Genomic DNA, 61,822 nt, shown 5'->3' with positions numbered 1-61,822 from the left:
CTGACGTATTTTCTATATTTTAGCCAATTTGTTTTATAAGAAGTTAGACCCACTTTTGGATTAACGAATATGGGTTGTTCACATAATTTTATTAGTACCGGAGAGTGATCAGAAGATAAATCAGTACATGTATCTGCTGTTATGTGCGATTTATCTATATTTTTGATAACAGCAAAATCAATTAAATCTGATCACTAGGCCAATATGTCGGCTTACCAGGAGATATTATTTCAAGGTTATTGTGCCTATTTATAACAGTTTGATACAGCTGTCGTCCTTTCGGATTAATAAGACGTGAGCCCCAGTACGTGTGTTTTGCGTTGTAATCTCCACCTGCTAGAAATCTTTGGCCTAGAGATCCAAAAAACTCTTTAAATTCGATTTCTGTAATTTTAAAACGAGGTGGACAGTATATAGCCGTAAGGTTTAAGTCACAACCCCGATTTTTTAGTGATATTGTTGTAGCTTGTAACTGTGGTGTAGCATAAGATTCTAGAGCATAGTGGTTTAAACGATTTCTAATCAAGTTTAAGTTTTTAGTTTTTACATGTATTTTGTTTTTCTAAAATTAACAGGCTATCGTTCTACCGAGTAACGAACTATCCATCTGGCAAGCTTGATAATTGTTTCATTACTCGGTAATATCACATCAGCTGCTCTCCTGCTCCTCTGTACATCAATTTAAAGTACATACCAGTAATAAATTTGATCTGCTCCACATAATTTTCAATTAAAAGACTGACAATTTTTGATTTTGCACTTTGCTGAGGCATTTTTACTCTTTAATAAAATTGAATACAATTTACCATATTACCAAGGTAGAGCAAAAAGTATGTTCACAGTTAAGCCTTTTAACGAAGTATTAACAAATGAATTACAAAATTAAAAGGCTTCGGTCTGAATACCCCTAATGTCAAGGTATTTCCGAATAGAGCAATGTTCTTACAAAAGGATCACTGATGAAAGTTGAGAAAAAACTTGTCAATGTTGATTTTGTTGCTGGCGATGATTCCACTGGCTATACTGTATTCTCTGGGGTGAAGTACACTCTTTGGCCAATTCCAAATTAACTGCGAGACGCACAACATTCGGAAAACGTTCATGAATTGCAAAAGTAAATATCCAACAACGCGCTTTATTGCCATGTTGCTTCCTTTGGTAACGTACTTACAAACGTATTTTATCGATTTCACTAAACTGCAATACTAAAAATTGATATGAGTTTTGAATATGAATTAGACAACAGTGGTGAATATAGTACGATCCATGTATTGTCAACTTCGATATTCACTCCTCTAAGTTAAATGCTGAATGTTTTGTTATCTGGTAAGCGACGCCGATAGAGTTGATATCCATCATTTCCAGTTTGTGTTTCCGAAAGAAAAGCACGTGGATAGTGTTTCGTACATTTATTGTCAGACATACAAACCGAAAAAGGATTGTAGTGTCCGCAAATTTCATGAACCATATTGGTTTCCACCTTTTCATATTATTCTGCATCTTTCTTTACATCAGGAATTTCCGGAGAAATGATTTCATCAATTTGAACTGGTGTAACCATCATCGAAAGAAGAATGTGTGCGTGCGGAAAACTTCTATTTTGCCACTCAACAGAGTAAATTTAGCATCCAACAGCACCACATGTACGTTGCTTCAAGATAAAGTCAATCAAACATCGTAACTGTTGTTTGAAAAGTCGTGCTGTGACATCGCGACGATCGCTTGCTGATTTACCGCGATCCATAATTCCCCACGTATGTCACCGCATCTTGGGAGTACTTCTTGGCTTGCCTTGCCTTGGGCTGCCATACTTTCATGGCAAAAAGAACATCGACCGATATTAGGGCGACCTCTTGGTGGCTTCGTAACAAATTTCAATCTACAATTGACCTCTTTGTGTGAAACACACATAAAGTTTTCACTGAATAATTTTCAATAATTTTTCTTTTGAATAGCCGGAATAAAAAAGCAAGCGACCGAAATTGAACTATTCAAATAATTTACAAATCAAAATATTGAAAAACAAACAAACAAAAATTTGAAAAAAATTGTATGGAAAAAAGTCACTTTTTGGAATTATCCAATTTTCCGTCATTTCATGAAAAGTATAAGATATTTTTATTTCTAAACCTTCCTTGATCCACAACGAACAACCTCTGAACAAACATTCATTTCTTTGTATGAGAAAAGGAAAAGGGCTATTTTTAGTGGTTTTCCGGCAATTATTTGAATGTTTCTCTCCGTAAAAACTCTATCTTACTCGCAATTTTTCCTTATTTGCTCACCGTTTAGACGTACCCTGGACTACGACAAACATTTTAAAACCAAAATCAGCTCAATCGGCCCAGCCGTTCGCGAGTTTTAATCAGACTAATGAACAACAATTCATTTTTATTTACATATATACATAGATATGTATAACTACATACATACATACATATATAAATGTCTAGATAACAATCCAACTGTAATCTGAAATTTGGTTCATAACCGACTTCATCACACTTCCATGCTAAGCAATCAAACCCAAAATTGATTGATATTTGCTCTTGCCAACCATCCTCCCTTCCCGTACCGATGACCAGCCACTTGAAACCAAAAAAACATATTTGAAATTTATATTTCTACAAATATTTGACAACTTAATGCCAATGGAGCAGCGCTAAAGGGCAAAGTGAGTGACAATGCTCTCTTGCAACCCATCAGCTTCTTATCAGACTCCTAGCTTTCCATCTCTCCAGCTACTCAGCAAGTCGTTAGAGCAAAATGATATGACAAATGAGTGGCGAAGCTTCAGAGCAAAAAGAACGCACATATACAAAAAATTAAAGCGGATAAAGAAAAAGGATAATCAATACTTCAAAAAAGCTCCACAATTTATGACTGTGTAAATGTAACTATGTGCAAGTATTTGGCTATGAAATGCTAGTAACGAGCTTGGCAGCTTGCTCTGACAGCTGCAAAAAATTGTTGAAATGTCACAGCGGTTATTTGAGTAAGTTGGTTACAATGCAAACAATCGTCGCCTGGAGGGCGAGAAAGTTTAAAAGCACAAAATAAGCTTAAGGCTGTAGTTGAAAATATAGTTCTATAAATTTAAATATTGTTTTCTAAACATGTGGTGAGTAAGCGAATTAAGGAGATATTTTGGTTGGGGCTTCCATAAATTGGTACTTGAAATCTATGTTACTGTTTGTGTCGCATTAGCTAAAACTCAAAATAGACAAATGGAGTTGGTGATGTAAACAAACAACGTATCCCTCCCAAATGTCAACCTCTCTTTCATTTGGTGCCTCTGTTCAAAACAAGCAGGACTCTGACGACCAACAACGCGGAGGAAAGTCTTTCGGCTTGCCAGCCAAGAGGCAGACCGGCTGTCTAGGATCTAGGTTCGGAAGCAGAAGGCTAATCCCCTTCTCATCTTAAATTAATAAAATTACAGATATCAATGTAAACAACAAAATTATTAATACCAATTACTTAAAAACGACCTTCAGCAAGAAAACCAGATCACGAGTAGGAACATAAAACTAAACAAATTGTCTCGACTTTGCAAAGAGTTCCAGCGCTACTAACGTGCTGACTCGTGCGACACCTGACCTTATTGAAATCCGTCGCCCAGAATAAAAATGGTTTGGGTACACTTTGCGTAAGCCCGAAGATGACATTACGAGAGCAGCATTAGACTGCAAGCCTCAAGGGAACCGCAGACGAGAGAAACCTATCAATGTGCATCAAGTTGAATTAAAGTTGCAAGAATCAGGCCATTCTTGAAGACAAATCAAAACCAAAATGATTTCTCGAAGTATAAAGAGTCTGTAATTAGATTTAAGAAACTGTTAAATATTTGTGTTTTTTTTTACTTCTGACCTCGGATTGTTATCCAATGCCAATCGACCCATATTATTGGGTTAAACTGACAGTTAAAATGTAAACCAAGAGCTTGGCTTAGAGATCTAGCGAAATTGAAAACATTGGTTCTTCATGTGGCAAAACTTTATGCACACATTGAAAAGAGGCTCCAGTTTATTGTTGTATCCATTTTGTGGACTGTAATAAAGTAAGATTTGTTTTTACCATTAAAAGACTTCAATGAATGGAGTGCCGGACAACTTTTATGTAGAACAAGCCTACCAAGATTCCTACGTATAGCTGCGACACAAATTTGTTATACCCTTCAACGTATTGTTTAGTATATTAAAAACGGTTCAACTCAACTTCAAGCCATTTGCTTTGGTAGGCCAGCTGATTGGTCAGCATCAGTGTCAACATTTGTCTAACTAAGTCAAAGGGATTTTGTTTTCTTTTTAACAAACCAAGTAAAATGTGTTGGCCGGCAAGCGGATTTCCGAAACTGATATGGATACCCGGATCAAGTGATATATTTGCATGCATACACACACATACTGACATATGTGTATACATATTTATGAAATAAAAATTATGCTTAGGAGTACATTTTTACGTTTTATCACATCAACAAAGGTTTCTCTCCGACTGCGCCACAGAGAGCTCTCGGTTTTGAGGGTAAAAGTGCGCCAAAGAGCTATTGACCGTGCCAACAAATTGTTTTATGTTTCTTTGCATTTGTCGGACATAAATCATGGTGTGCGCCTGTATGCTCTACAAAAAGAAAATCAAGCAAATAGCAAAAACAAATTGGCCAAAGTAGGGAAACAAGCGTAGAAAACACTTCAAAACAATAACACAGTGGAAATGAGAACATTTGTTTGCATATCAAGCATGAAAATTGCAAATATTTCTCTGTCACATTTACTTATAATAACTTCTTAACTTTTTTAACCACGCTTTTTTATTTCCTTTTTTTTTCTTTTTTCACTCCTCAATTTGCTGAGTTTCACTTTTCTGCGCTCTTTTATTTGCGTTTGTGTAGAAATTAGTCTGTGTTTAAGGGTTTCATTGCATGCAAGTTTTTTAGGAGAGTTTACATGTATGTGTGTGTGTGTATGTCCTGAGTTTATATATACATATATACTTTGTTTGCTGCAATGCTGATACGTATTTCTGTTATTTGGATTAAGTTTTGAAGAGGGTGCGATTTTTAGATGACTTTATATACCGTTTGAAACAACACAGGTTACGTATACGCAGGGGTACGTTATATTTATTATTATTCGCCTCAAAGAAGTAGTATATAATTAGTTGAGGAAAAAAGTTTAATTTTATGATAAGCGCCTGAATTAGTTTTACAAATTCATTTTGAGATATCTATAATTTCGGACCGAATTTAGGTTAGATGCCTTTTATAAATTAATATTGAGATCAAAAAAAAATTAAAAATTAAACAAAAATTTAACAGTGTTTCCAACTATCAGAACACAGAAAAATTATTACACTTATTTGAAAACTGTAAGCTGATTGATAATTGCAAAATCTACATCATCAACTGAGCAAATTTTAATCAACTATGAGTTTAAAAACTTTAAACTTATTTTCAATACGCAAGTTGAACAATTTGTATCATTTATTAAAAATTAAATCGGAGAATACATTAAAATTAAAGAAAAACTGACGCTGTTCAGCCAACTAAAGAAAAAAATTTAACAAGTTTAAATTTATTTTAGAAATGTTTGCTTAAAATGTTTGAATTATTTTAAAATTTATACTGAGATATTTATATGTTCGAAAAATGACTAATTTGGAATCAAATTGACTTAAATTCAAAATAAACATAAATAGGAAACGTTATTTATTGGTTAAGTTCGCATAATTTTCCAAATTTAAAAGAAAGTTGCCACTTTTTTTATAAATTCTAATTTGGCTTTTATAAATTTAAATTTTGTTTTTTATAATTTTCTTTCGGCAGGTTTAGTAAGTAATATGGTTGCCATATGTTTACATTTATAATTATTATAGTTAAAAAATATGTGTATTTTCAAGTTACTTTTATTTAAAATCGAATTATTTGTTACCTATTTTATAGAAAAGATTGCCACCTGTTTACATGTAATATTTTTTTTATGTTTCTGTTAATGTATACCTTGAATAAGCAAACATAAAAAACGCATACGCACAACAAAAACGCAGAAGCAAAAAAATGAAGCAACAAAACAAGAATCTATGGTGAATTATAAATATAGACTTACAAAATAATTACTAACCAACTTTAAGGAACATTTTATTCAACAAATTTGGCATCTGAAAAAAACTACTTTTCCATTAATTTACTTAACCGATTTTTTGTAATCGATCTTCAGTAGTCGAAGTCGATTAAGAATCGATTCTTGGCATTCGAAAAATCGATTATTTTACGAGAAAACTCGATTCTCGAGTAGAATGGGAATCGAGTTTACCATCCCCACTGGCAGCCATCGCGTGCACATATAATAACCTCCGCACAATAACCACCACAAAAAAAAATGATTTTTTTTCCATGTTATTTATATGGAAAACAGAAAATTTGAAAGAGGCACCTCTTAATATTAATATTAAGAGCTCATCTTTTGAGTGACGTTGTTTTTCACATTTTCGAAAGTTTTGAGCCTATTTTTCAGTTGAAAAAAAAGGTTGCCTCAGAATGACACACCCTAATGAATATGTATGTATATTACCGGTTTCTTTTGCAAAGCTGCAACATCCGCTTGCACTGGCGGCAAATGGCCACTCTACAGCGTCATCCATGCGAACGGCGGCGGCCGTAATATATAAACCCAAATGCATGCATATTTACGAATTTTTACAGGCATTTAGAGTTCAATTACAATGCGCCATCAATCATAACCAATTCGTTTCGTGCAAAATTATTGTCCATATCATTGACCAAATGCGGCAAATGATTTAAAATGCCAGGTTTTTTAGAGTTTTAGTAGCATCGGCATTATGAAGAGGGAATGTAGGTAAATATGTATGATTGTATACAAAATAGTTGTACATTTACATTTAAGGCTCATAACAGTAAAAATATTATATTTTGAGATAGAAATCTTTTTAGGAGATCATGAAGGGGAAAGCTTTATCACAAACGTGTTTCATGAAATGTTTGGGCAAATGCAGTACGTCACAAAAAGGAACTGTAATTAGATCTTTTAACTCTGTCCATTAGAGTTCGAAGTTGAGGTGAATTTTTCGAATTAATGTGAAGTGAGAATCTAGTGGATTTAATCTTTGATGGTTACTGTTATGTTTATTTTTTAAGATTGTTGAAAATCTTTACTGCAAATCGTTAAAGACACTCGGTTTGTGTTTGTGAAAGTTTTATTAATCGCGGAGGTAACTTGAATCTTTAGAGCAACCTACTGGTATGCAGTCAGCTTGCGAACATGTAAGATCGGCTGTTTTGGAAGGTTATAGATGAAATAGTAAACGCAGAGAAGCTCTGTCTTCTTCATTAATCACTTATGCGGATTAATTTCACTTAGGCATACATTCATAATTTGTGTTAGCCATAAAGCAATTAAAGGTGGATTACCAGATTTTTGTAAATTGACGAAGCTCTATGAGCTAATCACAAATGGTGGTAGTTTCATCAATTTCGGGGTGTCTATCGAGATATTTCAATCTCAGTCTGTCAAAAACTGGACAATAGAAAAGGAAGTGACAAGATGATTACATCTTACCTTCCTCCCTAAAACTTTGAAGAAGAGCGTCCGATAGAATATTTAGCCGCAGAAAGGTTCTCGCATGCTGCTGTTGACCAGCACCTGCTGAGCTAACTGGAGGTTCAAAGATCCAACGCCAGAACGCAAGCAGACATCGATGAATCGATATGACTCCAAACGGATTGACCAAGAGTAGAGAACCGGTTGGTTACCAAAGTAAGTAAGGGTAAGTTGAAGCGAAAATATAGTAAAAGATTTGATCACAGCTAGATTATTCTAGAACCTATTGTAATAGATTAAGAACTCATATCAACTTACTTTTTTACCATTTTCATTAAACTTATTATTGGGTTAAACTTGTTATTGATTTATTATATGATTTTAGATTTTATTATATTTTTCATCTAGATGTCATGATCCGAAAGTCACGTGTTCTACTAACACAAACACAATACAATTTTGAGTTCCACTGTAAAGATACTTTAATCCGTACTCGTGTAATCTTACATCAATTGAATTGAAGATCTGCAAAGTGACTATCAAACTCTTCTAGATTTTTGACTGTACATTTTCGTCCTTCACGGAACTGGGTATAATATTTTGTTCCTGAATACAGAAACTGTTCGACTAAATTACTGAAGGTCTTCTTTCTTACTTATAGTATGAGTGATCCTTATCAATTCAGTTGCATCCTTATCAATTCAGTTTCACGAATAAAAATGATTCTCGACAAGAACTTTATTTAGATCAGTCAATTTTTTTGCTTTAGTGATCCAATCTGAACCATTTCTTCGGAAACCACTGCCTAAGAAAATAACTCATGGTGAAGATGTAGTCAAATGAAAATGCTTTTCATACAAGCACTTGATTGCAATCATTCAGTTTGTATGGCAACTAAATGCTAAATGTCTGTTACCAACTTCTTGCGGAGAAAAGAACATGTGCAAAATTTTAGAACGATATCTCTAAAACTGAGATACAGACAGATTGCCATGGCTAAATCGACTAACTTCATTAGGCTGATGATGTATAATTATATTTTCTAGGAACTCCGGCCTTTCCTTCAGGGTGTTACAAACTTCGAGGCAAATAAAAAGCCATCAACTATTCTAACTTACTGCCTTCTGTCGACTTAACTTCACTTTTCAGATACTCAACAACATTTACTATTACTGAAAATTGTGAAACTTTTACCACAACCTACCATTTCTTAACCTCAAAGCTCTTTTTGTACACATATTGTATTTCAGTTTTGATTTCCCAAAACAAATGACAGTTCGAAAGTCACAGCGTAGCAATTACTGTCACTAACAACAAAGCATCATTAATAATAAAATATGTATAATTTCTTTTCGCAAATTATATAAAAGTGTACGAAAATATAAAAACACTAACACGCACATGCATTTCACTACCGAAGGCACACTTTGCAGCATGCCACATCAGCAACAGGCAACACACGGCCGCAACAGTGCTGCCAACCATTGGCAAATCAATCACTTAAATAATCATTTCGTCTGTCGGTTATGTCAGTCAATTGTTGATGTCATAAAGTACTCTCTCATAAAAAGCGAAATATTTGAATAACTGAATGAGCAAATGAATGTGGCAAAATGAGAGCAACGCGTGCGTTTGAAAGCATAAAACCAAAAATAAAATTTATAAATGTGTGGCGTTAAATGGGTTTGGTTGTTGCCCGAGCTCTATTAATAATCACCTGTGAAGAAAAATCAGAATTCCATTTAAAATTTCGATATTGAAACGGCATTAAACAACTCGGATCCTTTGGTTAGTAATACATATGTTCAACTGCTGGGTAGGCACTTTATCAAGACATGATCACTCAAAAGAACAACCGAACGCTTGATGAGATTCATCTTAGATTCATTATGTTCTTAAATGAAGCGAATATTCTTGAAGTTGATATACTGGAACCTCTACTTAATAACTGTTGTGCTATTTACCCTTTCAAAACGTGTGCTCAAGGGCTCGGGTTTTTAAAGAAGCAAAACAGGGCAAATATATCATAAAGTATCGAGTATTTTAGAACTTATTTTCAGAGACCACTTTCTATCTCTCTTCAAACCGAGAGTTACCACTACTTCTAATCTAGCTTTACCAAATCTCTCTAGTTATAAAAGCTTCACATCGATATTTAATCAAACCATATGAGTTAATTTTAATTCTAACTATACTAAAACAACGTGTAGTCCTCGGTTTATCTCCAAAATATAAAATATCACTAAAATCCCTTCGATTGTTGCTGAACAAGAACAATCGTGTATCTTGTTACCGACCACTACTTTATTGATAAAGTTTTACTATAAGGTAGGATTCGGTCAACTTCAAATTTTAGTACATGAAACATAAAAAAGAGTAGTGCATTATAAAGAGTTATTTTTGAAGATAACTTGGTTTCCCTCTTCAAACTTTCATCGATAACCACATCTACAAATTGAAGATGGTCTCTAAGTCTTAAGCGCCTTGAAATTTTTTCAGTGAGAGCTAACCTAAACTGTAGTTTGTAAGGTACTTATGATACTAACGCAGCAGAAATATAGTCCCCGTCATTTCGATATAAAATAATGGTAAAATTTCTAAGCTAACTACCACACAAATTCAATAGTGCAAATCATTTCAATTCTAATGGATTGTTTCTGGTTCCCAAACTAGTCTGTCCACAGCTGAAAGGATGTTGTATTGATATGGTTTGGCTATAAGATCGAGTAGTCGTCTTTTATCTGATGTCTCAAAGCTCGGTAGAAAATTCGTATGCGCCTTGGTTAATCGAAGAGCAACAGTTGATCGAGTTCCCACATACTCTTGCACCGCAGCAATCAGATTTTTTACCCAAAAAATTTTAAATTTTTTTATGCAAACTTCGAGCTCTGCCAAAGTTGCTAATTTTTATGACAATCGATAATTTTGTACGAAACAATAATAACGGGTGATTTTTTTGAGGTTAGGATTTTCATGCATTAGTATTTGACAGATCACGTGGGATTTCAGACATGGTGTCAAAGAGAAAGATGCTCAGTATGCTTTGACATTTCATCATGAATAGACTTACTAACGAGCAACGCTTGCAAATCATTGAATTTTATTACCAAAATCAGTGTTCGGTTCGAAATGTGTTTATCGACAAATTTTGTTCAGCGATGAGGCTCATTTCTGGTTGAATGGCTACGTAAATAAGCAAAATTGCCGCATTTGGGGTGAAGAGCAACCAGAAGCCGTTCAAGAACTGCCCATGCATCCCGAAAAATGCACTGTTTGGTGTGGTTTGTACGCTGGTGGAATCATTGGACCGTATTTTTTCAAAGATGCTGTTGGACGCAACGTTACGGTGAATGGCGATCGCTATCGTTCGATGCTAACCAACTTTTTGTTGCCAAAAATGGAAGAACTGAACTTGGTTGACATGTGGTTTCAACAAGATGGCGCTACATGCCACACAGCTCGCGATTCTATGGCCATTTTGAGGGAAAACTTCGGACAACAATTCATCTCAAGAAATGGACCCGTAAGTTGGCCACCAAGATCATGCGATTTAACGCCTTTAGACTATTTTTGTGGGGCTACGTCAAGTCTAAAGTCTACAGAAATAAGCCAGCAACTATTCCAGCTTTGGAAGACAACATTTCCGAAGAAATTCGGGCTATTCCGGCCGAAATGCTCGAAAAAGTTGCCCAAAATTGGACTTTCCGAATGGACCACCTAAGACGCAGCCGCGGTCAACATTTAAATGAAATTATCTTCAAAAAGTAAATGTCATGAACCAATCTAACGTTTCAAATAAAGAACCGATGAGATTTTGCAAATTTTATGCGTTTTTTTTTTAAAAAAGTTATCAAGCTCTTAAAAAATCACCCTTTAACATTACGGGTCGCATAACCATAATCTGATGGTTTGGACAGCTTAAGAGATGACAGATGCATTCAGATATTCGAAGATTTGGTAGATAGCTAGACATCGCGGAAGCTGGTGAGTTATTTGCCTTCAGTAAGACTATGAAGATCCAAGGCTCGTCGGCCTTCATGCTGTGAGGTTGAGAATCTTATCCGATTGCAAATGGTATAAGACGAGGTGTTGTTTGATCCCCATTTTCTAGCACAAGGATTAAACAGATGGGAACGTCCGGTGTGTTTTACGTGGGTACCTGCTCACGAAACCCTTACTCCACGGCGCTCAAAAGCACAGCGGATCAAATCAATGCATTGATCAGCGCCCTGAGAATGCTAAACATTTTCAGTACCAATAGGCAGTGTGGAATGGACACACTAACCACCTTGGTCGGGTTCGAGGCCCATCTAAATCCTCTGCCGTGCTTTGGGTCCGGCACCCGGTTGCAATGCAACTCCACATTCAACTGACAAAGTCAGTTCTTCCCGCGATTTGGGTTTCAACCACAACCACCACGATACTCCCCGAGGGGCCAGTCCGCATGAGCAGGTTGGAGTTACCTCCAAGGGCTCCTGCTCCCCGTGGTACCAGAATTAAGTCTCCAGTCAGACCTCGTAGCCGAAACTACTACCAGTTAAGCTTCCATACTGCTCTGGACTGGTGGCCAGGGGTTGGACCCCATACATACATCACTTACACACACCAATCATACAAAAAAAACTAAAAACCCTAATTTCCAGCTAACCGCCTTCGCCGCTTAAATAATTCACGCGCAAACGACCAAAACAAATGGGAAGTCATATTTTCAGATATCCCACTGAACAGGTGAGAATAAAAATTAAAAGCCAAGGCAAATCTTTATTGGCCACAAGGCGATTTGCTGAGTTATAAGTTCGAATTACAGGAGTTCTATTATATTTTATTACATATGGCTTTACAAATTACTGCATATTGTTGTACAAGTATAACCTAACATAACCTAAAAAAGTTTGTTTTGTGAACTTGTGGAGCAGCTACAATCAAGTGCATAAATATAGCTGGATTGTAATCGTTCTCTAGAAATATCTAATCCGAAGATTTGTTGTAGGTTTTCTAGGCATTTAAAGGCGTAATTCCGCTGCCATAGATTGAATAATTATCGTAGAGCTATTTTAGTGCGTAAGCAGAGATAGCGGGTGCGTTTATTATGCCTCAATGAGTAAAGCTGATGACAAAATCTTTCTGAATTCCATTCTCTTTCCACTTAAGTCTCTTTTAAACCACTGACACCACACATACTTTAACGAAATTAATGGCTTACAGCTACCCAGTAAGTGATTTTCCTTCGCCAAGACTCTTATTACTCTATTAGCGAAATAAAGATTTATATATTTGTTCGTTGCTTGCATACCATCTCGCTTTTTATTACAATCAAACTATCAATATCAATCTTCACATATCCTGCGGACATTTGGAGGATAAAGTGCAGTCGAGGAGACACACATTATGAGGTTGATGAAGTTAAACGAAGTAGTTGGTTTTGTGTGAAAAAACAAGCGCATGCACACAAATCCGAAAGGATCAAAAAGGACATTAGTAGCTCAAATATCTTTTTGATTTGCCGCAATTGCGATAAATATTTAAACTGAAATGCGGAAGTATATGAAAAATTAAGAAGACCAAGGATGAATGAATTACATTTGTGGTAGTTTTATTTATTTTTTGTGCTACTATTTAGTTAAATTCCAACGGCTTTCGAACACTGGAAATAAGCAAACAACCACATAATCTGTATACAAGACCTAGGTTGGTCAAAGTTGGTTATTATATCATACCGCATTTTGTTGTTGTTTACTTAATCACGTAACCACATAACCCGATAACCACTTTATCGTGAACAGCCCAAATGTAAATTTAATTTAATTTTTTTTTTTTTCTAGAAATGCAGAAAGTTACTACAACACCCTTCACAAATATAAAAGATTCTTTACAATAACTTCATTTCGATTTTTCAGTTTGCATGACAGCTATTTAAGTGATCCGATCTGAACAATTTTTCATAGCTTAGACCATTGTCGTACACAATATTCCATGCAAAATTTCGAGAAATATCCAATATCTATAAATAAATATCTATAATAATCTATATATAAAAGCACTTGATTCCGATTATTAAATTCGTATGGCAGTTAAATAATTTGATGTTCTCTATCGGCGGTTACGATAAGTCCTTATGGAGAAAAATATGTGTAAAAATTTCAGATCGATGTCTTAAAAACTGAGGGACTAGCTCACGTTCCTACAGAGGAACATAGCTTAATCGTCATAGCACTACTTCTTGATAAATTATAATAATATACTCGTAATATATACATATATTTTATAAGACAACGCTTCTTTTTGGGTTTTATAGTATAAGCTTTATGAGTATTTTAAAATTTTAAAAATTCATATTAATTACAGTAAAAAATGGTTGTCAAATTGGCAATAAATTCTCGCAAAATAATATTTGCTTTTTTTCTCTCTAACTTTCCAATTCACCAGCTAAAAATACACGTTCTTGCGCATTGATTTTCGCTGTGCGTCACCCTTCTTAATGCAATCACAACGCGCCGCTGTCTTGACGCCTCTCCAAGTTCGACCTTCAACGTTTAGCTTGCCTCACTTGACGCAAGTGTCGCTGCACGTCCATATCGACAGATTCCCAGCGGATAAATTCATATAAAAGGTGATTTTTTAAGAGCTTGATAACTTTTTAAAAAAAAAAAACGCATAAAATTTGCAAAATCTCATCGGTTCTTTATTTGAAACGTTAGATTGGTTCATGACATTTACTTTTTGAAGATAATTTCATTTAAATGTTGACCGCGGCTGCGTCTTAGGTGGTCCATTCGGAAAGTCCAATTTTGGGCAACTTTTTCGAGCATTTCGGCCGGAATAGCCCGAATTTCTTCGGAAATGTTGTCTTCCAAAGCTGGAATAGTTGCTGGCTTATTTCTGTAGACTTTAGACTTGACGTAGCCCCACAAAAAATAGTCTAAAGGCGTTAAATCGCATGATCTTGGTGGCCAACTTACGGGTCCATTTCTTGAGATGAATTGTTGTCCGAAGTTTTCCCTCAAAATGGCCATAGAATCGCGAGCTGTGTGGCATGTAGCGCCATCTTGTTGAAACCACATGTCAACCAAGTTCAGTTCTTCCATTTTTGGCAACAAAAAGTTTGTTAGCATCGAACGATAGCGATCGCCATTCACCGTAACGTTGCGTCCAACAGCATCTTTGAAAAAATACGGTCCAATGATTCCACCAGCGTACAAACCACACCAAACAGTGCATTTTTCGGGATGCATGGGCAGTTCTTGAACGGCTTCTGGTTGCTCTTCACCCCAAATGCGGCAATTTTGCTTATTTACGTAGCCATTCAACCAGAAATGAGCCTCATCGCTGAACAAAATTTGTCGATAAAAAAGCGGATTTTCTGCCAACTTTTCTAGGGCCCATTCACTGAAAATTCGACGTTGTGGCAGATCGTCGGCTTCAGTTCTTGCACGAGCTGTATTTTTACGGTTTTACACCAAGATCTTTGCGTAAAATCTTCCATGTGGTCGAATAACACAAACCCAATTGCTGCGAACGGCGACGAATCGACATTTCACGGTCTTCAGCCACACTCTCAGAAACAGACGCAATATTCTCTTCTGTACGCACTGTACGCATTCGTGTGGTTGGTTTAATGTCCAATAAAGTAAACTGAGTGCGAAACTTGGTCACAATCGCATTAATTGTTTGCTCACTTGGTCGATTATGTAGACCATAAATCGGACGTAAAGCGCGAAACACATTTCGAACCGAACACTGATTTTGGTAATAAAATTCAATGATTTGCAAGCGTTGCTCGTTAGTAAGTCTATTCATGATGAAATGTCAAAGCATACTGAGCATCTTTCTCTTTGACACCATGTCTGAAATCCCACGTGATCTGTCAAATACTAATGCATGAAAATCCTAACCTCAAAAAAATCACCCTTTACTTATTCATTCCGATTCATTGCTTTTGTAGTCGCCCATCGCCCATACGGAAACGCCTTCTCCTATTTGCTCATGCAGCGCCTTTTTATTTTTGTCCTTGCAATTTACTGAGTAAATGTTTTGATATTTGTGTTCTGGGGCGCGGTGTATATATAATATATTTAGATATGAATTGCTTAAACCAGCACAGCTTCCACTTAGAGAGCATTTCTCTATGCCACACTCCGCTATCACATCGTTTCCTGGCTGAGAGTGGAGAATTTCCGGGTTATGTTTCAATTGCTTTTTGCTTAGCTTTTGATTTGAGTTGTAGGTTTTATTGCCTTGTTTTTTTTATATCGTCTGCCTATCTAATAAATAAAATTTCCATGTCACAATGTTAGTTATCGTATTCCTCCGAAACGGCTTTACCGATTTTTACCAAATTTAGTAGGTCTGAGAATCGTCTACTATCTACTTTTCATACTCCTAAGCGATAAAGGTTGATAACCCGAAATTTTTTTTTGTTTTTATTTTTTTATAATATGGCATTAAAAAAGACATGCAACCCTAAAGTTTATCACCAACTTTATTTTTATACTCTCGCAACAAAAGTTGCTAAGGAGAGTATTATAGTTTTGTTCACATAACGGTTGTTTGTAAGTCCTAAAACTAAAAGAGTCAGATATAGGGTTATATATACCAAAGTGATCAGGGTGACATGTAGAGTTGAAATCCGGATGTCTGTCTGTCCGTCTGTCCGTCCGCCCGTCTGACCGTCCGTGCAAGCTGTAACTTGAGTATAAATTGAGATATCATCATGAAACTTGGTACACGTATTTCTTGGGTCCATAAGAAGGTTAAGTTCGAAGATGAGCAAAATCGGTTCATTGCCACGCCCACAAAATGGCGAAAACCGAAAACCTATAAAGTGTCATAACTAAGCCATAAATAAAGATATTAAAGTGAAATTTGGCGCAAAGGATCGCATTAAGGAGAAACATATTTGGACGTAATTTTTTTGGAAAAGTGGGTGTGGCCCCGCCCCCTTCTAAGGTTTTTGTACATATCTCGGAAATTACTATAGCTATGTCAACCAAACTCTATAGAGTCGTTTCCTTCAGGCATTTCCATATACAGTTCAAAAATGGAAGAAATCGGATAGTAATCACACCCACCTCCCATACAAAGGTTATTTTGAAAATCACTAAAAGTGCGTTAACCGACTAACAAAAAACGTCAGAAACACTAAATTTTACGGAAAAAATGGCAGAAGAAAGCTGCACCCAGGCTTTTTTTAAAAATTGAAAATGGGCGTGGCGTCGCCCACTTATGGACCAAAAACCATATCTCAGGAATTACTAGATCGATTTCAATTAAATTCGGTATATAATATTTGCTTAACACCCTGATGACATGTACGAAATATGGGTTAAATCGGTTTACAACCACGCCTTCTTCCACTATAACGCTATTTCGAATTCCATCTGATGCCTTCTCTGTATAATACGAGTATATACATACATTAGGAACCAATGATGATAGCGGAATAAAACTTTACACAAATACGGTATTTGAGCTGAGGTATCACGCTTAAAAAAATATGTAAATGACGGATAATGAATTCTCGATTATCACTTTATCATGCGAGAATATAAAATGTTCGGTGACACCCGAACTTAGCCCTTCCTTACTTGTTTTATAGCCATTTTAGTAATGTAAATTTCATCCCGCTCGATAACTGATCAATTATGGTGTTTTTAACTGCGCTTCCTGATATATGCGCCTTTATTGGTGAGTGAAATGCCACACTATACCATAGACTGAAGTCGGTCTCCTGTTTTAATCACACAATAAGACTTCTCCCAGTCCCTTCACAGTTTTCGGCCGTCATTATTGTTTATGTATCAAGTATAGAAGTAACGTTTAAAATTATTATATTGGTATTTCAGTGTAACCCTCATATTAACTATTAATTATTACTATTTCATTCATACTAATACAATTATTAATTTTAAGTGTATTTAGCACGATAAGTTCTTCTTCTTCTTTACTGGCGTAGACACCGCTTACGCGATTATAGCCGAGTCAACAACAGCGCGCCAGTCGATTCTTCTCTTCGCTACGTGGCGCCAATTGGATATTCCAAGCGAGGCCAGGTCCTTCTCCACTTGGTCCTTCCACCGGAGGTGAGGTCTTCCTCTTCCTCTGCTTCCCGCGGCGGGTACTGCGTCGAATACTTTCAGAGCTGGAGAGTTTTCATCCAGCTAAAGTGAGAAGGCGAAACATCCCATGCATAGGGTTGTGCGCTGGGCTTGGGAGCCGCCACGTAAAAAAACACCCCCAATGAAAAACAGCACGATAAGTTCAGTTAATAAAATTTTAGTTAAACAAGTGATTTACATAATCTTGCTAAGCGCATAACTCAACAACGGCTGCACCAATTTGGCCAATTCTTTTTTTAAATGTTCGCTGAAGTTAAGAAATGGCTTTTATGGCAAGAATAATTCAAAGTTAATAATTGCCGGAAAATCCCTAAAAACAGCAATGCTAAGGCTAGAGAACGGCTCCACCAATTTTGATGAAATTTGCAGAGGTTGTTCGTTGTGGATCGAGGAAATTTAGAAATAAAAAAACCTTATAATTTTCATGGGGAAAAGTATGAAAATTGGAAAACTCCAAAAATTAACTTTTTTCCACAGAAATTTTTTTCTTAATTTTTTGTTTTGTTTTTCATTATTTTGATTTTTAAATTATTTGAATCGTTCAATTTCGGTCACTTGCTTTTTATTCCGGCTATTCAAAAGAAAATTATAGAAAATTATTCAGTGAAAACTTTATATTATATGTGTTTGATATAAAAAGATCAATTAGAGTTTGAAATTTCTTACGAATATCCGTCGGCGTTCTTTTTGTCATCAACGTATGGCAGCCCAAGACACATGAACGAGTACTCACGGGATGCGATGACATATGTGTATGTGAAATTAAGAATCTCGGTCAATCAGCAAACGAGCGTCACAATGTTACAGCACGACATTTTAAACAGCTAAGCAATATAGCATGAATGTGAAATAAAAAAGAAAGAAAACCAAAAAATTAAGTGACAGCGCAGCCACAATGCTGAAATTCACAACAGCTGTCATTGAGAGCATAGAAAAAACCAACATCAACCCAGTGACTCAGTAAAAACGAACGGGGAATCTAAATTAATTAACCGAATGCGAACAAATTGCTGCTGGCGGAGCGATAAATGCATATGCATGCGCCGGGGACTAAAGTTGTGAAATAGAGCAATCGGAAGTGGCAAGTGGATGGAGCGTAGAGAAAATGCGAAGAGAGAGGAAGGTTGGAAGCAAAACAAGCAAATTGTATTCCCGCAAATATGCAGCGAGTTTTGCAATGCCCGCGCGAGGAGCTAAACGTGATTGCGCAAATGTGATGCCGATAATGACCCCGTTATATATGCGCTTACACACAAATACATACATAGACATACAAATTAATTCCCGTAACGAGGGAATTTAAAAAAAATATATATTTTACATCCGCGAACGCGCGGATTAAATAAAAACGCTTGTGGTTATTCTGGATTGTAAGATACAAATCAAATCTTTATTTCTAAAATACTAGTATTTATACAATTTGGTTTTATTTACTTAAGGTTAGAGCTGAAGTGTAAGCATCACCTTGGTTGAGTCCAGAACAAAGTGTTAAATTAAATTTTTAGCTGTGACATCAAATTCCAACGGAATGTTAAGTGGTTATTTATGATTGTTATTGTTATGCCTTCGTGTGAGGGCGAGCGATATGGATTTTTGGATACAGAACGGAAAAAGCATATCGAATTCTTAAATAATCAGAAAAGTTAATTATGTTTCTAATTTATGAGGCAGTGTAATTGCAGAGTGCAAAGATTCAATTTTGTTTACAGTTATGCTAAGGTTTCTATGCGGAGGCTATCGTTAACTTACGCATAGCTTTAGTCCCCTCTCTTGTTCGCTGCGTAACGTTAAGGGCGCTAAAATACCGGAGCTGCCAAGCCAAATGCAATTATTTTTAGACAGTTGAGGCACATGTGTAAGCAGCAACAGCAGTTGCTGTGCAGTTAGTGCTTTTACTCTCGCCTACCGATGACGTCGATCATCAAATCATTTCCTCCTCCCGCTATTTGATGCGCTCATCTCTGTTGCAATTTTTATCTCAGTAACAGCACTAAGCCAACATTATTGTTGCTGGATGTTGTTGCTGAGCTAAAAATTGCCACAGAGATGAGCGCATCAAATAGCGGGAGGAGGAAATGGTTTGATGATCGCCGGCATCGATAGGCGAGAGTAAAGGCACTAACTGCACATTTAACTATACAGTATGTATGTATGTGTGTACGAATCAAGTAAATGTTGCCATTTGGGTTGGGTTGGGTTTTATTTACGAGTGCTGTTCGATATCCAAGTTTGCATTTAAAAAGTATTTTTGAAAATAGCAGTAGATAACATAGTATAAATGATAATATTTTTTTGAAAAATATAAACAAATGAAAAATAGTAGAAAGACACAATTTTTGTAAAGATATTAATTTTAAAAAATAGTAGTAGAAATATTAACAGTTAGTAGTTTAAAAAACCTTTAAACAATGAAGACTACATTGTATAATATACTATTTTCATAACTTTGAATAAGTTTTCTGAAAATAGTAGCATATTTACTAGTGTTATATTAGGGTTATTTTGTTCATATTTAAACGAAAAATTTTCGATGGACATGTTAGCTTTCAGAAAGTATCACGAAAAATAGCAATAGAATTGGTAGTATTTATCAATTTCAGTATTAGGAAAAAGATAATAAATAAATGAACTAGTCAAAAAATGTAGAAAGGTACCATTTTTATAAAAAATCAATATTAGTAGTTTTAGTAAAAAATATTTTTTTGCTATAAGGTTGTCAAATATCTCCCCCCCGCTTTTTTGCTCTTTATTCAATGCTTTTTAAAAAATTTTACAGTGATCCGATTTAGTTTAAATATACGCCGTTTCGTATTATAATCTGTTTCCATCTAGACGGCAACTTCATAACACCCCCCTCGTAGAAGCCCCCTCCTTATTTGTGGAAAACTCGGACAGCTACTTTTCAGTTTAACACCAATAAGGGCGTTCGCCATAGACAGTAATAGGTGGTAATCACTTGGCGCTATGTCCGGGCTATATGGTGGATGCGATAAAACCTTCTATCCCATCTCCCATAGGTTCTGACGAGTCATTAACGAAGTGTGTGGTCTGGCGTTGTTATGGTGGAACGCTACACCTTTCCTGTTGGCAAATTCTGGACGCTTCTCGTCTAATGCCTGCTTCAAGCGCTCCAGTTGTTCGCAGTTGATTTTACAATTAAGCGTCTGGCCATATGGTAACAGCTCATAGTAGATGATTTCCTACCACTCCCACAAAACACACAGTAAAGCCTTCCTTTGCCACTGTTTGGGACGATTCACCGGCCTTCGACTACGACCGCTTTCGCTTAATATTGTAGTATGTGATCCATTTTTCGTCGCCAGTCACCATCCGCTTCAAAAATGGTTTGGCGACTAACTCCCATCTTCTGGGCGATACCACGAGATGCCTGATGCCGGTCTAACTCGATGTTTTCCATGATTTGATCGGTATTCGTCGCCACAGGTCTTCCGCCGGCTGGCTTATTCATGATATCGTTTTCACCTGCTCTGAATCGTCGAAACATTTCCTCAGCAGTTCGAAGTTAGAGAGTACAATCCCCCAAAACACCTTTCATCTCACGGAACGCTTCTCTATCGGATTTGCCTTTAATGAAGGAAAGCTTTAAAATAGCGCGAATTTCGGCTTGCTTTCGAGTGAACTCTATGTTTACACGTCTATAACTGTTGAACACAAACAAACTAATCATGCATAGCGTCGTTTTGTAGGTTAGGTAAAGACCTTTCAAAGATGTATAGTATTGTCAGATACAAGCTCTGTATCGCTTTATACATAGTCACGAAATTCAAAAGACAAAAGGGCGGAAGGGAAATATTTGACAACCTAATATCAAATAATAGTATTTTTCGTAGTAGCAGTTTTTAGTTAAATAAGTTATAATTTCTTAATTTAGTAATACAAAGCGAATAGTTCGAAAATATATTTATAAAATTTGTTTTTTTTTCAAGGTCTGATTTTGAACCCAGTCTTAGTCAAGATGAAATAGCATCGTTTTTTTAGAAAGATAAAGAACGACAGAGGTATTTTTAGCATATGGATGAACAGCTTTGATGGCAATATATAGACAAACATATCCACTTATGAAAAAGGTGCCTATTATAAGGCTTAACTACGCTTTATTTTCAAAAATTTCTAAACAAAAAAGCAATTGGCATGTGGCTCGTGTGAGTATTCGTGCAGTTGGAGGTGTCAACAGACGGGGAACAGTTGTAAAGCCAAAGTAGAATTTTGTGTTGGTTTGTGACCTACATAAATTTTGCCGCTAGAGGGCGAGGTGACTATACGTATAATAAACAACTCTGCCTAAACTAATTAATTAAATCTATTGTTTATTTAATTAATTATACTCAAATTTTCTACATAAATTAAGTGTTTAAGTCACATAAGCTCACGTTCATTGCAAGAAATATTAAGTAGCATCATGCCGCCTTGCAACCACACAGGTATAACCAAACTTTATTGTCTCACGTGTAATGAGTACATTAAAGGAAATACATCCAGAATCCAATGTAGTGTTTGTGAAAAATGGATTCATGCTAAATGCCTGAATATTACGAAAGATCAATTCTCCACGCGGGTCAGTGAAATAAGAAGTGGGGTACTGAAATGGAAATGTGCATTGTGTGTCTCCGAGACAAGTGTAATCGTATCTGAGGACATGCTGGATGGCACCGAGGAGCCCGACACTGATGATATGGGTTCCATTACTGATAAAATCGATAAACTACTTAGTAAGCATATTGAAGGTCTTAAACTTGATTTGGATAAAAAGTTCAGTAATTTTAAGAAGGATATTGAAAGCAAGCTGTCAACCTTAAGATCTGATATGGCCAAAATCTCAAAACAAAATAATTCGCTAACCAATCATTGCTCGTCATTGGACAAGAGGATTACCCAGGTCGAGGAAAGTTTAAAAATACTACATTGGAGGCTCTTATGACTGAAGACGTTATAGCTGAGATAAATGAGCGTAAAAGACGCGAAGCAAATGTCATCTAGATGGGGATCACTGAGTCCAGCAAGGCTTCTGGACAGGAACGTTTGGAGGATGATCGTGCAGCACTATCAACGATACTACCTCCAGAACTCTCAGTCAAGATCCCGGACTACAAATTGCGTCGTCTTGGGCATCCAAATGCTGGTCGTAATCGTCCACTGTTGGTCGAAACGACGTCCGTAGTTGAAGCTAGAACTATTTTGAAAACCAAAGCACCAGATAACTCACGTATAGCTTTTAAGTCCGACTTAACTCAAGCACAGCTTTCCTATCTCAAGAATCTTCGCTCTAAACTAGACTCACTGGCAGAGAATGGCACAACTAAGAAAACAATTAAATACGTACATGGAAAACCAAAAATCGTCGACAAGAATTTTCGCGCGTTCATTGAGGAAAAAACAACCCGTAATTCTACAGTTCTACTATCAGAACACGAGAGGTCTCAGAACTAAACTAAGTAAATTCTTAACAGCCTCAGCGTGCAGTCAATCAGATGTCTTGTGCATAACGGAATCATGGCTTCAAACGTCAATAGCGGATGGTGAAGTTGTCGACAGGTCTTATAATATCTTTAGAAAGAATAGGGATCCTATGATCGGTGGTTTTAAACGTGGAGGGGGAGTCTTCATTGCAGTAAAGCGTTCCATTCAGTCTGAGCTAGTTATCATAAACAACAACACCCTGGAACAGGTATTTATTAAAATTAAAGGTAACAATACAGATATTGTCATTGGTTGTATATATATTCCTCCCCTGTCCTCTGTTGACACATATTTGCTCCATATAGATTCGTTGTCATATATCCGTGACAAACTACCGGATGCGAGTCTACTGATCATAGGTGACTATAATCTTCCCAGCAGTATATCAAGGACAGAATGCACCAAAATAATCTACGAAAATCTATCCATGCTTGGATGCCAGCAATTCAATAATGTCCTAAGTAATCACCACAAAACCCTGGACTTGTGCTTCAGCAATGCTGGTATCGTCCTATTTAAAACACCAGCTATCATCGAGGAAGATAAACTTCACCCAGCAATAGATATTACCCTTGAGTTTAACACGCATCTTAGACCAGAAGTGTCATCAAGTTATGTATTCAAGAAAGCAGATTATGACAGCTTAAATAATTTTTTCATCAGAACTAATTGGACCGATCTCTCCAAAATTGATTATATAGATGATAAATTGAATTGGTTTTACCAAAAGGCGTTACGAAGGCGTTGATAAATTCGTCCCACTACACGCTAAAAAAACCCAGTAACTATCGGTGTTGGTTTACCTTGGAACTTATACGTAAAATAAAATTAAAAAACAAGGCACACGCAATCTACAAACAAAGAAGCAAAAGACTCAACTATAATAGGTTCGCCAGTTTAAGACACGAGTGTAAAGCATTAAGTGCTAGATGTTACCGGAATTATGTGATCCAGGTGGAAGACTCCATCAAAACAGACACCCAAGCCTTCTGGAAATTCATCAAGAACAAAAAAAAAATAATACAGAGATACCGGCGAAAGTACATTGGAACAATTCAACAGCGAACACTGGAGAAGATATTAGTAACTTATTTGCATCTTTCTTTGAGGGTACCTATACATCCACTGATGCTGAATACACACAAGATTCAGAGGCCGTACATGCAGCTCCAACTAATCATGACGGCTATTTCGGAACAAACTGCAACTTATCCGACATGGATGCTACCTTTGACGTCGTCTTCAAACAGCTAACATTACTTGATATAAATAAAGACGCAGGCCCCGATGGACTACCAAATATTTTTCTTCGAGGTTGTGCGGTAGGACTCTGTGAGCCAATATCTCGTATATTTAGTAAATCGCTATCACAAGGAATTTTCCGAAAATGTTGGAAAAAGTCATACGTCTGTCCAATACACAAATCTGGACATAGATCTGATGTCAAAAACTACCGTCCAATTTGCATCCAATCGTCACTAGCAAAGTCTTAACACAAGTGGCAGCGTCATTCAAGGATATTATCATCACCCGTCAGCATGGGTTTGTTGGCAGAAGATCCACAACAACCAATCTGTTTGTTTATGTTAATTACATACTTGAGTCTATGAATGCTGGTACTAGTGTTCATGCAGTGTACACTGACTTCAGTAAGGCATTCGACAAAGTTGACCATGATACATTATTGATTTTTTTTTTTTTTTTTTTTTATTTCAGTGCCATTGTAACTAGTTAACATAATATAAATTAACGAACAATTTGTTTTGCTTATTGTATAGATACTATAAAAGAATTAATGGTGCTCTGCGTATAAATTGCAGAGAATCTGGTTACTGTATAAGGTGATACGGTTTTTTGCGCTTAAGCCTTTCTTTCCATTCACTTCGAGTGACAAGAGCCCTGGCTTCCGTGTTCACATGGTCAGAAAATCTTTTCCCGTGAGACTTTGTACACTTTTTGATTAATGCGGCTACTGCGTTAATTCCGAAATCGTGTTCAAAATCGTGATTGCGAACATACCACGGCGCATCTTAAAGTTTTGTTTTGGAATCGTTGGATTTGTACGACAGTTCTAGGGCTTCAGCAGCCTCAAAATTGTATCCCATAAGTCCAAACTGGTCTGAACGCCTGCTTGTAGACTAGAATTTTGTTATATGTGGATAATGCAGAGTTTCTACCCAATAGCCAATACAAGTTTCTGAATTTTATTTCTAATTCTTCTTTTTCTTTTTGACATGTGCACTCCATCTAAGTTTTGTGTCCAGGGTCAAGCCTAGGTATTTCACGGTATTATGATATGGTATTTGCACACCGTACAGAGGCACATATCTAGTATTGTTGTATGCGAAATCAATGTGTACTGATTTAGTCTCGTTTAGTTTTATTCGCCATTTAGCTGTCCATTCAAATATTTTGTTTAAATGTTCCTGCAATCTTGCAATTGATGCAGTTTGTGTTTTGCCAACAGACAGAACCGCATTGTCATCTGCAAATGTTGCTGTAATACAATTGTCGTCATGTGGTAGATCGCACGTAAAGAGTAGGTAAAGGATGGGTCCTAACACACTACCCTGAGGAACACCAGCCTTTATTTCCTTTAAGTCAGAGTATATATCTCCAAGTTTAATTCGAAAAAAACGGTCCGAAAGGTATGATTTTAAAATATTGTAATATTTTTTTGGTAAAAGCATTTTAATTTTGTTTAGGAGCCCGCCATGATAAACTTTATCAAAGGCTTTAGACACATCGAGAAAAACAGCTGAGCAAACCTTTTTGTCTTCGAAGGCATTTTCAATGACTCGAGTTATTCTATGTACTTGGTCAATAGTGGAATGATTTTTTCGAAAGCCAAACTGATGCGCTGGTATCAGCTTCCTCTCTTCAATTATGTTGTTAATACGCACAGCAAGCAGTTTTTCCAATAGAATGATTTTTTCGAAAGCCAAACTGATGCGCTGGTATCAGCTTCCTCTCTTCAATTATGTTGTTAATACGCACAGCAAGCAGTTTTTCCAATAGTTTTGAGAGTATTGGCAGGAGAGATATGGGCCGATACGAAGTAATTTCATGCGCTGGCTTACCAGGTTTATTGAACATAATCACCTCTGCAGTTTTCCAATAAATGGATACGTGTTGAAGATTTATAGTTGCATTCATTATGGCAGTAATTTTACATATAACGTTGTGAGGAAGCTGTTTTAGTATTTCACTAGTAATAAGATCAAACCCAGGCGATTTTTTAGACTTCAGTTTTTTTTATTTCTGCGCATACTTCATCATTAGTTATTGGAGAAATTTCGGTATAATTCTCGTAAGTATGAGTTTCCATTTCTGCTGCATTGGATGTATCATATGGTTTGAAGACACCTTCAAGGTATGCCGAAAAAACATTTGCTTTCTCGATATCGCTCTTGGCCCATGACTGGTCTGCTTTTCTGATTGGACAATGCTGAGTTACGGGTCGTGAAAAATTTTTTGTACACTTCCAAAGTGAATAATCATTCCTATGGTCGTTGGATAAATTTTTCAGGTAATAGCTTAGAGTTATATTTTTATATGCCTTTATCTTATTGGTAAGTTTTTTACACAATTTGTTAAGACAACTTTTATCAGATGGAGATCTTGTTTGTTGCCACTTTCGGCGTAATCGACGTTTTTCTGCTACCATTTCTTTAATTTCTTTGGTATACTTATGACCTGCTGTGACGTTTCTTTTAGTTGGTGTACTACTCCAGGCTGCATATTGAATTGCATTTGTCAAATTCATGATTTCATTATCTAGCTCGGAATTACAACTTATTTTTACGTGACTATCAACATTGGATAGCATTTGCTTAAAGTATTCCCAGTCGGTATTTTTATTTGTTAGCGAAAGTGGAGGTTCCTTAATAACAACACTTTCGTGTAGTGTTAAATACACTGGTGAATGATCAGATGTCATATCTGAACCGCTTTCTATGTACATATAATTTGAGGACATATGCTTATTAATTAAAAAATCAAAAATATATGGTGTTTTAAGTCGATCTGTTGGCCAATAAGTTTGTCTAACAGTAGACAAGATAATGCAACAAAACAAATGAAGAGCTTTCAATAACTCTCTGCCCTTTGTGGTTATAAGCCTCGAGCCCCAATGAGTATGTTTCGCATTATAATCACCACCCATTATAAATCGGTTTTTATGGCTCTTGATGAGTTCTAGATAGCTATGACATTTTATTTGATGTCTTGGGGGACTGTAAACTGCTGTAAGGGACAAGTTGTTGTCACTATCTATCGTGACCGTTATTGCTTGAAATTCATCTGTAGATATGCTGTTTTCTTCGTGGTGTTTTATGTTGCTTCTTATTATAATAGCAGCTCCTCCGCGTGCACAATTGTTCGGATGTATTGCATTATACATTTCGAAGTTTTTGAATTTAATGTAAGTTTGCTTGCTAAAATGGGTCTCAGAAATTAAGCATACGTCAATTTTTTCAGTATTGAGTATTGTTTCTAGCTCATTTTGGTGTTTAGTAAGGCCGTTTGCGTTCCATAGCATAATTTTTAAGAATTTTGTCATATTTATTTATTTTTTTGTACAGTTTTTTCGAGCTTCTGAAGCCTCTTCTCAAGTGCAATGGTAAACTCATTTTGTTTTGTAATCTTTTCTAAGATTTGTTGAAGAATGCTAGCATCATTTGAACAAGTATTCTCTTTTACAACTTGCGAATAAGTCAGCTCATTTGTTGTTGAAACTCTATTTTCAGCCATTGATTGCCGTATTGCGTTTTTTGGGAGGCTTTTGGTTTCTTTTACATCCGAGCTTTTAGGACGTGGGTCGTTTTTCTTTGAACCAGTTCTTTGGTCACGAATCTTTTGGAGTTCTTTCGCAACTACGCATCCTCTGTAATTAGCAGGATGAGCCTCACCACAGTTACAACATTTTGGTTGATTGTGATTAGGTTTTTGGCCCTCTATGGTCTTATGCTGTCCCGCACACTTCACACATCTTGCTTGCTTACCACAATAGTTTTGGGTATGTCCATATGATTGACACAGTTTGCATTGTGGTATGAGCTTTGACTGCTTTACGGCCTCAATGACAACAACTGAATGCAATATGGTTTTTATTGCATATATGTTATTTATATTTTCTGTTGCATTATTGATGAAACTCAAAAACTATGGTGTAAACGGCACGGCACTCAAATGGTTCTATTCTTACCTAGTTAACAGACATCTTCAGGTCAGAGTTGATGGTCATCTGTCAAAAGAATACGATGTGCTGTCTGGAGTCCCTCAAGGTTCACATCTAGGTCCTTTGTTTTTCAATATATTTGTTAATGATATTGGTAAACATTTCAAGTCGGAATACTTGCTGTACGCGGACGACCTTAAAATCTTCAGGACGATACATTATGAACAAGATAAAATCGGTTTGCAGCATGACTTACATACTCGAAACACCTGGTGTAATACCAATAAATTATACTTAAATATCACTAAGTGCGCTGTAATGTCCTTCTCAAGAGCACGCTAACTTGAAGTCATGAACTACACAATAAACGGTCAAAAACTTCAGGAAGTCATCGAAACTAAAGATCTCGGGATAAATATAGATAATAAGTTAACTTTCAACAAACACACTGATAAAATCGCCTTACAGGCTTACAAAGTGCTTGGACTTATCATTAGAGCAGCTAAAGACTTCAGTAATGCCTCCACTCTGGTTAAACTCTTTACGGCGCTAGTTCTTCCCATCTTAGAATATGGGACGGTAATATGGTCACCATTTACTGATATTCAAGTCAATAGACTTGAAAAAATTCAGAAAAAATTCTGCAAGTCACTGTCTTTCTTTATAACTCGGCAAACATCAACAGCAGCAGTGGAGGATGCAATGAAAAAGTTCCAGATTAACTCTCTATTGATTCGACGTAAACTGGCGGACTTAATGTTCTTTTATAAAGTAATGAATGGTCTCATCGATGCTCCGGAGGTACAAGACAGCTTTAAAATGATCACAGACGGCCCAAGTCTCAGGCGCAACCGCTTTATTAGAACAACCAAATCAACTAAAAATTATGTCATACATGGTCCCAGTAACAGGATAGCTAATTACGTCAATGACATGACTCCTCAGATCCAGTTCTTCGGAGGTTCCATCCATTTCTTCAACTTTAACCTGAGAAAACATCTGTACGACCACCACAATAGCTAAAACTCGGATTGCATTTTTTGAATTCTTTGTATTATATTTCATTTTCTCTGATATAGCGACTTAATTTATTCTTGCAATATTAATATTAATAATAACATTATTATTCCTTTTTACTGTATATTGCCGATTGGCGTTCATAAATGAATAAATGAATAAATTATGAAAGACAAAAAACGAAAAGTAGTAGAAATAGCAGAATTTTGTTTTTTTTTAATACCAAACAATTTGAAAGTGTTAGAAATAATAATAAAATAATATTGGCTTTTTTTGAACAAATGATTGACGAAGATCACTAACTTCTACCAATTTTTTTACTCCTACTATATTTAGAAAAACTTAAGGAAATAGTAGCATTTTTATTTTAACTGGCCGACCGAACTCAAGCCCGTATGAAAAACTCTTTTTTGGCTGAATTTGGCATAGATTATAACTCAAAGCAGCGCTACAATTTCCGAAGAAATTGTGGAGATCCGATCACTAAAGCATTCAAATTGTCCATTTAAAATCAAGATAAAGATTTTTTACACACTTTTACGTCAAAGTTCGCTTTTTTTCTTGCTGTAAATATATTTGATAACTAGCTGACCCGGCAAACTTCGTTCTGGCCAAAATAGATTTTTTTTTTTCATTTCAAAAATGACACCGGTATTGGTTATAATAGAATATGAACGATTTTTCCTAATTTCATTGTGTATACTTTAACAAAATTTTTACAAATCTTTCTTTTGTAAACATTGAACGGGCAGGTTTTCGATATGATCCAAACATTCAATATATCGCATTCAAATCGGTCAGATGTCAGTAGTTTGTCAATATTGCAATGCAGTCGAATTTAAAAATGAACCGCCAGGGTTATGTTGCGCCGGGGGAAAGACGATGCATTCCATGTATAATACCGAGGCATCTCCGAGTAAAGTAATGTTCTCGCGAACGGATCACTGGCGCAAGTTGCATAGAAACTTGTTAAAGTGGTTGCTGGTGGTATTTCCGTTCGCTGTACTATGTTCTCTGCGTTGAAATAAACTCGCTGGCCATTCTCCAAATGAGCTGACAGATGCACAACAGTAGGATGGCGTTCATGAATTGCAAATGAAAATATTCTCCTGATTGCTTCATTGCAGTTCACATATCTGCCCATTTGAAATTTGCTAATTTCATCTCGTTCAACGCCAATAACCGCCATATCGCTTCCTTTGGTGACATATTTGCAAACATACTTAATTGATTTTATTGAACTGCAATACTCAACATTTATATGTGTTTTGAATGCCTTAGACAAAATTGGCGAATATGGAACGATTCATGTGTTATCAACCACGAAATTCTTTCCTTTCAATTGAGTGATGAATGTTCTGCCATTGTCAGCGGGTGAGCGACGCCGATAGAGAGGGTATCCGTCGTTTCCAGTTTGAGTTTCCGAAATAAAAGCACGGGGACAGCGTTTTTTGCATTTACTGTCCGACATACAAACCGAAGATGGATCGTGTTCTCCGCATGGCCCATGAACCATATTGGCCATCACCACTTCGTGCAACTCTGGATCTATTTCAACATCAGGAATTTCGGCGGAAATGATGTCATCAATTTGGTCAGGTGTAATTTTCTCCACCATCCAAAGAAGAATGTGTGTGTGGGGCAAACCTCTCTTCTGCCACTCCAATGAGTACATTCAGCATCGAACAGTGCCATATACACGTTGTTTCGTAATAAAGTCCATCAAACATCTGAGTTTTTGTTTAAACACGCGTGCTGTAACATCGTGGCGATCGCTTGGTGATTGACCGAGATGCAATAGATTCGTAATGTCTGGCCATTTTGGATTGCAAGTTAATGTAACAAACAAATCCGGCCGTCCATAATTGCGCACGTAAGTCATCGCATCCTGGGAGTACTCATGCATGTGTCTAGGACTGCCAATGTATGTCGATGGCAAAATATAGAGTCGACCAATATCTGTAATATCCGCATCACCATTCATTGCATCTCTTAAGTGAATATACTCTTCAGATCGCAACTTCGACTGATTGTATCGCATGTAATTAAGTCGTTCTGTCTCAACTTTAACGTACATGTCAACTGCATACTGTTCAAATAACCGTCCATATCTCAGTAAGTGGTTGTCATAGTTTTGGCGAATCATCAATCGATATGCGTAAAACTTCATTGAACTGACTTTTTGATTTGTCTCGACACCTAAAAGCTTAAATTACCTACATATATGAAGTAGAAAACAAAAATTTTTTTTTACTAACCATTCACCGGATTTATCATCTTATATCCTAAGTGATATCCGTCTTCTCTACGGCAGAACATGAGCGGATATTGCATTGCGTCGTAAGACCGATGTGTCTCACTTATCCGTTTTAGTGCGTTTTGATTTCTACGTTTGATAACAATATCACGCGACTGCAAATTTTCTCCAACAACAACAATTGATATTTCGCTAACTGTAGGTGCATTATATTGTCTTTCATGTGACCCTGTTGGTCTTTTGTCCGCTTGTATGATTATACTATGATCATCTGTTGGCATACGTTCCAACGAAATCGTAAACAGTTTAATGAGGCCATTGTGTTCGTGTAACATTTGCTGCAATTGTTCGATTATTTCTCTTTTCGTTGTATTGAAGATAGCACAACGCCGATTTACTTCATCATGTGAATCTCCCAGAAAGTAAATTTGGAGATATTTGTGTTCTTGATCTGGATGCGGCAACAGCGATCCAGCGAGATGAAGCATTTGCCCATGAACGTGTATAATTGTTTGGCAAAAATACCTTAAACGTTGGATTGTAGTTTTGTTCATTTACAATTTGCTTTAAGAAATGGCTCGAGTGAGGAGATTCACCGTAAAGCAGCTGGAACAATGGCTGTGGTGGTGGAAGCAATTCTGGCAACGGTTCATTTTTAAATTTGACTGCATTGCAATATTGACAAACTACTGACATCTGACCGATTTGAACAGATGCGCTATATTGAATGTTTGGATCATATCGAAAACCTGCCCGTTCAAAGTTCACAAAAGAAAGATGTTGCCGCTGTTGTCGTCGAATAATCGCATGTTGTGATCTTACTTCATCACTTTGGCGAGCACGAACTTCCTTTCTTCTCGATCGTTGTTGCTGATTGTGTACTTCCGTTCTTCTCAATCTTTCTTGCTGATTGCATGTTTAGTTGACATCTTCTAACTGGTGCGTGCTACTCTCCAGCAGTCTATTTCGTGGTGATACCCTCTCAATAACACTTTCCCTTTGACGTGCTCTGCTATTTCGTGTTCTCCTTGCGGCCTGGGAACTCCGAGAAGTGTTACCATACGTACTGATCCTCGACATCGTAACAAATATCTAATTGGAAATGATCATTCATTTGCATAAAGTTCATATAAGGTTTTACGGACCAATAACTTACCTTTGAAAACTCCAAAAATGAATGAATTAAACTAAGGGAGCAGATCAATTGAATGATAAATTTAAAACAAAATATATCAATATATCAGTAACGCAAGGCGCATTTTTATTGCCCTCTAAATTTTGCGTGTTCGATTGCAAAGCAAAATTGACGTTTAATTTAATTTGTGTTTGTTTCATAAAACTGCCATTTCCATAAACCAAAAATAGCACGTAACACAACCAATATTACCATATAACCGCTGCAGCAAGAACAACCAAAATGTCGTGCTAGGTGGAAAATGAGATAAATATATGGTGGATTAACAACCAAAATAATTAAAGATTGTAAGGGAGGTACCACGTCCCCTTTTTCGATAACGCCAAGTTTTATGGGTGAGAATGGTGTTGTTTCCTATAGCTCTATACCAATTTTCATGTTCCTACCTTAAACACTTTTGAAGATATTCACCTTGAAAAGTTCAGTTTGTATGGGAGGTGCCACGCCCCCTTTTCCGATTATCCCTTCTTTTATGTGTAAGAAGGCTTTTGATACTATATAGGTCTATACCAATTTTCAGGTCCCTACCTTGAACCCTTCTTCCCTTCACAGATATTCTGCTTAAAAAATTTAGTTTGTATGGGAGGTACCACGCCCCCTTATTCGATAACCCCCGGTTTTATAGGTGAGAGTGGTGTTGTTTCCTATAGCTCTATACCAATTTTCATGTTCCTACCTTAAACATTTTTGAAGATATTCGACTTGGAAAATTCAATTTGTATGGGAGGTGCCACGCCCCCTTAATATTTTATTCTGAAATTAAGACATGACCTGCGCGTGGTAATAACAAACAAATCCCCCAAAGGAAGTATTTCATTTGGTTGAGCCGTTACCGAGTTTTAGCGTTACAACTATACACCATTTCATTTTTATATTTACTACTGTCTGCACTCATCTGCCCAAAGTGACAGTGAATGACAGTTGGCACAATGACACTCAGGGGATTAATTTATGCAATGAGCATACACACACATTTTTGCAAAAATTCTATATTTTAAATGCTTACATACATATAGTACATAAAGTGTGATTTTTTAAGAGCTTGATAACTTTTTTTAAAAAAAAAACGCATAAAATTTGCAAAATCTCATCGGTTCTTTATTTGAAACGTTAGATTGGTTCATGACATTTACTTTTTGAAGATAATTTCATTTAAATGTTGACCGCGGCTGCGTCTTAGGTGGTCCATTCGGAAAGTCCAATTTTGGGCAACTTTTTCGAGCATTTCGGCCGGAATAGCCCGAATTTCTTCGGAAATGTTGTCTTCCAAAGCTGGAATAGTTGCTGGCTTATTTCTGTAGACTTTAGACTTGACGTAGCCCCACAAAAAATAGTCTAAAGGCGTTAAATCGCATGATCTTGGTGGCCAACTTACGGGTCCATTTCTTGAGATGAATTGTTGTCCGAAGTTTTCCCTCAAAATGGCCATAGAATCGCGAGCTGTGTGGCATGTAGCGCCATCTTGTTGAAACCACATGTCAACCAAGTTCAGTTCTTCCATTTTTTGGCAACAAAAAGTTTGTTAGCATCGAACGATAGCGATCGCCATTCACCGTAACGTTGCGTCCAACAGCATCTTTGAAAAAATACGGTCCAATGATTCCACCAGCGTACAAACCACACCAAACAGTGCATTTTTCGGGATGCATGGGCAGTTCTTGAACGGCTTCTGGTTGCTCTTCACCCCAAATGCGGCAATTTTACTTATTTACGTAGCCATTCAACCAGAAATGAGAAATGATATGTAGACCATAAATCGGACGTAAAGCGCGAAACACATTTCGAACCGAACACTGATTTTGGTAATAAAATTCAATGATTTGCAAGCGTTGCTCGTTAGTAAGTCTATTCATGATGAAATGTCAAAGCATACTGAGCATCTTTCTCTTTGACACCATGTCTGAAATCCCACGTGATCTGTCAAATACTAATGCATGAAAATCCTAACCTCAAAAAAATCACCCGTTACATATGTATGGTATATGGCGAGCACATTTCACACTCATCTCTTTGAGCAATTTGCAAGTGAATTGAATTGGTGGAGCCATTAAAAATTTCAGTATTAATTTGATGCCGTATTATTTGGTTACTTTGTCTGACGTCCGAAGCCATTTAATGCAGAACGGATTTGGTCATCTATATATATAAAAGAAAGTCGTGTTAGTTACATCACTTATAACTCAAGAACGGCAGAACAGATTTGGCTGAAAATTGGTAGGGAGGTAGCTTAGAGCCAGGAGACGGACATAGGATACTTTTTATCTCTTTATGTCAAAATTTAATACAACTCATAAATACAAAAATTATATTTCAAATCATAAGCATTTGTTCAAAATTCATGTTTGTAGGAATCATTTCAATATTTCATTTCTTCAAAAAAAAAAAAAAAACAATAAAAACAACCTTACATCTTCGTCTATATAAATATGTATGTATGTAAAAATGAATCGCCAAAATGTATGTACGCTCATAACTTTAATACGACTGAACGAAATTTGATAATTCTTTTTTTAAAATATTCGTTTAGGTTCAGGGATTATTCGAATAATTGTTGGAAAACCCCTAAAAACAGTCCTTTTCTTTTTCTCATACAAACGAATGAATGTTTGTTCGTTAGTAACGCTAAGAGAACGGCTGAACCAATATTGATGAAATTTTAAGAGGTTGTTCGTTGTGGATTAAGGAAGGTTTAGAAATAAAAACATCTTATACTTTTCATGAAAAGTCGGCAAATTGGATAATTCCAAAAAGTAACTTTTTTCCAAAAACATTTTTTTTCAATTTCTGTTTTGTTTTTCAATATTTTGATTTGGAAATTATTTGAATAGTTCAGTCTCGATCGCTTGCTTTTTTATTCCGGCTATTCAAGAGAAAAATTATTACTATTACGATTTACGATGCTTTACGACAGGTTGTGAATTGAACAATTGAAAATTATTCAGTGAAAACTTTACGTGTGAAAGATCCAGTATTATATGAAGTGGTGGAAAGCAATGTGGTTCATGGACCTTGCCGACACTACAATCCCTTTTCGGTTTATATGTCTAACAATAAATGCACGAAACACTATCCGCTTGCTTTTCTTTTGGAATCGCAAACTGGAAATGATGGATATCCACTCCATCGTCGTAGCTCATCAGACGACCATACAACTTAGAGTAGTGAATATCGAAGTTGACAACATATGGATCGTACTATATTCTCCACTGTTGTCTAATTCACATTCTAAACTCATATCAATGTTTAGTATTGCAGTTTGGTGTAATCTATAAAATACGTTTGTAAGTACGTCACCAAGGGAAGCAACATGGCGCTTAATGGTCTTAAACGATACGGTCCATACGTGAACTGCAATAAAGCGCTTTGTAGGATATTTACTTTTGCAATTCATGAACGGTTTCCGATTGTTGTGTGTCTCGCAGTTAATATGGAGATTGGCCAAAGAGTTTATTTCAGCCCAGAGAATACATTACAGCCGGTGGTAACACCGCCAACAACAAAACTAACATTGACGAGTTTTTTTCTCAACTTTCGTCTGTGATCCGCTTACGAGAACATTGCTCTATTTGAAAATACCTTGCATTCATGGAATGCATCGTCGAAGAAATAGTTACACTGAAAGCAAGACCGAACAGTAGATGGACATTCAGGTGTGTTCTCAACTAATGCATTAGGATGAATTTACACAACCCACCCAAAAAACAATGATTGCTTCTACCTTCGGTTGCTACTGATTAATGTACGCGGCGTATTGCGTACTGTGAATGGTATGGTGTGTGCAATTACAATTGCTGGAACACGATAATCAGTGGAAACAAATGTTGGACGATGCGATAGCTACTTCGAATGCCACTGAAGTTCCCACACTTTTCGCGATAATCATTTCACCATATCAGCCTTTAAATCCGCGTCAATTATGAGATACGAACAAAAATGACATTGTCGAAAACATTTTACATCGTATTCGCTAAAAATTGGAAATGGGTCAATTCCGGTTGATGCTTCCGGTGGTTTGATATCAATTCCATCTGCGGTTTATCAATTCACGAAAGATGAACTCATCACCAAGCTTCGGACATTGGCCAAATTATCTTAACTATGATTCCTTAAATGCACGCGCAATATTAACTGCCAAAAAATACAGATGTTCTTGACTTAAACTGGAAGATTCAAAGTCAAATTCCGGAAGACTTGCGCTCATACAAATCGACCGATCGTCTTTCCATTGAAGACGTCGCCGTGAATTATCCAGTGGAGTTTCTAAATTCTTTGGAGAGGCTTGGTATGCCACCGCATCATTTGCGTCTCAAAGTTTGATCTGTCGTTATTATGTTTTGCAATCTGCAAGCGCCGAAACTATGTAATGGAACCCGACTGATTGTGACGCAGCTATCGAATACAAAGGGCTGAATGCTTGATTCAACGAATTTCTTTGAGTTCCAACGATTTGCCATTTCAGATTCCAGCGAAAATTGCATTTGAGATGACACTCAACAGGACACAAGGATAGTCGCATAGTGGTTGCAATAAGTTTGGAAATTCTATGTTTTTCACACGGCTAGATATACGTGGCGTGCACACGAGTTGGAAAGCCATCTTTTCTGTACACCGGAACAGAAACCAAAAAATTTTGTTTATCAAGCTGCGTTACATTCAAAAAAAAAAATGAAATGATAAATTCAACTTTCTTTTCATTTCAAAACACATAATTTCACGCAGGACAACGGCTGCGGGGCCAGCTAGTACATAATACACAATCTATTTTTATTACGTTTTTCTAAGAGGATTTTAATCTAAAATGCATACCTAAAAATTAAAATTAAATTGTAGTAAAATATTGGTAGTATTAGGAAAAGTACTGGAAATATAAAAAGTATCAACGGGATTCAGCTTTAAAATAGCTTTATAATAACTAAATAGATTGCTATATTTATGGCAGTAAAACAAGAGTACACGTTAACTTCGGTTGCACCATTGTTACGATTTAAAAAATTCCTTACAAGAACTTGAAACAGATCCTTCAGTATATATTCAGTATGTATGGCAGCTATAGCATATAGTCATCCGGTCTGCAACTCCTTCTGAGATTGCACCACTGCTTCAGCATTTACTCCGTACCAAATAAAAAAGTTTTCCATATAAGCAATTTAGTCCGATATTCCAGTTGGTAACAGCTACTTGTTATAGTGGTTCGACCTGAGCAATTTTTTTTTTCATTGCACCGTTCTTTTATTGCAGCTATATTTCTTCTGAAATTATACAATAGTCTTAGATAATAATTCATTTAAAATTTCGAAAAGATATCTCATCAATTGAAAACATTTTTCTTGCAAGCACTTGATTTCGATCGTTCAATTTGTATGACAGTTATGCGCTATAGCCGTCCTATATCAGAGGTTCCGAAAATTGAGCAGCTTTTTAGATAGAAAAGGACGTATGCAATTTTTCAGATCGTTGTCTATAAAAACTGAGAGAATAGACTGCGTATATATAGTCAAACAGACATACAAACCGACGAACATATCCAAATCGACTCAACTTGTCATGCTGATTATTTCTCCTTCTTTATTGGCATAGATGAGCTCATTATGGTGATCATTTACCTAATACATACACTGCCGCTCAACTGAATAGGTTCATGATCTCAGAGGTAGAAATTTATCTATAATTCCTAAACCAGTTTTCCGATTTGCATAATTTTTTTTCCTTAATTCTTAAATCATATTAAAATAAAATGGTGAAGAAAGTTTTTAAAAGCATATTATTTATTCCTTATTTATTTATTCTTCTGAAAGTTTAACAAAATCAATACTTTTTTTTCGTTCGTCTGAATAGGTTCAATCTAAAAAAATTAAAATTATATAAGCAACTTAAGATAATTTTCATATTTTTGGCTTTTAGCTTATACTTAAATATATTTCTAAATAATTTTTAATAAGTTTAATAATGAGTGAATCCGCCGTTTTTCGATATAACTTCATATAAACGATCGGGAAGCGAGCTATACAAATTTTGCAGTATTTGCAGCGAAATTGTTGTCCAGGCCGTTTTAATTGCCGCAACTAAAGTTGTTTTGCAATCAAATTGCCTGCCTCCTTCATATACCTTGCGCGATAGCAACCCCCATACGTTTTCCATTATATTAAGGTCAGGTGAATAAGGGGCCATTCGAGCAAGTCCACATTTTGAGCCTTAATCCACTCTTTTACCACCCTTGCTGTATGAATAGGAGCGTTATCGTGCTGGTAAGTCCATTTAATAATGTGAAAAATATTGGAATAATGAGGAAACGCAGTCTGTATGATAGATTTGTAGGTTTCCGCGTTCATTTTGGAAGTAACAAATTGAAGGTCGCAAGTGCCAAAGACTGATACCGACCCCCACACCATTACGCCTCACTCAGAGCTATGGCGACGGCTCAGAAAATGCTCTTCCTTTCGAAAATCGTGATAATAGTAGTTGTAGCCATCAGGGCCGTCTAAATCAGCGTTGTCCACGGCCTATGCGCACAATAGCGCACGGACAGTGCCAGACACCTCACACCAACATGTCGCAACAAGTGTCTGTGAAAGCACGATTGTGCTACTGTATTCAACTTCGTAGGCAAGCAAAGAAGAATTTTGCGATCAGTTGACGCTAGAATAACCAACACAAGCATAACGTGCACACAGTCACGTTGGACAACACTGGTCTAAATTAAATTTTTTTTCGTCGGAAAAAAACACCTTTTGCCATTCGCTCGTCCAGCTCATGTGCTTGCGCGCAAAGAGCAGTCGTAAAGCTTTACGTGCATCATTTAACGGTGGTTTTTTTTAAGTTTCATTCGTTTTAGATGATCAGCCGACGAAATCACACGTTTAACTGTAGACACACTTGCTGTAACACCGCAAATTTCTTTAATTTTGGGTGCTGAGAGATGCGAATTGGGGCGTGTTAGACTCCGCCTTTCATGTTTTTGCCATATTCTGCTTTGTTTCTCAAAAAGTTACTTACAACCTTTTGGCTTCGACCAATTTTTTGAGCGATTTTGCGATGGCTAAGGCCACTTTCACGATAGGCTTCGATTTGGCCTCTTTCATACTCGGATAATTGTTCTCCGCGTCCCATTTTTCATTTAATTTAAAGAAAATATATGAAATAAAAAATTTGTATCAAAAATGTGTCGCCACACCGCCAAGTTTAATCGTAAACTAAAAATCTTTCAGCTGAACCTATTCAGTTGAACCAAAAAATTGCTCAGAAATAAGCGATATAAATAGCAAAACAGAATATGCAAAGTAACGGTACTTAGCAAACGGTTCTTTACTAGCGCACACTGATTGGCACATATATAAAGTCAAAACGTTTTTAAAAAATCATGCGTACGATCAATATGTGATGAAAAAATCACGAAAATGCAAGCGAATTTATGTGAACCTATTCAGTTGATCGGCAGTGTATATTTTACGGGACCTTCGACTTTCCGAACTTCTCAGTATTACAAATTTCGTAGAAAACTTAATATATACAGTTCAGGCTATAAAAATGATAGTATTTATTGTAAAAAAAGGAATAGAGTTTTTAAATATAATAAAGCAAAGGGCAAATTTTAAAAACTTTACCCCTTTCTTTACAGTATTTTTAAAAACAAAAGTTTTTCAGTAAAAATGTACATATGTATATATTGTTATTAGAAATAAGAATTTAAAATAAAATTAGCCCTGCGATAATTTTTGGTAGTCGAGAAAGTAGTAACACTTTCAAAATATATAAATAGTATCAATAATATAATAGTAAAGACAGGGTATACCGTTATACCGTACGTATTTAAACTTCAAATTGTTTTGAAAGCACTCTGGAAAAAATAGTACTAGTATTATTATGTTATTAGAAATAGGAATTTAAAATAAAATTAGCCCTGCGATAATTTTTGGTAGTCGAGAAAGTAGTAACACTTTCAAAATATATAAATAGTATCAATAATATAATAGTAAAGACAAGGTATACCGTTATACCGTACGTATTTAAACTTCAAATTGTTTTGAAAGCACTCTGGAAAAAATAGTACTAGTATTTTTGGTAGTAGAAAAATCATAGGAATTACAAAAGTTATAAGTTCATGAAAAATAGTAAGCGAAATTATGAAAAATATGAAGATAATATTTTAGACACTTAAAGTGTATGCTATTGTTGGTAGAAAAACTAAATGGTCACTTATATTTTCATAACCTCAAAAACTACTTCTGAATTATAAAAATTGTTTACAAAGTCTCCATCATATTAATTTTTCCAATATTGAAGTTGTTAAAGAACAATTTTGCAAATTTAAATTTCTCATCTTAATTTTTTTGACGTAAGGAATATTGACTATATTTTTTGGAATGGTAAAAGTTATTTAAATTCCTTTCTCGACTTAACGAATACTGAATGTAAAATTTTTGAGGTCTCCAATTTTAAATTTACTATCTTAATTTTCATGACCTAACGACTATTGAAGGATCTTATATAGTTTTGAGGTGAAAGCAAATTTTAAATTGTCTTGCTTAAATTTTTGACTGTTAGAATAAGTGGATTTTTGGGATGAGAATATTTTTTAAATCTTAAATTTCGCGAATTACAGTACGAACTCGGCAATCGCAACTAATAGAAATCTAGGTAGTTGCACTTATTGAGATTGCTGCACCCAGCGACGAAAAATATATAACAAGAAATATGACAAATGAAAATCGTTTTATGATATAGAAAGTTTATTTTTGTATTAAAACTTTTATTTTTTAAACATATCGGGTGTTGTTGTCTGCACTTTCTTCTTATTAAGGGCTTTTATTATAGCCCTTTCACGAAGCTCCTTCAGAAATATAATGTCTTTTATTGGAATATCGTTTTCCTCAACCCACTAATTGCATAGCAACTGGTCCTTTTATTTTAGGAAGAGGAATCCGCTTCGCTATCATCAGAATTTTCAATTTCTACGGCTTCTTTATCCACCTCTTGATAAGCAACACTTTCGTGCATCCATTCATTTAGCTCTTCATTCGGTGCAAGTTCTTGGAGCATTGATGCACGGATTACGCATTCATTTTCAATTTCTCTTTTTAGAATGCTGAGAGGAATATCGTCCTCTTCACTCAAATCATCATCTGGTTTCATTAACATATTCCAGCACTTGTGAATGAAGCTTGCTGACACTTTTTCCCATGAACTTACAAGAAGCCAGATAGCATGTCTTAAGTTGAATTTCTTTACTTTTTCTTCCAGATGAGTGGTTTTGTTCCCTATTAAATGCGCCAAAAGTTGTTTTTGTAATAGACTTTTGTTAAGTTTATAACGTTTTGGGCCATTGGTTGGAGAATCGCGGTACAGTTAGGTGGAAGATACATAACGGTTATCATTCCATCATCACTTTTCATCTCATTGTCTTTAGAATTACACGGAGCGTTATTCAAGACAATAGGGCTTTTTTGGGAAGTCCAAGTCTAATTCAAAAAAATGAAAATAAATTTTAAACAAAAATTCAATACATTTCGTTTTTTTCACATCAGGAACAAACGTATGATGAAACCAGTCTTCGAAAAACAAATAAGTTATCCACATACCCACCATTACTTGCATGAAAACATCCTGTCTTTTCTTTTATTTTCTCATGGAGCTTGAGAGCTTTTGCTTTGACAATATCGATGGATATAGGCACATGTTCACTCCTTTGTTTCAAAAACCACTTGTAGAGAACCTTTTCCATTCTTGGGTATTCACCAGATTTTAAGGTTTGCCGTTTTCCTGGCCCAGCTTCCATATTTGTGGCATATTTAAGTATACAAGCTTTTTTCTTCTTTATTCTCGTTATTGTCGACTCGTGAACTTTATATTCAACACAAAGAGCTTTTTTCGATACACCACTTTCTAGTTTATCCAAAATTTCAGTTTTTTCTTTAATTGCTAGTTTTATTAATTTTTTTATGACCACCATGACTAAATATTACACAGTAAACACTACTGGCGTGTTGCTAAATAAACTGATAATGAAAGTAATTTGTTGACAATTGCTCTTAACACACATACAAAAACAGCAAAGTCGACAGAGCAACGGTAAAATAACGATCAGTTTGTATATACATAACAAATAAATGCCATAAGAAGAAAAGGACAAAAAAAGAACTGAAGCAAAACATATTTAGATGTAAATTTGCAGTTATTGAGGTCAATATTTTTGAGTAGTTGCACTTATAAAGGTTATAATGCTATGCTTTATTTGCAAGAATCGAGAAGTTGCGTGTATCGAGGGTTGCGGTTACCGAGTTCGTACTGAATGTAGCTATCGAAAAGGTTTAAACGGTAAATGATTTTAACGACCAAAAACTCCCGGAAAATAGTTCGCATGAGAACAATTCAGATTAAGATCCTATTAAGAATTATTTACATACAAACCCTAACTCTTCCATTTGCCACAAAAATCTACATTTTCCAAATTATGCAGATTAATTCATTGAGAAGCGGAGCGTGTTTTCAAATACGTTGATGTCAGCTGCTGATACGATTCATTGCCAATACTTTACGAAATAATATTAAACAAGTAAGGACTCTTGCAGCTCGCAAGTATCAAATCCAGGGAAATATTTTAAGGTGTAAAATCAATCAGATAAGTAAAATCACCGGATATTCGAAAATCCTGATAATATGTAGTTATATAGGGACTAGGCCAAGTTTTCGTTCAAATTTATATATTTAAGGCACAAAGGCACACTGTTATGAGTAAAACACGCTCTCTCGTTATACTCTCGCAACAAAGTTGCTAAAGAGAGTATTATAGTTTTGTTCACATAACGGTTGTTTGTAAGTCCTAAAACTAAAAGAGTCAGATATAGGGTTATATATACCAAAGTGATCAGGGTGACGAGTAGAGTTGAAATCCGGATGTCTGTCTGTCCGTCCGTCCGTCCGTCCGTCCGTCTGTCCGTCCGTGCAAGCTGTAACTTGAGTAAAAATTGAGATATCATAATGAAACTTGGTACACGTATTTCTTGGCTCCATAAGAAGGTTAAGTTCGAAGATGGGCAAAATCGGTCCACTGCCATGCCCACAAAATGGCGGAAACCGACCACTAATATGGAAAATAAAAACAAAGGGTTAATAATGTGAAAAATATTGGAATAATGAGGAAACGCAGTCTGTATGATAGATTTGTAGATTTCCGCGTTCATTTTGGAAGTAACAAATTGAAGGTCGCAAGTGCCAAAGACTGATACCGACCCCCACACCATTACGCCTTCCTCACAGCTATGGCGACGGCTCAGAAAGTGCTCTTCCTTTCGAAAATCGTGATAATAGTAGTTGTAGCCATCAGGGCCGTCTAAATCAGCGTTGTCCACGGCCTATGCGCACAATAGCGCACGGACAGTGCCAGACACCTCACACCAACATGTCGCGACAAGTGTCTGTGAAAGCACGATTGTGCTACTGTATTCAACTTCGTAGGCAAGCAAAGAAGAATTTTGCGATCAGTTGACGCTAGAATAACCAACACAAGCATAACGTGCACACAGTCACGTTGGACAACACTGGTCTAAATTAAATTTTTTTTCGTCGGAAAAAAACACCTTTTGCCATTCGCTCGTCCAGCTCATGTGCTTGCGCGCAAAGAGCAGTCGTAAAGCTTTATGTGCATCATTTAACGGTGGTTTTTTTTAAGTTTCATTCGTTTTAGATGATCAGCCGACGAAATCACACGTTTAACTGTAGACACACTTGCTGTAACACCGCAAATTTCTTTAATTTTGGGTGCTGAGAGATGCGAATTGGACGCAGCTCGCACAATATGCCTCCTGTCTGCCGCAGAGGTGGCGTGTTAGACTCCGCCTTTCATGTTTTTGCCATATTCTGCTTTGTTTCTCAAAAAGTTACTTACAACCTTTTGGCTTCGACCAATTTTTTGAGCGATTTTGCGATGGCTAAGGCCACTTTCACGATAGGCTTCGATTTGGCCTCTTTCATACTCGGATAATTGTTCTCCGCGTCCCATTTTTCATTTAATTTAAAGAAAATATATGAAATAAAAAATTTGTATCAAAAATGTGTCGCCACACCGCCAAGTTTAATCGTAAACTAAAAATCTTTCAGCTGAACCTATTCAGTTGAACCAAAAAATTGCTCAGAAATAAGCGATATAAATAGCAAAACAGAATATGCAAAGTAACGGTACTTAGCAAACGGTTCTTTACTAGCGCACACTGATTGGCACATATATAAAGTCAAAACGTTTTTAAAAAATCATGCGTACGATCAATATGTGATGAAAAAATCATGAAAATGCAAGCGAATTTATGTGAACCTATTCAGTTGATCGGCAGTGTATATTTTACGGGACCTTCGACTTTCCGAACTTCTCAGTATTACAAATTTCGTAGAAAACTTAATATATACAGTTCAGGCTATAAAAATGATAGTATTTATTGTAAAAAAAGGAATAGAGTTTTTAAATATAATAAAGCAAAGGGCAAATTTTAAAAACTTTACCCCTTTCTTTACAGTATTTTTAAAAACAAAAGTTTTTCAGTAAAAATGTACATATGTATATATTGTTATTAGAAATAAGAATTTAAAATAAAATTAGCCCTGCGATAATTTTTGGTAGTCGAGAAAGTAGTAACACTTTCAAAATATATAAATAGTATCAATAATATAATAGTAAAGACAAGGTATACCGTTATACCGTACGTATTTAAACTTCAAATTGTTTTGAAAGCACTCTGGAAAAAATAGTACTAGTATTATTATGTTATTAGAAATAGGAATTTAAAATAAAAATTAGCCCTGCGATAATTTTTGGTAGTCGAGAAAGTAGTAACACTTTCAAAATATATAAATAGTATCAATAATATAATAGTAAAGACAAGGTATACCGTTATACCGTACGTATTTAAACTTCAAATTGTTTTGAAAGCACTCTGGAAAAAATAGTACTAGTATTTTTGGTAGTAGAAAAATCATAGGAATTACAAAAGTTATAAGTTCATGAAAAATAGTAAGCGAAATTATGAAAAATATGAAGATAATATTTTAGACACTTAAAGTGTATGCTATTGTTGGTTGAAAAACTAAATGGTCACTTATATTTTCATAACCTCAAAAACTACTTCTGAATTATAAAAAATTGTTTACAAAGTCTCCATCATATTCATTTTTCCAATATTAAAGTTGTTAAAGGAACAATTTTGCAAATTTAAATTTCTCATCTTAATTTTTTTGACGTAAGGAATATTGACTATATTTTTTGGAATGGTAAAAGTTATTTAAATTCCTTTCTCGACTTAACGAATACTGAATGTAAAATTTTTGAGGTCTCCAATTTTAAATTTACTATCTTAATTTTCATGACCTAACGACTATTGAAGGATCTTATATAGTTTTGAGGTGAAAGCAAATTTTAAATTGTCTTGCTTAAATTTTTGACTGTTAGAATAAGTGGATTTTTGGGATGAGAATATTTTTTAAATCTTAAATTTCGCGAATTACAGTACGAACTCGGCAATCGCAACTAATAGAAATCTAGGTAGTTGCACTTATTGAGATTGCTGCACCCAGCGACGAAAAATATATAACAAGAAATATGACAAATGAAAATCGTTTTATGATATAGAAAGTTTATTTTTGTATTAAAACTTTTATTTTTTAAACATATCGGGTGTTGTTGTCTGCACTTTCTTCTTATTAAGGGCTTTTATTATAGCCCTTTCACGAAGCTCCTTCAGAAATATAATGTCTTTTATTGGAATATCGTTTTTCCTCAACCCACTAATTGCATAGCAACTGGTCCTTTTATTTTTGGAAGTGGAATCCGCTTCGCTATCATCAGAATTTTTCAATTTCTACGGCTTCTTTATCCACCTCTTGATAAGCAAGACTTTCGTGCATCCATTCATTTAGCTCTTCATTCGGTGCAAGTTCTTGGAGCATTGATGCACGGATTACGCATTCATTTTCAATTTCTCTTTTTAGAATGCTGAGAGGAATATCGTCCTCTTCACTCAAATCATCATCTGGTTTCATTAACATATTCCAGCACTTGTGAATGAAGCTTGCTGACACTTTTTCCCATGAACTTACAAGAAGCCAGATAGCATGTCTTAAGTTGAATTTCTTTACTTTTTCTTCCAGATGAGTGGTTTTGTTCCCTATTAAATGCGCCAAAAGTTGTTTTTGTAGAAGACTTTTGTTAAGTTTATAACGTTTTGGGCCATTGGTTGGAGAATCGCGGTACAGTTAGGTGGAAGATACATAACGGTTATCATTCCATCATCACTTTTCATCTCATTGTCTTTAGAATTACACGGAGCGTTATTCAAGACAATAGGGCTTTTTTGGGAAGTCCAAGTCTAATTCAAAAAAATGAAAATAAATTTTAAACAAAAATTCAATACATTTCGTTTTTTTCACATCAGGAACAAACGTATGATGAAACCAGTCTTCGAAAAACAAATAAGTTATCCACATACCCACCATTACTTGCATGAAAACATCCTGTCTTTTCTTTTATTTTCTCATGGAGCTTGAGAGCTTTTGCTTTGACAATATCGATGGATATAGGCACATGTTCACTCCTTTGTTTCAAAAACCACTTGTAGAGAACCTTTTCCATTCTTGGGTATTCACCAGATTTTAAGGTTTGCCGTTTTCCTGTTCCTGTGGCATATTTAAGTATACAAGCTTTTTTCTTCTTTATTCTCGTTATTGTCGACTCGTGAACTTTATATTCAATACAAAGAGCTTTTTTCGATACACCACTTTCTAGTTTATCCAAAATTTCAGTTTTTTCTTTAATTGCTAGTTTTATTAATTTTTTTATGACCACCATGACTAAATATTACACAGTAAACACTACTGGCGTGTTGCTAAATAAACTGATAATGAAAGTAATTTGTTGACAATTGCTCTTAACACACATACAAAAACAGCAAAGTCGACAGAGCAACGGTAAAATAACGATCAGTTTGTATATACATAACAAATAAATGCCATAAGAAGAAAACGACAAAAAAAGAACTGAAGCAAAACATATTTAGATGTAAATTTGCAGTTATTGAGGTCAATATTTTTGAGTAGTTGCACTTATAAAGGTTATAATGCTATGCTTTATTTGCAAGAATCGAGAAGTTGCGTGTATCGAGGGTTGCGGTTACCGAGTTCGTACTGAATGTAGCTATCGAAAAGGTTTAAACGGTAAATGATTTTAATGACGAAAAACTCCCGGAAAATAGTTCGCATGAGAACAATTCAGATTAAGATCCTATTAAGAATTATTTACATACAAACCCTAACTCTTCCATTTGCCACAAAAATCTACATTTTCCAAATTATGCAGATTAATTCATTGAGAAGCGGAGCGTGTTTTCAAATACGTTGATGTCAGCTGCTGATACGATTCATTGCCAATACTTTACGAAATAATATTAAACAAGTAAGGACTCTTGCAGCTCGCAAGTATCAAATCCAGGGAAATATTTTAAGGTGTAAAATCAATCAGATAAGTAAAATCACCGGATATTCGAAAATCCTGATAATATGTAGTTATATAGGGACTAGGCCAAGTTTTCGTTCAAATTTATATATTTAAGGCACAAAGGCACACTGTTATGAGTAAAACACGCTCTCTCGTTATACTCTCGCAACAAAGTTGCTAAAGAGAGTATTATAGTTTTGTTCACATAACGGTTGTTTGTAAGTCCTAAAACTAAAAGAGTCAGATATAGGGTTATATATACCAAAGTGATCAGGGTGACGAGTAGAGTTGAAATCCGGAGGTCTGTCTGTCCGTCCGTCCGTCCGTCTGTCCGTCCGTCCGTGCAAGCTGTAAATCGAGTAAAAATTGAGATATCATAATGAAACTTGGTACACGTATTTCTTGGCTCCATAAGAAGGTTAAGTTCGAAGATGGGCAAAATCGGTCCACTGCCACGCCCACAAAATGGCGGAAACCGACCACTAATATGGAAAATAAAAACAAAGGGTTAATAATGTGAAAAATATTGGAATAATGAGGAAACGCAGTCTGTATGATAGATTTGTAGGTTTCCGCGTTCATTTTGGAAGTAACAAATTGAAGGTCGCAAGTGCCAAAGACTGATACCGACCCCCACACCATTACGCCTCACTCAGAGCTATGGCGACGGCTCAGAAAATGCTCTTCCTTTCGAAAATCGTGATAATAGTAGTTGTAGCCATCAGGGCCGTCTAAATCAGCGTTGTCCACGGCCTATGCGCACAATAGCGCACGGACAGTGCCAGACACCTCACACCAACATGTCGCGACAAGTGTCTGTGAAAGCACGATTGTGCTACTGTATTCAACTTCGTAGGCAAGCAAAGAAGAATTTTGCGATCAGTTGACGCTAGAATAACCAACACAAGCATAACGTGCACACAGTCACGTTGGACAACACTGGTCTAAATTAAATTTTTTTTCGTCGGAAAAAACCATCTTCTGCCATTCGCTCGTCCAGTTCATGTGCTTGCCCGCAAAGAGCAGTCGTGAAGCTTTACGCGCATCATTTAACGGTGTTTTTTTTTAATTTTCATTCGTTTTAGATGATCAGCCGACGAAATCACACGTTTAACTGAAGACACACTGGCTGTAACACCGCAAATTTCTTTAATTTTGGGTGCTGAAAAATGCGAATTGGAATATGCCTCCTGTCTGCCGCAGAGGTGGCGTGTTAGACTCCGCCTTTCATGTTTTTGCCATATTCTGCTTTGTTTCTCAAAAAGTTACTCACAACCTTTTGGCTTCGACCAATTTTTTGAGCGATTTTGCGATGGCTAAGGCCACTTTCACGATAGGCTGCAATTTGGCCTCTTTCATACTCGGATAATTGTTCTCCGCGTCCCATTTTTCATTTAATTTAAAGAAAATATATGAAATAAAAAATTTGTATCAAAAATGTGTCGCCACACACCGTAAACTAAAATCTTTCAGCTGAACCTATTCAGTTGAACCAAAAAATTGCTCAGAAATAAGCGATATAAATAGCAAAACAGAATATGCAAAGTAACGGTACTTAGCAAACGGTTCTTTACTAGCGCACACTGATTGGCACATACATAAAGTCAAAACGTTTTTAAAAAATCATGCGTACGATCAATATGTGATGAAAAAATCACGAAAATGCAAGCGAATTTATGTGAACCTATTCAGTTGATCGGCAGTGCATATTTTACGGGACCTTCGACTTTCCGAACTTCTCAGTATTACAAATTTCGTAGAAAACTTAATATATACAGTTCAGGCTATAAAAATGATAGTATTTATTGTAAAAAAAGGAATAGAGTTTTTAAATATAATAAAGCAAAGGGCAAATTTTAAAAACTTTACCCCTTTCTTTACAGTATTTTTAAAAACAAAAGTTTTTCAGTAAAAATGTACATATGTATATATTGTTATTAGAAATAAGAATTTAAAATAAAATTAGCCCTGCGATAATTTTTGGTAGTCGAGAAAGTAGTAACACTTTCAAAATATATAAATAGTATCAATAATATAATAGTAAAGACAAGGTATACCGTTATACCGTACGTATTTAAACTTCAAATTGTTTTGAAAGCACTCTGGAAAAAATAGTACTAGTATTTTTGGTAGTAGAAAAATCATAGGAATTACAAAAGTTATAAGTTCATGAAAAATAGTAAGCGAAATTATGAAAAATATGAAGATAATATTTTAGACACTTAAAGTGTATGCTATTGTTGGTTGAAAAACTAAATGGTCACTTATATTTTCATAACCTCAAAAACTACTTCTGAATTATAAAAATTGTTTACAAAGTCTCCATCATATTCATTTTTCCAATATTAAAGTTGTTAAAGGAACAATTTTGCAAATTTAAATTTCTCATCTTAATTTTTTTGACGTAAGGAATATTGACTATATTTTTTGGAATGGTAAAAGTTATTTAAATTCCTTTCTCGACTTAACGAATACTGAATGTAAAATTTTTGAGGTCTCCAATTTTAAATTTACTATCTTAATTTTCATGACCTAACGACTATTGAAGGATCTTATATAGTTTTGAGGTGAAAGCAAATTTTAAATTGTCTTGCTTAAATTTTTGACTGTTAGAATAAGTGGATTTTTGGGATGAGAATATTTTTTAAATCTTAAATTTCGCGAATTACAGTACGAACTCGGCAATCGCAACTAATAGAAATCTAGGTAGTTGCACTTATTGAGATTGCTGCACCCAGCGACGAAAAATATATAACAAGAAATATGACAAATGAAAATCGTTTTGATATAGAAAGTTTATTTTTGTATTAAAACTTTTATTTTTTAAACATATCGGGTGTTGTTGTCTGCACTTTCTTCTTATTAAGGGCTTTTATTATAGCCCTTTCACGAAGCTCCTTCAGAAATATAATGTCTTTTATTGGAATATCGTTTTCCTCAACCCACTAATTGCATAGCAACTGGTCCTTTTATTTTTGGAAGTGGAATCCGCTTCGCTATCATCAGAATTTTCAATTTCTACGGCTTCTTTATCCACCTCTTGATAAGCAACACTTTCGTGCATCCATTCATTTAGCTCTTCATTCGGTGCAAGTTCTTGGAGCATTGATGCACGGATTACGCATTCATTTTCAATTTCTCTTTTTAGAATGCTGAGAGGAATATCGTCCTCTTCACTCAAATCAACATCTGGTTTCATTAACATATTCCAGCACTTGTGAATGAAGCTTGCTGACACTTTTTCCCATGAACTTACAAGAAGCCAGATAGCATGTCTTAAGTTGAATTTCTTTACTTTTTCTTCCAGATGAGTGGTTTTGTTCCCTATTAAATGCGCCAAAAGTTGTTTTTGTAGAAGACTTTTGTTAAGTTTATAACGTGTTGGTCCAATGGTTGGAGAATCGCGGTACAGTTAGGTGGAAGATACATAACGGTTATCATTCCATCATCACTTTTCATCTCATTGTCTTTAGAATGACACGGAGCGTTATTCAAGACAATAGGGCTTTTTTGGGAAGTCCAAGTCTAATTCAAAAAAATGAAAATAAATTTTAAACAAAAATTCAATACATTTCGTTTTTTTTCACATCAGGAACAAACGTATGATGAAACCAGTCTTCGAAAAACAAATAAGTTATCCACATACCCACCATTACTTGCATGAAAACATCCTTTCTTTTCTCTTATTTTCTCATGGAGCTTGAGAGCTTTTGCTTTGACAATATCGATGGATATAGGCACATGTTCACTCCTTTGTTTCAAAAACCACTTGTAGAGAGCCTTTTCCATTCTTGGGTATTCACCAAATTTTAAGGTTTGCCGTTTTCCTGGCCCAGCTTCCATATTTGTGGCATATTTAAGTATACAAGCTTTTTTCTTCTTTATTCTCGTTATTGTCGACTCGTGAACTTTATATTCAACACAAAGAGCTTTTTTCGATACACCACTTTCTAGTTTATCCAAAATTTCAGTTTTTTCTTTAATTGCTAGTTTTATTAATTTTTTTATGACCACCATGACTAAATATTACACAGTAAACACTACTGGCGTGTTGCTAAATAAACTGATAATGAAAGTAATTTGTTGACAATTGCTCTTAACACACATACAAAAACAGCAAAGTCGACAGAGCAACGGTAAAATAACGATCAGTTTGTATATACATAACAAATAAATGCCATAAGAAGAAAACGACAAAAAAAGAACTGAAGCAAAACATATTTAGATGTAAATTTGCAGTTATTGAGGTCAATATTTTTGAGTAGTTGCACTTATAAAGGTTATAATGCTATGCTTTATTTGCAAGAATCGAGAAGTTGCGTGTATCGAGGGTTGCGGTTACCGAGTTCGTACTGAATGTAGCTATCGAAAAGGTTTAAACGGTAAATGATTTTAATGACGAAAAACTCCCGGAAAATAGTTCGCATGAGAACAATTCAGATTAAGATCCTATTAAGAATTATTTACATACAAACCCTAACTCTTCCATTTGCCACAAAAATCTACATTTTCCAAATTATGCAGATTAATTCATTGAGAAGCGGAGCGTGTTTTCAAATACGTTGATGTCAGCTGCTGATACGATTCATTGCCAATACTTTACGAAATAATATTAAACAAGTAAGGACTCTTGCAGCTCGCAAGTATCAAATCCAGGGAAATATTTTAAGGTGTAAAATCAATCAGATAAGTAAAATCACCGGATATTCGAAAATCCTGATAATATGTAGTTATATAGGGACTAGGCCAAGTTTTCGTTCAAATTTATATATTTAAGGCACAAAGGCACACTGTTATGAGTAAAACACGCTCTCTCGTTATACTCTCGCAACAAAGTTGCTAAAGAGAGTATTATAGTTTTGTTCACATAACGGTTGTAAGTCCTAAAACTAAAAGAGTCAGATATAGGGTTATATATACCAAAGTGATCAAGGTGACGAGTAGAGTTGAAATCCGGAGATCTGTCTGTCCGTCCGTCCGTCCTTCCGTCTGTCCGTCCGTCCGTGCAAGCTGTAAATCGAGTAAAAATTGAGATATCATAATGAAACTTGGTACACGTATTTCTTGGCTCCATAAGAAGGTTAAGTTCGAAGATGGGCAAAATCGGTCCACTGCCACGCCCACAAAATGGCGGAAACCGACCACTAATATGGAAAATAAAAACAAAGGGTTAATAATGTGAAAAATATTGGAATAATGAGGAAACGCAGTCTGTATGATAGATTTGTAGGTTTCCGCGTTCATTTTGGAAGTAACAAATTGAAGGTCGCAAGTGCCAAAGACTGATACCGACCCCCACACCATTACGCCTCACTCAGAGCTATGGCGACGGCTCAGAAAATGCTCTTCCTTTCGAAAATCGTGATAATAGTAGTTGTAGCCATCAGGGCCGTCTAAATCAGCGTTGTCCACGGCCTATGCGCACAATAGCGCACGGACAGTGCCAGACACCTCACACCAACATGTCGCAACAAGTGTCTGTGAAAGCACGATTGTGCTACTGTATTCAACTTCGTAGGCAAGCAAAGAAGAATTTTGCGATCAGTTGACGCTAGAATAACCAACACAAGCATAACGTGCACACAGTCACGTTGGACAACACTGGTCTAAATTAAATTTTTTTTCGTCGGAAAAAAACACCTTTTGCCATTCGCTCGTCCAGCTCATGTGCTTGCGCGCAAAGAGCAGTCGTAAAGCTTTACGTGCATCATTTAACGGTGGTTTTTTTTAAGTTTCATTCGTTTTAGATGATCAGCCGACGAAATCACACGTTTAACTGTAGACACACTTGCTGTAACACCGCAAATTTCTTTAATTTTGGGTGCTGAGAGATGCGAATTGGAATATGCCTCCTGTCTGCCGCAGAGGTGGCGTGTTAGACTCCGCCTTTCATGTTTTTGCCATATTCTGCTTTGTTTCTCAAAAAGTTACTCACAACCTTTTGGCTTCGACCAATTTTTTGAGCGATTTTGCGATGGCTAAGGCCACTTTCACGATAGGCTGCAATTTGGCCTCTTTCATACTCGGATAATTGTTCTCCGCGTCCCATTTTTCATTTAATTTAAAGAAAATATATGAAATAAAAAATTTGTATCAAAAATGTGTCGCCACACCGTAAACTAAAATCTTTCAGCTGAACCTATTCAGTTGAACCAAAAAATTGCTCAGAAATAAGCGATATAAATAGCAAAACAGAATATGCAAAGTAACGGTACTTAGCAAACGGTTCTTTACTAGCGCACACTGATTGGCACATACATAAAGTCAAAACGTTTTTAAAAAATCATGCGTACGATCAATATGTGATGAAAAAATCACGAAAATGCAAGCGAATTTATGTGAACCTATTCAGTTGATCGGCAGTGCATATTTTACGGGACCTTCGACTTTCCGAACTTCTCAGTATTACAAATTTCGTAGAAAACTTAATATATACAGTTCAGGCTATAAAAATGATAGTATTTATTGTAAAAAAAGGAATAGAGTTTTTAAATATAATAAAGCAAAGGGCAAATTTTAAAAACTTTACCCCTTTCTTTACAGTATTTTTAAAAACAAAAGTTTTTCAGTAAAAATGTACATATGTATATATTGTTATTAGAAATAAGAATTTAAAATAAAATTAGCACTGCGATAATTTTTGGTAGTCGAGAAAGTAGTAACACTTTCAAAATATATAAATAGTATCAATAATATAATAGTAAAGACAAGGTATACCGTTATACCGTACGTATTTAAACTTCAAATTGTTTTGAAAGCACTCTGGAAAAAATAGTACTAGTATTTTTGGTAGTAGAAAAATCATAGGAATTACAAAAGTTATAAGTTCATGAAAAATAGTAAGCGAAATTATGAAAAATATGAAGATAATATTTTAGACACTTAAAGTGTATGCTATTGTTGGTTGAAAAACTAAATGGTCACTTATATTTTCATAACCTCAAAAACTACTTCTGAATTATAAAAATTGTTTACAAAGTCTCCATCATATTCATTTTTCCAATATTAAAGTTGTTAAAGGAACAATTTTGCAAATTTAAATTTCTCATCTTAATTTTTTTGACGTAAGGAATATTGACTATATTTTTTGGAATGGTAAAAGTTATTTAAATTCCTTTCTCGACTTAACGAATACTGAATGTAAAATTTTTGAGGTCTCCAATTTTAAATTTACTATCTTAATTTTCATGACCTAACGACTATTGAAGGATCTTATATAGTTTTGAGGTGAAAGCAAATTTTAAATTGTCTTGCTTAAATTTTTGACTGTTAGAATAAGTGGATTTTTGGGATGAGAATAGTTTTTTAAATCTTACATTTCGCGAATTACAGTACGAACTCGGCAATCGCAACTAATAGAAATCTAGGTAGTTGCACTTATTGAGATTGCTGCACCCAGCGACGAAAAATATATAACAAGAAATATGACAAATGAAAATCGTTTTATGATATAGAAAGTTTATTTTTGTATTAAAACTTTTATTTTTTAAACATATCGGGTGTTGTTGTCTGCACTTTCTTCTTATTAAGGGCTTTTATTATAGCCCTTTCACGAAGCTCCTTCAGAAATATAATGTCTTTTATTGGAATATCGTTTTCCTCAACCCACTAATTGCATAGCAACTGGTCCTTTTATTTTAGGAAGAGGAATCCGCTTCGCTATCATCAGAATTTTCAATTTCTACGGCTTCTTTATCCACCTCTTGATAAGCAACACTTTCGTGCATCCATTCATTTAGCTCTTCATTCGGTGGAAGTTCTTGGAGCATTGATGCACGGATTACGCATTCATTTTCAATTTCTCTTTTTAGAATGCTGAGAGGAATATCGTCCTCTTCACTCAAATCATCATCTGGTTTCATTAACATATTCCAGCACTTGTGAATGAAGCTTGCTGACACTTTTTCCCATGAACTTACAAGAAGCCAGATAGCATGTCTTAAGTTGAATTTCTTTACTTTTTCTTCCAGATGAGTGGTTTTGTTCCCTATTAAATGCGCCAAAAGTTGTTTTTGTAGAAGACTTTTGTTAAGTTTATAACGTTTTGGGCCATTGGTTGGAGAATCGCGGTACAGTTAGGTGGAAGATACATAACGGTTATCATTCCATCATCACTTTTCATCTCATTGTCTTTAGAATTACACGGAGCGTTATTCAAGACAATAGGGCTTTTTTGGGAAGTCCAAGTCTAATTCAAAAAAATGAAAATAAATTTTAAACAAAAATTCAATACATTTCGTTTTTTTCACATCAGGAACAAACGTATGATGAAACCAGTCTTCGAAAAACAAATAAGTTATCCACATACCCACCATTACTTGCATGAAAACATCCTGTCTTTTCTTTTATTTTCTCATGGAGCTTGAGAGCTTTTGCTTTGACAATATCGATGGATATAGGCACATGTTCACTCCTTTGTTTCAAAAACCACTTGTAGAGAACCTTTTCCATTCTTGGGTATTCACCAGATTTTAAGGTTTGCCGTTTTCCTGGCCCAGCTTCCATATTTGTGGCATATTTAAGTATACAAGCTTTTTTCTTCTTTATTCTCGTTATTGTCGACTCGTGAACTTTATATTCAATACAAAGAGCTTTTTTCGATACACCACTTTCTAGTTTATCCAAAATTTCAGTTTTTTCTTTAATTGCTAGTTTTATTAATTTTTTTATGACCACCATGACTAAATATTACACAGTAAACACTACTGGCGTGTTGCTAAATAAACTGATAATGAAAGTAATTTGTTGACAATTGCTCTTAACACACATACAAAAACAGCAAAGTCGACAGAGCAACGGTAAAATAACGATCAGTTTGTATATACATAACAAATAAATGCCATAAGAAGAAAACGACAAAAAAAGAACTGAAGCAAAACATATTTAGATGTAAATTTGCAGTTATTGAGGTCAATATTTTTGAGTAGTTGCACTTATAAAGGTTATAATGCTATGCTTTATTTGCAAGAATCGAGAAGTTGCGTGTATCGAGGGTTGCGGTTACCGAGTTCGTACTGAATGTAGCTATCGAAAAGGTTTAAACGGTAAATGATTTTAATGACGAAAAACTCCCGGAAAATAGTTCGCATGAGAACAATTCAGATTAAGATCCTATTAAGAATTATTTACATACAAACCCTAACTCTTCCATTTGCCACAAAAATCTACATTTTCCAAATTATGCAGATTAATTCATTGAGAAGCGGAGCGTGTTTTCAAATACGTTGATGTCAGCTGCTGATACGATTCATTGCCAATACTTTACGAAATAATATTAAACAAGTAAGGACTCTTGCAGCTCGCAAGTATCAAATCCAGGGAAATATTTTAAGGTGTAAAATCAATCAGATAAGTAAAATCACCGGATATTCGAAAATCCTGATAATATGTAGTTATATAGGGACTAGGCCAAGTTTTCGTTCAAATTTATATATTTAAGGCACAAAGGCACACTGTTATGAGTAAAACACGCTCTCTCGTTATACTCTCGCAACAAAGTTGCTAAAGAGAGTATTATAGTTTTGTTCACATAACGGTTGTTTGTAAGTCCTAAAACTAAAAGAGTCAGATATAGGGTTATATATACCAAAGTGATCAGGGTGACGAGTAGAGTTGAAATCCGGATGTCTGTCTGTCCGTCCGTCCGTGCAAGCTGTAACTTGAGTAAAAATTGAGATATCATAATGAAACTTGGTACACGTATTTCTTGGCTCCATAAGAAGGTTAAGTTCGAAGATGGGCAAAATCGGTCCACTTTCACGCCCACAAAATGGCGGAAACCGAAAACCTATAAAGTGTCATAACTAAGCCATAAATAAAGATATTAAAGTGAAATTTGGCACAAAGGATCACATTAGGGAGGAGCATATTTGGAAGTAATTTTTTTGGAAAAGTGGGCGTGGCCCCGCCCCCTATTAAGTTTTTTGTACATATCTCGGAAACTACTATAGCTATGTCAACCAAACTCTATAGAGAAGTTTCCTTCCGGCATTTCCATATACAGTTCAAAAATGGAAGAAATCGGATAATAACCACGCCCACCTCCCATACAAAGGTTATGTTGAAAATCACTAAAAGTGCGTTAACCGACTAACAAAAAACGTCAGAAACACTAAATTTTACGGAAGGAATGGCAGAAGGAAGCTGTACCCAGGCTTTTTTTAAAAATTGAAAATGGGCGTGGCGTCGCCCACTTATGGACTAAAAACCATATCTCAGGAACTACTCGACCGATTTCAGTGAAATTCGGTTTATAATATTTTTTTAACACCCTGATGACATGTACGAAATATGGGCGAAATCGGTTCACAACCACGCCTTCTTCCAATATAACGCTATTTTGAAATCCATCTGATGCCTTCTCTGTATAATACGAGTATGTATATACATTAGGAACCAAAATAAAAAAAATATGTAAATGACGGATAATGAAATCTCGATTATCACCTTATCATGCGAGAGTATAAAATGTTCGGTGACACCCGAACTTAGCCCTTCCTTACTTGTTTTCATTTAGATAACTCATATAGTGACCGATATATACGGTACAAAGTCTCCCAGAAGTTTTAAAATCTTTATATTAAGTATATGGGGCCTAAGGGATGTATTGGTCCAATTCAACCCATTTTTGACCCACAGTCATACCATTAGATGAGAAGGATTATCCCTTAATTTATCGTATTGTATATAAATTAGATTGACCGACATTTTCGATCAAATGTCAACAAGGATTTCACCAATATCCCTCCTACAAAATTTTCTTGTACCATCTCGGTGGTAAAATTTAATGTCTCTAGCGTATTTAGATATTGATTTATCGCGCTTTTAGTAGTTTTTAACAGTATCGTTATATGGGGAGGGACCGAGTTATCCTAATCATATATCTTTAGTTTTAGGTGATACGTAAAACCGTAAGGTGAACAAAACTATAATACTCTAATATCGGCATTCTGCTTGAGACGATTGTCTCATGTCTCTAATTGTCACAATCTTCATTTAGTGACTCTGTTAGTCAGGAGTCTCATTATGATATTATGGCAGATACAGTATACTGCCAGAATACCAAAATGAGACTCCTGACTAACAGAATCAGTAAATAACTATTGTGACAATTAGAGACATGAGATAATCGTCTCAAGCAGAATACCGATATAAAGCAACTGGTTGCAAGAGTATAAAAAAAAACAACAAAAAAGCAAACACCTAAATCAGCCATTATTTTCCCAGCAACTACTTCGCCAAAGTACATCCTAAAGGTATGCACTACAAAATTGTTGCTACCCTTCACTGCCACTATTCGAGCAACGCATGGACCGAATATCTTTCTGCTTGCAAGATTCTAGGAGTATAAGGTTATGCTGTTGCCTCACCGACCTGTGACATTTCCTCGGTCGCTGCCACCGCAAGTTTTGCTGATTCTTGTTCATGTGTAGTAAAACGTTAAAATTCAACACGAAGCAATGTTAGGATCCATTTGAGGGTAAAGGGCAAAAATTACACTCCAAAGGTAGTGAAAACTAGTATGATGTTAGAGAAAACGAAAAAGTGCACTCCCTCACACCGCAAGCCAATCCATAAAGCGAAATACTCATAATTGAAACGATGAAAGGTGGTGGCGTCGACGCGGGTGTGGTAGGTTAATGTTGATATTTTTCGTAGTGTTAACTAAATATATAAATAATAGTAAAAAACTATAAAATATAAACAAATAACAGTTATAAGCACACAAGCTGATGTGATGAAGCTCGATGAGACGAGGCGGGAGACATGGCGACAGATAAAACGGTAAAGAAGTGTTTCAAGAGGGTGAAAGAGAGAAATAGGGAACACGAGACAAAAGAAATGAGATGTTGAAATAAGAACCGATTTGCCATTATATGTAACTATTTTCGGAGAGATTGAAATTTTTCATGGATACAGTCTTCAAGTGGGACTACCACGGAAGCATCCTTCGAGAAGTGTTAAGTGTATTAGAAATATGCATACCATAACTAGGGTATATGTAGTTTAGAAAGAAGTTTGTAGCACCCAGAGAATGTCGGAGAATTCATGACGCTAATAAGCGTGGCAAGCTGAGTCGTTTTAGTCACGTCCCCCTACCTGTACGATGATATACGCAAACTAGTCCCTCAGTTTTGATATATAGATAGGGTTTTTCACACATTAATTTCTTTTCAAGAAGCTGCTCATTTATCGAAATCGCCGACATTGTTCCACTAGAGCATATAGCGGCCATAAAAACTGAGCAATCGGCATTAAGTTCTTGTATGCAAATCTTGTTTAGTTGACAAGATGTCTTCACGAAAGTCGTGTCATTTTCGATAAGATGTCAACAAGCCTAAATAAATACGTACTATATGTGAGAATAAAAGCAACTGCGACCAAAACTCGATGCTTAGGAGAACCGCATGGTGAACCGTTTAGAAAAATAGATATTCTGAAATTTTATTCCTCGAAAATTGGTTGAAGAACTCTTCTACGATTATTCGTTATCAACATTTTCCTTGATACAACAGCAATGTTGTTCTAAGTGCAATGCTGTTTTATTACCCACGGGCGAAGATGAATGTTGTGAAAGCATTCATTGAAAAGATTTCGAAAAGTAGAAATGTGTCAAGAAAATGTGAACATGTGTGAAAGTGACCGCCAATTGTTGAATAACGTAATCACAGGTGACGAGTCATCGTTCTTTGAGTATGATCCCAAAACGAAGAGGCAATCTTACGAGCATTTTGAGACGACGAGGAATGCCTTCCGTGACACCTTCAATGCTTGGAAATTGCGCTGGTAGCGCAGCATCGTCGCAGAAGGAGCCCATTTTGAAAGTTTTTAAACAATTGTATCGATTGGTTCAATAAATTTTCTTTAATCGACTCTTACTTCCTATTGCTTTCCGGACAAACCCTATAGTTTTGTTATATGACTTCCAACTTCAATAAGATGGGTTATAATAACCAAACCTGAAACTGAAAATACAATGATTCCAAACTTCTATAAAAAGCATAACATTTAAGGACTGAATAACGTTCTTTAGAGCATGAAAGTCTTACTCTAAAAATAACATCTGCCTAGTTTGTTGCTTCACTGGCATAATCAAAATCTATCATCTGCCACACACTCTGTTTTGATACCAGCAGAAAAAAAGCTTCCCCAGCTTCCATTATTCCAGCCTCAGAAACAACTGAGATCAGTTGGATGGTAGTTTCAAGAATCCAGTTCCATAGTTCATGCTAAATTGTTCATAAAATTGACTACACTAACTCTCCCCTCAGTGACTCAAGCCCGGTCAATTGAATTTAATCACTCAGCCCTCATCAGATAGACGCTACTACCGACTAGTGACTTTACTTATTGAACCATTTTGAACATCAGTTTACAAGTACGCTGCAAATAGTTTTATTATATACCATGGTCAACCCTACTAGCGCGAGAAAAAGTATACGTGGCGGGTCTTTTTTTACTATTGTATCTAAACCAGCGTTGTCCACGGCCTATGCGCACAATAGCGCACGGACAGTGCCAGACACCTCACACCAACATGTCGCAACAAG

At 35.7% G+C, this 61,822-nt stretch overlaps 1 protein-coding gene across 2 annotated transcripts; it reads left to right on the top strand.

Moving 5' to 3' along the window:
- Positions 1-22,803: 22,803 nt before the first annotated feature.
- LOC125777270 (uncharacterized) lies at positions 22,804-24,835 on the top strand. Of its 2 annotated transcripts, none has more exons than XR_007422221.1 (2): positions 22,804-23,360; positions 23,458-24,835. XR_007422221.1 is itself a non-coding variant. In XM_049451640.1 (2 exons), exons 1-2 carry the CDS (start codon positions 22,983-22,985, stop codon positions 23,898-23,900), a joined length of 840 nt encoding a protein of 279 aa, XP_049307597.1. In that variant the 5' UTR covers positions 22,888-22,982; the 3' UTR covers positions 23,901-24,835. The 2 variants fall into 2 exon arrangements, 1 of the variants encoding a protein (XP_049307597.1); XM_049451640.1 differs by having other exon boundaries at positions 22,888-23,379.
- Positions 24,836-61,822: the final 36,987 nt, after the last annotated feature.

This window comes from Bactrocera dorsalis, chromosome 3 (genome assembly GCF_023373825.1).
Source record: "Bactrocera dorsalis isolate Fly_Bdor chromosome 3, ASM2337382v1, whole genome shotgun sequence".
Classification (NCBI taxonomy): Eukaryota; Metazoa; Arthropoda; class Insecta; order Diptera; family Tephritidae; genus Bactrocera; species Bactrocera dorsalis.
Note: the sequence above shows the minus strand (reverse complement) of the source record. Positions and strands in the feature narration are given on the sequence as shown.

Excerpts from the sequence above, each read along its gene's own strand:
- LOC125777270 (XM_049451640.1), top strand. The coding sequence starts at position 22,983 with ATGGCACAACTAAGAAAACAATTAAATACGTACATGGAAAACCAAAAA. Across the intron at positions 23,380-23,457 it reads GGTATTTATTAAAATTAAAG|ATTCGTTGTCATATATCCGT; the intron begins GTAACAATACAG and ends TGCTCCATATAG.